General features: G+C 57.2%; 3 protein-coding genes and 1 pseudogene across 10 annotated transcripts; 1 reads left to right on the top strand and 3 right to left on the bottom strand.

Moving 5' to 3' along the window:
* Nucleotides 1-12,798: 12,798 nt before the first annotated feature.
* On the bottom strand, nucleotides 12,799-13,643 carry LOC101018368 (collagen alpha-2(XI) chain). The gene is given in 4 exon segments (XM_009203588.4): nucleotides 12,799-12,851; nucleotides 12,854-13,216; nucleotides 13,219-13,379; nucleotides 13,381-13,643. Coding segments are annotated over 4 exon segments (609 nt in total). The 5' UTR covers nucleotides 13,413-13,643.
* A 9,973-nt stretch (nucleotides 13,644-23,616) lies between these two features.
* CTBP1 (C-terminal binding protein 1) lies at nucleotides 23,617-61,835 on the bottom strand. Of its 7 annotated transcripts, none has more exons than XM_009203426.2 (10): nucleotides 60,413-61,835; nucleotides 52,186-52,380; nucleotides 49,074-49,228; nucleotides 39,983-40,127; nucleotides 37,460-37,666; nucleotides 27,998-28,212; nucleotides 26,426-26,556; nucleotides 25,566-25,693; nucleotides 25,047-25,164; nucleotides 23,617-24,609 (listed from the first exon to the last, which is right to left on the bottom strand). In XM_009203426.2, exons 2-10 carry the CDS (start codon nucleotides 52,190-52,192, stop codon nucleotides 24,423-24,425), a joined length of 1,293 nt encoding a protein of 430 aa, XP_009201690.1. In that variant the 5' UTR covers nucleotides 52,193-52,380; nucleotides 60,413-61,835; the 3' UTR covers nucleotides 23,617-24,422. The 7 variants fall into 7 exon arrangements, with proteins under 7 accessions (XP_009201690.1, XP_009201640.1, XP_003890962.1 ...); XM_009203376.4 differs by lacking the exon at nucleotides 60,413-61,835 and adding an exon at nucleotides 60,124-60,326; XM_003890913.4 differs by lacking the exon at nucleotides 60,413-61,835 and adding an exon at nucleotides 59,388-59,607 and having other exon boundaries at nucleotides 23,617-24,606.
* LOC116274229 lies at nucleotides 40,134-43,716 on the bottom strand. The gene is made up of 2 exons (XM_031664801.1): nucleotides 41,383-43,716; nucleotides 40,134-40,585 (listed from the first exon to the last, which is right to left on the bottom strand). Exon 1 carries the CDS (start codon nucleotides 42,826-42,828, stop codon nucleotides 41,776-41,778), a length of 1,053 nt encoding a protein of 350 aa, XP_031520661.1. The 5' UTR covers nucleotides 42,829-43,716; the 3' UTR covers nucleotides 40,134-40,585; nucleotides 41,383-41,775.
* Nucleotides 61,022-61,874, top strand: LOC103882913 (annotated as a pseudogene). Its single transcript, XR_644905.4, has one exon. The product of XR_644905.4 is annotated as an uncharacterized LOC103882913 (transcript).
* Nucleotides 61,875-69,635: the final 7,761 nt, after the last annotated feature.

Genomic DNA, 69,635 nt, shown 5'->3' with positions numbered 1-69,635 from the left:
CAATAGCCCATTTCCAATCATGGATAAAGCAACAGAACACAAAATCAAAAGTCACTAGAAGACGTCAACACGCTCTAACCCACCTAGACCTGGCAGACGTCTGTAGAACACTCTACCAACAACCGCAAACTGCCCATTATTCTCAAGTGCACATGGAATGTCTGAAAGAATAAACCCGATGTTGTCATAAAATAAATCTCAATAAATTTAAAATGATTGAAATCATGCAAAATATGTTCTCTTACCACAATTGAATGAAATTAGAAATAAATAACAGAAAGAAATTTGGGTAATTCAAAAATATGTTAAAATAAAACACTGAACTCCTTAGTATCCACTAGGGCAAAGAAGAACTCACAAGAAAATTTAGAAGATAGTTTGAGATAAATGGAAATGAAAACACCATACACTAAAACTTACAGATAAAGCTAAACAGTGCTTACAGGGAAATGTACAGCCGTGGATACTTACACTAAATAAAAAGAGATTTCAAATCAATAACCCAACCTTCCACCTAAAGAAACTAGAAAAAGACAGTACACTAAGTCAAAGCAAGCAGAAGGAAATAATAAATAGTAGAGCAGAGATAAATTACAGTAGAAAAATAATTTAAAAGATCAATTAAAACAGGCCGGGTATGGTGGCTCACACCTGTAATCCCAGGACTTTGGGAGGCTGAGGCAGGCAGATCGCTTGAGCTCAGGAGTTCAAGACTACCAGAGGCAAATGGTAAAACCCCATCACTACAAAAATAAAAAATAGCTGGGTGTGGTGGCACGCACCTGTGATCCCAGCTACCCGGGAGGCTTGAGCCCAGGAAGTCAAGGCTGCAGTGAGCCAAGATCATGCCACCACTGCACTCCAGCCCAGGCGACACAGTGAGACCCTGTCTCAAAAAAGAAAAAAAAAAAAAAGAAAAGAAAAGAAAAAAGAAAGAAAGAAAGAAAGAAAAAACAAAAGTTGGTTTTTGGAAGGTTGGGTGTGATGGCTCACGCCTATAATCTTAGCACTTTGGGAGGCCGAGGTGGGCGGATCACAAGGTCAGGAGACTGAGACCATCCTGGGTAACATGGTACAACCCCGTCTCTACTAAAAAATACAAAAAATTAGCCAGGCGTGGTGGCGGGCTCCTGTAGTCCCAGCTACTCAGGAGGTTGAGGCAGGAGAATGGTGTGAACCTAGGAGGTGGAGCTTGCAGTGAGCTGAGATTGTGCCACTGCGCTCCAGCCTGGGCAACAGAGCGAGACATCACCTCAAAAAAAAAAAAAAAAAAAAAAGTTGGTTTTTAAAAACACATCAAGAAAATTGAATAGCCAGACTAAGAAAAAAGAGAAGACTCAAATTTACTAAAATCAGGAATGAAATAGAAGACATTACTAATGACATTACAAAAATGAAAAGATTTATGAGGGACTCTTATGAACAATCTGCCAACCAATTAAATAATCTAAATGAAATGGACAAATTCCTGGAAAAACAGAAACTATTGAAACTGACTCATGAAGAAATAGAAAACCTGAATAGACCTAACACAAATGAAGAGATTGAAGTAGGGAGAAAAAAAAAAACTTCCCACAAAGAAAAGTCCAGGATGAGATGGCTTCCCTGGTGAATTTTACCAAATGTTTGAAGCATGATTAATAACAATCCTTCTTAAACTCTTCCAAAATGGAACACTTCCTCACTCATTCGGAGGCCGGTGTTACCCTGATACCAAGACTAGACAGAATCGTCACAAAAAAGTAAACTTTCCAGTATCTCTTATGAATGTAGCTGCAAAAATGTTCGACAAAATACCAGCGAACTTAATCCAGCAACATTTTCAAAAAGATTATGCACAATGAATGCAAAGTTGGTTCAATATGAATGATTAAGCAAGAAAATAAAATTAGAGGCAGCCAGGTTGACAAGGAAGAAGTAAAACTATTTCTATTTGCAGATGACATGATTTCATGCATACAAAATAATCAGAAATCCATGCAAAAAATATTGGAGCTGAGAAATGAGTTCTGCAAGGCTGCAAATGCAAGATCAATATTTTAAAAATCAGTTGCATTTCTAAAACAATGAACAATATGAAAATGAAATTAAGAAAATAATTCCATTTATAATCACATCAAAAAGAATAAACTTAGGAATAAATTCAACCAAAGAAGCACACAACTTGAACACTGAAAACTACAAAACATTGTTAGAAGAAATTAAACAATTAAATATGTGGAAAGACATCTTGTGTTCCTCAATTAGAAGAATTAATATTGTTAAGATAGCAATAGTCCCCATATTGGTCTACAGATTCAATCTAATCCCCATCAAAATTCTAACTGCTTTTTTTTTTTTTTTTTTTTTTTTTGCAGAAATGGAAAGTCCGATCCTAAAATTCATATGAAATTGCAAGAGGACTCAGATAGCCAAAACTACCCAATAAAAGAACTAAATTGGAAGATTTACACATCCCAATTTCAAAAATTACTACAAAACTATAGTAATCAAGACAGTATGGTACTGGCTTAAGGCTAGGTATAGAGAAAATGGAACAGAATTTAAAGTACAGAAATAAACTCCTACTTTTATGGTGAACTGGTTTCAACAAGGGTGCCAAAGTCACTCACTGGAGGACAGATCAGCTCTTCAGCAAATGGTGCTGAGACAACTGGACCTCCATTTGCAAAAGATGGTATTTGGACTCCTACCTCACACCATATACAAAAAAATTAACCATGGACAAAATTGATCAAAGACCTAAAAGTCATGAGTTTTGGCCCACAGGAGTAGATGGACAGGGTTGAGGGGCTGGTCTCCCAGCAAAGGTGCTGGAGGCTCCTTGGTGTTCTTCCCTGACAGCTGAGCCTAGAGTGCACTCCTTGGGATGATGGCGCCCCTCCTCTCACACCTTGGCTCAGAACTTAGCACTGAAATCCACCAGGAAGGCCAGGGGCAGGAGAGAGCTCTGCCTAGTGGGAGTGCAAGGACAGAGGCCTCCTCGGGCTGTGTAGACCCTGCCTGGAGGGGACACCAGAGCCATAGGGCATAGGCCTCCCCTATACACATGCGTGTGAGGCAGCAGTTGGATCAGTGTGGAGAGAGGGTGGAGGAGGTGCCCACAAGTTACCAAGGTTTGCAGTGAGTTCCTGTCATTCTGCATTCAGGTACAGGGCTCCTAAGACAGCCAGCCCCTCCCCATGGGCCTGTGCACCCAGGCTGGTGGCCACAGACCACTTGTGTCCCTGTTTTCAGGGTTCTGATGGGATAGAAGAGACTCAGCCCTGTGAGGGTGTGGGTGCCCCTCATCTCTCCTCCTCAGCAAGGAGGGGCCAGAGGAAGCCCCACGCTAGTGTCAGGGGACAAGGATTCCAGCTCAGGCCCGTCCACGGCTGTGTGACCCGGCATGGGCCATGCTCTCTCAAGGCCTCAGTTTCTCCCTCTGCAGAGTGTGGGATGGGGGCGACCTCACCAGATGGCTCCACATGCTTTAGCACAGAGATAATCCCTTTCCTCGTGACTGACAGACCAGCCAAGCGGCTCTACTGAGTGTGGGACTCTGTCCAAGCTCTGAGTCAACCCCAGGGCCGGCCTTGGCAGCCCTGTGCTGGCTGGCCAGGGTTGGCTGTGGATCCAGGGAAAGGGATTTGGAATTCAGGGATTTATGCTTTAAATTTCACATTTTCTTTTTCCCAATAGAGTTTCCCACTCTCAATCTCTGACATGATGGTAAAGCCCTTTGCTGTAGCTAAACTCAGTTGCCATTTTCGGATTGGCATTAGGTTGAGGAGGCTGAGTGCTCACAGGGAAGCCTCTTTCCAGCAGCATCCCTGGGCTGGAAAGGGCAGTGGGGGCAGCACAGGGCAGCAGAGGGTGGCTCAGGCTAAGCCAGAGGCGCCCGGGGCAAACCAAGAGGCACCTGCCTCCTTGTTTCTTAGCCTCTTAACACAGATGTTCACAGCCTGGATTCTAGGAAGGCTCGGGGGTACAGCCATCCTGCTGGAAGCCTTTGCTCCTTTAGCCCAGGGAGCACTTGCCCCGGCCCCGCACACACCCCAGGGAGATGCTACCGGCCAAGGGGAGGCTTGCCCAGGCCACGGCCCAGCTTCAAGCCCTCACATTAGGCTGCCAGGGGCCCTCAGAGGCAGGGCTGAGTGGAAGGAGGTGCCAGGGAGGGGACAGAGCTCAATGTCTACTACAGAGGCTGATGTCCCTTCTCTGCTCCCACTTCATCTGGCACAGGGTAGGGCATGGGAGGGAGACACCTGAGTACCCACCAGGCCCACACACATATGTGGACATGCATGCATACCACACACACATGTGCACACACGTGTATATGAACGCATGCCCCTGACACAGCTACACCATGCCAGACACATGCCCCACACATGGGTGCACACACAGAGCACACGTGCTCACATGCCATGCACACGCCTGCATCTGAGAATGACCCTGCCTTTGATCTGGAGGATGCTTATGGACCCTGCTGAGAGAGGGTGGATGTCACTGCAGGGACTCAGTGGGCACTGGAGGGTGCAACGTCCCCTGCCCTAGCCTCTACCCAGGCCCATCCTGTCCCCTGACCCACACACCCCTCATCACTGGGTGTCCCCGTCGCCAGGTATCCTCCTGGAGGAGTCCAGCAGGCCAGGCCTGGCCTCTCCCCAGAGCCCCCCAGTCTCAGTGGGCCCCACCCTGGGGCTGGGGAGGAGGAGTAGGAGTGTGGGGGAGCTGGGTGGCGACTGAGTCCTTTCTCCAGGAGGGGAGATTGTGCGTCCCCACAGCCCTGTGTCACCAGAACCCCTCCCCAGCAACAGGGGCCACTCCCACAGGACCTGTCGCCGACCATGAGACAAGAACGTGGGTGGCGTGGGAAGGACATGGAGGAGGGTGGGAAGGAGGTGCAGGGGGTGTGGGAAGGATGTGGGGGGGCCGCGTAGGAAGGACGTGGGGTGCCGAGGGAAGGCCATGGGGGTGGTGTGGGAAGGCCATGGGGAGGCTATGGGAAGAACATGGGGGCTGCGAGGGCCCTGCTCCCTGCCCCTCTTCTTTGGATGAGGTTGCCATTATGTGGAACCCAGGGGGGTGCCCTGTGTCCCAGCAGCTGTTCCCACCTTCCCTGCGGCCACAAGCTTTGAAGGTGGCCTTGCCCGAGGCCCCACCGGACGTCTCCAGGGAGTTGCAGCCAGACTTTGGGCACAGCAGGCAGTGCCTATGGGGAGACAGACACCCTCCAGCCGGCCTCCCTCCACCCCCAGCCCCACGACAGCAAATGGGCTCCTCCAGGGTCTTCAGCGAGGTGTCCGGGCCTCTCCTGCCCAGGCCGTGTCACTGGGAGGTGGCCCAGTCAGGCTGGCAGAAAAAAGGACCAACAGGGCCCAACGGGCAGGTCCGGATAGAGGGACCACTTCAGAGGTGGTTCAAGGAGCTGAGCCCTAGGGTGGGAGGCCTGGGACCAGCCCCCGGGGGAGAGCGATGGCCGCAGGCCTGGAGGGCCAGAGGGAGCAGCTGGTACGCCCTGCAAGGGGAGTGGGAAGAAATCAGGAAGCGGGGCCCTGGTAGTGCAGGCTGCAGGCAGGGCTGTGGGGGCAGGGCGGCTTGCCCCGCGCAGCTTCTTCCTGGCCCGGGTGGCCTCCGTGCTCTTCTCTGGGCCAGCTGCGCCGGAGGCCCCGGGAAGAGCCCCCCTCCCCGTTCTGGCCCTCAAGACCTACTCCCCAGCCTGGAAAGTCTGAGCTGGCCCTGCGCGGGCCGGGACACCCTCTCCAGCCTCGCTGGTGGCCTAGTTTCTGCCAGGCAGGGGAATGTGGAGTCCAGCGTTTGCAGAAAAGAGTCTGGCCCGGGGGCCAGGAGTTCCATTAGGGCACCACCTACTTGGCCACCTTGGCCAGTTTCCAACCCTTCCGCCTTCCCCCAGCCAACAGAGCCGCACCTCACAGCCAGCAGCTCCAATCCCACAGCCGGTGATTCCAACCCTACAGTCGGCGGCTCCAACCCCACAGCGGGCAGCCCCACCCCACAGCCAACAGAGCCTCACCTCACAGCCAGCAGAGGCCTCACCTCCACAGCCGACTCCAACCCCATAGCCGGCGGCTACACCCCACAGCCAGGCCTCACCTCACAGCCGGCGACTCCAACCCCACAGCCGGCGGCTACACCCCTGGCCAGCGGGGGGCCTCACCTCACGGCCCGGCAGCTCCAGCCACAGCCCGGCTACACCCCACAGCCAGCAGGCCTCAACCTCCTTCCATGACTCCAGCCCCCACCTTGTGTTCCACCCCAGCCAGGGCCCTCACCTCCACAGCCGGCAACTCCAGCCCACAGGTGGCCTGCAACCCCCTGTCCCTCAGCCCCTGGCCAGCAGGCCTCACTCCACATTACGGCTTGTCCAGCCCCACGGCCGGCCAGCTCCGACCCCACGGCCCGGCCTCCAGCCCCCACGGCCGAGGCCTCCAGCCCCGGCCAGCGGGGCCTCACCTCCCGGCCGGCCAGCTCCCAGCCCCGCTGGCCCGGCTCCAGCCACAGCCAGCAAGGCCTCATCCCTCCGCGGTGAGGCCTCCAGCCCCGGCCGGTTGCCTCCAGCCCCACGGCCGAGGCCTTGACCCCACGGCCGGGCCTCCAGCCCCACAGCCAGCCTCTTGCATCACGACCAGCGGTTGGCCGGCCTCCATTCCCCTTCCGGCCTCCACCTTCCGGCCATGGGGCCTCCACCTCCCATTCCTTCCAACTCCCTTCCAGCTCCGGCCAGCCTCCAGCCACAGCCAGCCTCAGCCACTTGGCCCGGCTTTTATCCGGCCCCCACTGTGGCAGGGCCTCACATCCTCTGGCCGAGGCCTCCAGCCCCACGGCCAGCCAGGGGCCTCATCCGCGTGCGGTATCAGCCCCCGGCCATGGAGGCCTCCTCCTGTTGATGGTTTCCAATCCTGGCCCGGCCTGTTCCAGTCCCCTGGCAGTGACCTCTGACCATCCGGTCAGCCGGCGCCTCCAACCCCACAGCCGGCAGCTCCACCTCACAGCCAGCGGCTCAGGGCCCAGGGCCACAGGGAGGGCGCCCCATGCAGCACCTCCTGCTGGGCTCTGCCCCTACCGCCGTCCTCTGGAGATGGCCCAAGGCTGGTGCCCGTGACTCAGTGGCCCACTCCCGCATCTCCTGCGGTCCCAGGGCAGGTCCCACTGGTGTGTGGCCGGCCTCGCAGGAACCACTTCACTCTCCACCATTCACTACTCCCACAGGCAACAGAAGCAGCCCCCCGGCCCCTCGGTGGGTTCACCAGCTTGGTGGCCCTGGCGGCCCCCTGCCCCTCAGAGGCCGGCCAGCCTCCAGCACCCTCCCTGAGTCCTCAGCCCCTTGGAGGCTGCCATGGCACCCGAACCCCCCCGGCTCCAGGCACAGCTCCAGAGGTTGGGTGGGTGGGGGCTGCATCCCGGGCTCCACATGTGGGTGGGCAGTGCCGCAGCCCCTCCTGAGTAGCCCTCAGCAAGCAGGGCTGCAGGGTGGGCTCCATGCAAAATCGCCGTCACAGCCCCAGGGCCATCAGCAGGCAGAGGTGCAAAACGTGGTCATGGCCCGCAGCCCTGGGATGCCCCGCCCCAGGACCCCCCACCCTTGGAGAACCCCAGCCCCAGGATGCCCACACCTCAGCCTCCCAAGTAGTTGGGACTACAAGGATGCACTACCACACCCAGCCAATTTTTTTATTTTTATTTTTGTAGAGTGGTCTCATCGTGTTGCCCAGGCCAGTTTCGAACTCCTGGCCTCAAGCCATCCTTCTGCTCGACCTCCCATGGTGCTGGGATTGCAGGAGTGAGCCCCACGCCTGGCCATGTGCTTTGTTGAGTTGCTGACTTTGCCTTTGCTATGGGGATCTGGGTTGGGGTCCTGTGGCTCACGTGAGAATAGAGGATCATGGGGTAGTTCCTGGCACCCTCCCCCAAAGGAGGCTCACACAGGCCAGGACCGCCCCGTCTGACTGCCCCATCCCCGCCCCCGACATGCCCTTTGCCTTCTCCTCTGTGAACCACAAAGCACATTGACGGGGTGCCTGGTGCCCCCCTCAGTCAGGGCTCATGGGGGAGGCCCTTCTTTAACGTCTCTTACTGGGCACACCTGGAGGCCACATGTTCCAGGGTCAGAGAGACCAGGAGAAATCCCAGCTTCTTCACTCATGGCTGTGCATCTTCAAGAAGGTGACTGTGCCTCTCTGAACCTCAGCCTCCTCTATCTGACAGCACAAGGGTCTGCAAGTCTCTAGGGGCCATGTGAGCTCCATGGGGACCTCTCATCTCTGCTGTGAAAGCAGCTAGGGGAAGTGCACGTGAGCTGTGTGGCCTCATACCGACCAAGACCCTGGGGGTCACACCAGGCAGCACTGAGAAGCAGAGCAGAGGCTGCCACGGTGACCAGGGTTGCTGCTGAGACGCAGGGCAGAGGCCGCCATGGTGACCAGGGTTGCTGCTGAGACGCAGGGCAGAGGCTGCCATGGTGACCAGGGTTGCTGCTGAGATGCAGGGCAGAGGCCGCTGCAGTGACCAGGGTTGCTGCTGAGACACAAGGCAGAGGCCGCCACGGTGACCAGGGTTGCTGGCGAGACGCAGGGCAGAGGCCGCCACGGTGACCAGGGTTGCTGCCTGCCTGCCACACACCCCACTTGGGCCTCTGGCTGTCTCCTCTCCTGCAGAAACCCCATGGGCAGGTGTGCAGCCAGCGCGGAGGGAAGACGTGTGTGCCAGCAGAGAGAGCACGAGGCCTGGAGTTCTCATCTGTGCCACCAGAAGCAGGGGACAGTGAAACGTCATCTACAATCACCAGGGAGACGGCTGCATCCCAGGCATCCCACACCAGCCCAGAAATGTCACCAGTAAGCGCAACAGCAGACACTAGAAGATATGTCATCCCTATGCATTATCCAGAGAAAGTACTGGAAGGAAGCCAGCCACTGCCCATGAGTCGGAGCAGAGGACACCCCCCTGACATCAAGGTGAGGCCAAGGGGAGAGGAAGGGGGGCTGAGTGGGGCCTGTGACGTCAGCACGTGCAGGTGGGCACACCGGGGAGGGGGGGACGATGACCGAGATAGAGGACATAAACCTCCATGAGCCAAACAACATGGGAGCTAAACTCAGAAAGCCAACTGGAAGGGGACGCGATGAAGGGACTTGAGGGTCACAGGAGCTCCCTCCATGTCTCTCTCTCCATAATTAGGTCTAGTGGCGACAGAAAAATGCAGACAGATCGATATGGATGGTCATGCTCACGTTCCTCACAGGAAACGGTGCTTCTGAACGTTCCTCACAGGAAACAGAGCTTCTAAACATTCCAGCTTCCGATAAGTCCATGTCTGTTGTGTATTGGCTGCAAAGAAAACCTCAAGGAACTAAAAAGTAGAATAATTTAAATGATCCTATTATCCAAATATTGTAAAATAAATAACGGAAAGTGCCACCTCTTCCCCCCAAAACTTAGAAACCAACACACTCCCAGGTAGCCCTTGGGTAAAACAGGATATTAAATCTGAATGTGCGCTCTCTGAAAAGCCAAGAAACCATAAATATTGATCCAGCGCTGAGGACTCAGCTAATGCAGCGTCCAGAGCCCCCAGAACAGCTCTTGTTTTTTAGAGGAAAAAATAAATGGGAGAGACTTTGTGCCATCCTAAGAAACTAAAATGAGAACAAGAAAGTGTATTTTAAAAAGTAGGGAGAATTATGAAGATAAAGCCAGAAATTAATGAAGTAGAAAACAAATAAGTAAAGAGGAGAAATGATTGTTTTTTTGAAATAAATAAAATAAAATCCCCTTGCCCAGCCCAAAAGCTGCATCAAGAAATGACTGCCTAGGCTGGGCACGGTGACTCACGCCTATAATGCCCACACTTTGGGAAGCAGAGGTGGGCGGATCGCTTGAGGCCTGGAGTTTGAGACCATCCTGGCCAACACGGTGAAACCCTGTATTTGCAAAAATGCACAAACTAGCCGGGCGTGGTGGTGTGCGCCTATAGTCCCAGCTACTCGGGAGGCTAAGGCAGAACAATTGCTTGAATCTGGGAGGCAGAGGCTGCAGTGAACTGACATCGTGACCCTGCACTCCAGCCTGGGTGATAAAGTGAGACTGTTTCCAAAAGAAAAAAAAAAAAAAAAACCACAAAAACGAAAACTAAATAAATAAGTGACTATATTTAGAATTTACATACATTGAAATAGAAAAACCCACACACGATTAGGAAGAAGGAGACCCCAGTATGGAAGAGGCTGGAGAAATGATGAGACAGCCCACTCGGCCGGGGCAGCTGCTTGGAAACCTGCAGCAGCAGACCATGTTGTCCTGGGTGTGAAGTCCAGAATGACTCTGGACAAGCGGCACCACATGGAGATGAGCACAAGGAGCTGGAGAGGGCGACAGCTGAGCCAGGAAAGGAGGCTCCAGGAGCAGATGTCCGCAGCTGACGATGACCTCACCTTCCATGGAAAGAAAGTCATCCCAGGGTTACTTTAACCTTCCCAAGACATGAAAGGATGGAAAACTCTGTAATTCATCTCATGAAACCAGGATAATTTAATTCAAAAACCTGATGTGGAACAAAAAGAGAAAACCGTACACAAATATCACTTTCAGAAGATGCAAAAAAATCTAACAGAATAGCAAATAGGACTCAACGCCGCGTCAGCGGATTCTACACAGGAGAACAGCAAATAGGACCCAACGCAGCTTCCATGGCATCATGTATGGCCAAGCAGATGAAGGCCAGGCTTACGAGGGCAGCCCAGCAATCAGAGACATCATTTCATTAGCCAATTAGCACAGAAAATTCAGAGAACCCCATCGACAGGTACTGAAAAGAAAATTGACCAAATTCAGCAATCGTTGAATATGAATAAAATATGAATAAAAGCTCTATTTCTAGCAAAATAGAAAAAAGTGCAAAAGTCTGTGTCCACAATGGCCAAGATCATTGTATGTGGAAACACAAATGTCACAAACCCAGGGTCGACTCGTGGGGCCTGCTGCTGTAACAATTGACCAGCATTTTCTAGGAGGTTCCGGCAAACTTAATAAGAAAACCAAATAAATGGCACAAACATCAGAAAAAATAAGACAATTTATTTTGTTGATGACATGATTGTAAACCTAGTTATGCCTCTGCCCCCTCATTTAAAAATTAAAAATCAGGCCAGGTGTGGTGACTCACGCCTGTAATCCCAACACTTTGGGAGGCCAAGGTCGGCGGATCACCTGAGGTCAGGAGTTCGAGACCAGCCTGACCAACATAGTGAAACCCTGTCTCTACTAAAAACACAAAATTAGCTGGGCATGGTGGTGCATGCCTGTAATCCCAGCTACTTGGGGGGCTGAGGCACGAGAATCGCTTGAACCCATGGGTGGAGGTTGCAGTGAGCCGAAATCGCACCACTGCACTGCAGCCTAGGCCAGAAGAGTGAAACTCCATCTCAAAAAAAATTAAAATTAAAAATCAGTAAAAAACATTTAATACAAGATGAATATACAAAAATCAGTAACTTCTCACTCCTCTAGCAATAATCACTTGGGAATTAAAGAAAAAAAAACAGCCAAAATACTCCATTTGCCATGGCAACTGAGTAGTTGGGGTGAAGGTTAGGATGCTGTAAGGAGCAGCTCCTGGCATGGGGAACTCGATGGAGGCATCATTTCTCTCTCACATGGTGGCTGAGAACGGCTGGGTGGGCTGCTCTGTCACCACACATGGGGTTCCCCAATCATGCCTCTCCTCTAGCCTTCCAGGCATCTTTCCTGGCTGCAAGGTTCCAATGGGTGCAGAAATGCCCACGTCCAGCTGGCAGGAGGGGCCTGGGCAGGGGCAGGAGGGTAGAGGCCATGTTTTCCAAGACCACATGTGAGACATGGCCCATGTTGCCACGTGCGTTCCGTGGTTAGCCCTTGGTCAGGGCCTGGCCTGGCTGGAAGATGGGCTTGCTGCGGCAGGGACAGGCAACGCCATCGCAGGAGAAGGGGCCGGAGCTGGCAGGAACAGTGTCTCCAGGTGACAAAAGCCTCCGACAATTTTGCAAGAAAGGTGGGGGTGGGTGTGAGAGGACGCAGGGCCCCCACCGCTCAAGCAAGGAGAGCAGGGAGCAGAGCCACGGCGAAGGCCCAGCCGGGAGCCTCTCCTGCCAACCTGAAGCCCAGCCTCCAGGTTCCATGAAATCACCTCCAGTTATCCCAGGAGAAAGGTGCACGGCCTAGGAAAGAAAAAACAGGCAGCTCGGACCCAGGCTCCAATCCCGGCCACCAGTTACCAGACAGGGGCAGCCACATCGCGTCTGTGTGCCTCAGTTTCTACATCTGCGGCTGCAGTGATGGTTGTGCCCGCCCAGTGGGGCTGCTGTGAGTTAAGGGGTGAGAGACAGAGACGCTTCCCTGTCCACTGTCTCCAACACGTTCTTCCTGGTCACCCCTCACTGAACACCCCAGAGACCAGGCAGGCGCCATGGACAGTTGAGAAGGCATCCAGCCTGCAGAACAGAGTCCAGGACCCAGAGAAGCTTCAGGGGTGAGCAGGGTGGGTCGGGGCCGGGGCGTAAATGACAGGGGGAGCACACGGAGGGAGGAGGGAGCTTCAGGACAGGAGGTGCAGGCTGAGTGAGGATGGCTGAGTGGCCCTTGTGTCAGAGCAGGGGAGGCTCAGCGGAGGCAGGGGCAGGCTTGGCCTCTGCGCTTCTGCCTCCAGGATGTTATGGATTTGGCAGGGAACGCGTAAACCATGAGCTCACCCCGCGGGAACGTGGTTTCCTCTGGCTGCCCCCACAACAGCTGTTCCCCATCAGCACTGGCCCCATCTCCCTAGCAGGAAGCCGGGCAGCCACTGCAGGCCAGGTGTGGACGCCCCTCACACCCTCCCATCTGCGCAGACGTCACTGGACAGGGTGGTAAGGGGGAGGGGAGCAGCGAGGAGAGGGTGGGGTGCGGCCCCCCGTCTCTGGCCCCCTCTGGTCCTTTGCTGTGACCATGTGGAGGAAGCCAGCTCCCGGAGGTGGGGCCAAGCCTTCAGGGTCCTCAGTGCCACCAACCAGGCCTGACCCCGACTGCTGACTGAGCCCCACGTGGTTCCTCTGCCCTGGACATGCACACCCCGGTGCCCTCCTGGCTCTGCTGCAGCAGACCTGTGTGCCAGGGCCTTCTAGACGGTTCTGGCCCCTCCTGTGTGGACTATTCCCACCATACCTGGTCTGGGCTGAGGCTTCCTGGCCCTTCCCCTCTCACCCTGACGAGCTTGGCCTAGGGGGCCCGTGAATGTGCCCTGCCCACGTGGCCCTCTGCGGTCACCCACAGCCAGCAGGACCCAGATTCCTTGCAGGCCAAATGCAGGTGCCCCAACTCCTCCAGCCCCTCCCCCCACAGTATGTGGCCAGTGACAAAGGGGATGAATTTGGCCCTGTGCCATGCTGGGGCCACATGCCTGCCCTGCCCGCCCTGAGTGTCCCGGTTGTGAGTCCCCAGCCCACTGGCTTCAGGCACTGCCAAGCCCCTTGCTCTCTTCCCTGAAGAGGGTGTGGGTTTCTCCAGGCCAGGCCTGTGGTCAGCAATGCAGGCAGGTGTTTGTGACCAGGGCATCTGTGCTATCAGACACGGGAATAGCCCCCAAACCACGCAGGGAGGGAGGAGGCCCTGAGAGAGAAGGTGCAGTTACACACATGTGACCACAGAGAAGGCTGCCTTCACCCCGTCTGCACCCTGGGAGCGCCTGCCGCACTGAGGACCCAGCGCAGTTTCTGGTTTTCTGGTGCTGCCTTCTTCTTCTTCTTTTTTTTGAGACGGAGTCTTGCTCTGTCGCCCAGGCTGGAGTGCAGTGGCATGATCTCGGCTCACTGCAAGCTCTACCTCCTGGGTTCAGGCCATTCTCCTGCCTCAGCCTCCCAAGTAGCTGGGACTACAGGCGCCCGCCACCACGCCTGGCTAATTTTTTGTATTTTTAGTAGAGACGGGGTTTCACTGTGTTAGCCAGGATGGTCTCGATCTCCTGACCTTGTGATCCACCAGCCTCAGCCTCCCAAAGTGCTGAGATTACAGGTGTGAGCCACCACGCCCAGCCGGTGCTGCCTTCTTGGGGCGTGGCCTCCACAGTGCTTCACCTGGCTCCCGCAAAACAGCTTTGTTGAGATGAAATTCACATGCACACAAGTCACCCTTTACAGTGTACAATTCAGTGGTTTTTAGTATATTCACGAAGTTGTGCAACCATTCCCACTCATCTCATTCCGGAACACGTTTATCATCTGCAGAAGACGTCCTGTGCCTGTTAGCAGCCACTCCCCGCCACGGTTTGAGTGCAGCCACAACAGAACGCCAGACAGCAGTTTATCAACAGAGACTTCCTGCCTCCCAGTCTGGAGGCCAAGGTCCCAGCAGGGCCATGTCGGGTTGTTCTCCTCTTCCATGACGATCCCTCGCATGCGGCGTCCTCACCGGCTGGAGGGTGGGCCTGCCCCACAAGCCCTTTTCATAGTGGCTTTAGTCACAAGGGCTCTGCCTCGTGAGTGGATCAGACACCTCCCATCAGGCCCCACCTCCTGGCACTGCCCAGGGTCTAAGTTTCCGCCTGAGCTTTAGAGGATGCAAGCATTCCAACCACAGCACTGCATGGGAGGCCCAGTACTCCCCCCTGTCACATACAAAATCGTATGAGTCAGCGTTCTCTAGAGGGACAGGACTCATAGGAGACATGAACAGGGGATGATCTTGGACTCCCTGCCCACCTTCCAGACACATGGGGGCAGGGCTGGGCCCCCACGGCTTTGCTGGGCTCAGCCCACTCAGGGCGCGGAGGTTGGAGTCTCCTGCCTGCCGCTCTCCCAGGCTGTGCTTGGTCACTGGTGGCCCTGCGGTCCTGGGGTCTCGGAGGCAGCCCCCACCCCCTTGCCTCGGCTCCACTGGGCATTGCCCCGCTGGGGATTCCGAGGCAGCTCCGCCCCAATGATGAGCCTCTGCCTGGGCCTCAAGACTGTCAGCAACATCCTTTGAAATCTGGGTGGAGGCCACCGTCGCCTGCAGGGTCAGACCGTGTGGATGCCACCAAGCCCACCGCATGCGCCTTCAGGAGCAACAGGTGGAGCTGCGCCTGCGCCTGCCTGAGCCATGGCGGGGGCGGCCAAGGAGGGCTGGGCCAGGATCTGGGGAGACCCAGGCAGGCAGTGAGCTCTGTGGTCCCAAAGGTGCCCCAGAGGCCCATCCCTTGCCATGATTCTGCCCTCAGGGCCCTTATAAAAGGGCTGGAAGGAACTAGCTTGGCTGTTTTTCCTCCGAGTTCTGCCATGTGAGGCTGGATATGCCATCGGAGCTGCCCTCAGCAGACCCCAGCCTGCCGGTGCCTGGATTCTTGGACTCCCCAGCTGGAGAACTATAGGAAATAAATTTCTGTTGCTTATAAATTACCCAGTCTGAGGTGTTTTGCTACAGCAGTGGGGATGGACTAAGACCCTTCCTGTTTTCCCCCAGCTACGCCCTCGCCCCCAGCCCCGGGCAGCCGGGAGTCTACTCTGTGTCACTGTGGACCTGCCCATTCCAGACATTTGACATAAATGGTCTCATGTGATATGTGGCCGTCCACGTCTGACCTTCACTTAGCAAATGTTTGCGAGGTTCATCCACTTTGGAGCATGGGCCAGAGCTTCGTTCTTTTTTACGGGTGAAGAACAGTGTGGGGCCAGGCCACAATGTGCCCATCTGTCCCTCAGCCAATGGACATGTAGGCTGTGCCCACCTTGGGGCTATTGTGAATAATGCTACTAGGAACATCTGTGGATAAGCTTTCGTGTGGACACGTGTCTGATTCTCGGGGACGTGTTCCCAGGAGTGGGACTGCTGGGTCACATGGAATTCGGCTTCACACTTTGAAGAACAGAACAGCCGCGTGTGAGGTTCCCGTGTCTCTGCCGTGATACCTGTGATGCTTTCGGTTCCAGCCATCCCAGTGGGTGTGAGGTGCGGTCTCATGTGGTTTTTATTTGCATTTTCCTGGTGGCTAATGGTGTTAAGCAGCTTGTCATGAGCTCGTTGGCTGGTGGCATACATTATTTGAAAAAAAACATCTATTCAAATTCTTTTGCCCTTTTTTTTTTTTTTTTGAGTTAGAGTCTCGCTGTGTCGCCCAGGCTGGAGTGCAGTGGCACGATCTCGGCTCACTGCAACCTCTGCCCCCCAGGTTCAAGCAATTCTCTTGCCTCTGCTTCCTGAGTAGCTGGGATTACAGGCGTGCACCACCGCACCCAGCTAATTTTTGTATTTGTAGTAGAGATGTGGTTTCACCGTGTTGGCCAGGCTGGTCTCAAACTCCTGACCTCAAATGAGCCACCCAGCTTGGCCTCCCAAAGTGCTGGGATTACAGGCGTGAGCCACCGTGCCCGGCCTCCTTTGCCCATTTTTAAACTCAGTTGTTTATCTTTGCATTGCTGAACTGTAAGAGTTCTTTAGCACATTGGTTTTTCACTACCTCACCCTGGAGCCGATGCACATCCCTTCTGCTCAGTCATTAGCCAGAAATGCAGAGAAATGCTACTGTATGACCCCATGACCTCAGCCTGATGTGCAGGAGTCCCCAGAACATTAGACGGGCCCCGACTGTCTGCAGGATACGGACCCGGGAGGGGGCTTTGCACTGTTGATCTGACCACAGCCCCTCACTGATTCAAAAACGTCCCCTTTAGCGTGTCTGTAATGCCAGTGTGTTCCCCATTCATCTTGTTACTGGGACCACCCCATGTACCAGCTGCACACAGGGCTGACCAGGTGCAGCCTCCGGTGTGTGTTAAAGCCTGGTGGCAACAGTTCCCTTGTGGATCTTTTGTTCCCGAATTTCCTTAGTTTTCTTACTTATTTTTCCACGTTAACTTCACAATCGATGTACCTGGTTCCAGGGTTCTCTGGTGTTTTAATTGGCCCCCCCGTGGCAGCCGACCAGCATAGGGGATGGCGCCTCGTGATGCCCAGGACAGACTGGGCTTGTTGCTGGTCTGGTCCTCGATCAGGCCTCAGACCCTCTATAACAGGTATAGAGCTGCCCGCTGTTTGCTCCTAGAAATTTACAATTTTTGTTGCTGTTGAGAATGGTGCCTTCTCTTTCTTCGTCTCTCCTAACCGGAAGTGCTTGAATTTGAAAGATGCTGATTCTTGACTCTGAATTTTGTGCACAGCCACCCTCCTAAACTCACCTCTGCCTTCGAATCAATTTTCCAAATCTATGAGGAGTTGCAGCAGGCTGTGCTCAGGTGCAGAGCCTCCCTCCAGCCATGTGCGTGCAGCTCCTCCTGGGGCTCTTGGCTGTGAGGCCTGGCCTGTCCCTGTGGCCGAGGCTGTCCCCTCCCTGTGCCCTCGCCACGCCCTCCCCGTAATGCTGCCCGGACTCTGCACAGGGCAGGGCCCTGGGGGCACATGGAGAGGAACTGGCTGTGGGTGGAGACAGCACCCAGCTGAGGGCCTGGGAAAGAGGCCATGCCCGGGGTTCCTGGACACAGGAGGTGGGGCTGGCTGAGGCTCGATGCCTGCGCTGGGCATGGAGGAGGCACCTTTGAGCTGGGGCCTCCTCGGAGCAGCTGCATCGGGGGGCAAACCCTGTCCCTCGGTTTCCGTGTTCACATCTTTACTAGAACTGCAGCTGGCACCCGTGGAGCTGTGGGCTTTGTCCAGGGAGAGCCGTGCCCAGCACCTGGGGGGCCCTGCAGGGGTGCTGGACTCAGGGTTAAAAACGAGGATCCTGGCCTCCTGCAACCCTGTCCCCAGAGGCCCCACTGGAGCCACCTGGCCCTCCCTGCCGCCAGCCCAAGCATCCAAGGCTTTTGCCAGCAGTGCCTATGGCAGCCTCGAGGAGGGTGGAGGCCCAGGGAGGGGCATCATTTGGTGTTGATCAGGGGAGATGCCGGCGTCTCCACAGCCCCAGGGCCTCCAGGCTCGCCCGGGCTCCCTCACTCAGACGCCCCACCCACAAACACCTGCCCAGGTCCCACCAGGGGCCCCTCTCACCCCTGAAGCTGTGCAGGCCCTCGGCCAACAAACCAGGACCCTCAGCTTGGATGGGCAGGAAGGTCCAGGAGGGGCCCTTGAGATCTCCTTGCTTGGGCCTGGGGATTGGGGCTGCAGGAAGCCATGCTCCACCCCGATGCCCACCCCTAGCTCCCCTGGCTGCCTCCTGGCCTCTGTCTCCCTCCAGGCCCCCACCCTGACTAGGGAGTTGGGGGGGTAGGGGTGGAGCTTTGGGAGGAGACCACGCCCAGTCTGGTGGGGAGCAGAGTTTTGGGGAGGAGGCCACGCCCAGCATGGTGGGGGCGGAGCTTTTGGGAGGAGGCCACGCCCAGCATTGGGTTTGCATTTGCAGGATGGGCTTCTCCTTCCTGGACTCCTCCCCTGGCACTGGGCTGGGGGCTGTCAGGATGACCCTGCCCTACCCACGGCTGACCTGGGGCCATGAGCAGGAGGATGCCCCCCTCACTGCTCCTCATGAGTCCCTGTGTGCCCCCAGGGAGCCAGCGGGCAGCAACCGGACCCCAGCTGCCTCTCAGGGCACCCAGGACTGGAGAGGGCCCTGCCCAGGGTCTGCGGGTGCCACTCACTCACCCGGCTGCAGCCCCCAGCTGCCCTGGGCTGACCGTGGGCCTAGGCTGAGCTGACTGGACTGGGGGTTGTCAGCCCTTGGTTTGGCCCCACCACTGCTCTGCCAGGGCGGGGGAGGCTGGCAGCCCAGGTTGTGGGGCCAGAGGGCCATGCTGTGACAGACGAGAAGAGGGAGTGACCTGGAGGGCCCAGGGCAGGGACCAACAGCAAATGCCTCCCTAGGTGGTCTCTCCAGGACAGATGTGTCCCCTGTGGGAGGGCTGAGGCGCCCAGCAAGAGCAGCAGCTCCTTGGGGCACGGGGACCCAGTGGGCTGAATGGGACTCTTGGAATAGAAGGAGCCTCTCCAGACTCAGCTCTGCAGGTGGAACGAGGAGGCAGGACCTGAGGCTCCTCGTGGGGAGGCAGCCTTGCCCTGCGAGGTCTCTCTCAGGGGGCAGAAGAGCCAGGGTGCCCCGCCAGCAGCAGAGAACAAACCCCAGTTCAAGGCGAACCCCAGGTGTGGGGTGGGTGTAAAAGCAGGTGGCTTTGACCATGAGTGGACAGGTGAGGGGCAGACAGGTGTGAGCAGATGAGGGGACAGGTGGGAGACACATGGAGGGTGGGGGAAGATGGGGACAGGAGAAGAGTCAGTGAGGGCAGATGTGGGGCAGTTGGAGGTAGGTGGGGGTGGATAGCGTCGGTTGGGGGTGGATGGGGTTAGGTCTGAGCAGGTGCGGGGTGGGTGGGGGGCACGTGGAGGGGGCTGGAGTTGGTGTGGGCAGGTGTGGGCAGGTGCAGGGCAGTGCCGGGGAGGCACTGTCAGGTGAGTGTGGGGCTGGGCAGAGGCTGACCTGGGATACCAGGGCTGCTGCTCAGAACCTGCTCTCTGGGTAGGCAGCCGGGCTCCATCAGGTGTGACCGCCCACTGCACAGAGGGGTGGAGGCTGGAGGCCCAGACACCTGCAGGGGCCGGGAGGGATGTGGGTGAGTCTGGCTCCTCCCACACCCTTCGTCCCACCAGCGTCCATAGCCCTGGCCCTGGCTGTCCCTGACGTCCCCTCTAGTGGGCACCCCCGGCTGGAGGCAGCTTGCATCAGGGACCTGGAGAGTGAGTGGCGAGCCCACCACAGGGGGATCCTACAGACGCTGCTACCACTGACCAATGGCGCCGGTAGCCGGTTTAAAAAAGAAAGGGCAGCACAGAGGCCGCCCGGAAGAGCCGGTGTTTCCATGAGCCGCGCTTACAGACGGTGCCAGAGGGTCCGGCTGCCTGACCGTGCGCTGTGTTTACAGATGCGCCTAACCTTATATTGTTCAAGTCGCACGTCCTGCCTATCAGGGATGCTTTCGGACTCTACCTGGGAAGCCCTTGGCTGCTGTGTGAAGGTCGGGTCGGGGGTGGCTGAGGCTGTCCAGGGGAGTGGTCAAGGGCTTGGGGAAGCAGAGGTAGACTCACCAGGTGCTGGTGCTCAGCGGGGCTGGGGAACACCAACTCGACCCACGCTCTGGCTGGGTCACCCCGTTCCTGCTGGGGCTTGATGCCAGGCAGAGCGGGTCAGGCCAGGAGAGGCCTGGGGCCAGCCTGGGGAGCAGAGCTGCTCAGCGGGGCAGAGGTCCTCCTCCGGGCACCGGGCTCAGGGCCCAGTGGCCAGATGGTTTTTCTTTGCTGCAGGGAGTGCCGGCTGTGGGGGGAGGCCTGGGAGGGCTTGTGCAGCTGGGCCTCTCTTGGGCTTCTCTGCTGTTGTTTTTTGCTGGAAAATCAATCCTGCAAGTCCAGCTGGGCTCTGGCTGAGCGCAGCTAGGGGTGGGGTGGTGGGTGCTTTCTGGCCTCTGCGGGGCAAGTTCTGGGCCCACAGTGGGGAGAGAAGGCAGGATGGGGTGCGGCCCCGAAGAGCCTGGCTCCCCCTACTCTGTGCCCTGCTTGGGTCACCCCAGAAGGACTGTCCCCATCCTCCCAACTTCCTGCCCAGGCCCCCAGAGCTACCTGCAGCCTCCCCTTGCTCCCGTGCCCAGGCAGAGGTCTACAGGAGACCAGAGCCAGGGTATTCATCAGCAGCCACAGGAGAGTTCCCCACCAAGGCGCAGTAGCCTGAGGTGCTGGGGCTGCCCGACCCTCCCCAGCTCCACCCCTCTTGCCTCTGAGCCCTACCCAAGGCCTGGAGAATCACTGCTTCCTCCTGCTCCAGGGGTTCCAGCAGAGCCGTTGGAGGGTGTGCCTGCCGCGTTCTTAGCCCTCTCTGCTGACCTTTCTTGAACGGACTCTGGCCACGGTGCCAACGCGTCAATGGCCTGTGCCTCTGCTGTCCGAGCTCAGGGGCCGTCCATGCCTCCGAGGCTGGCATACGGCAGCTCTTGTTTTACCCATGAGGGGGAAGCCCAGGACCTGTGCCCTTGATCACACGTCCAGTTCACACAGACGCACACGCACATGCCTGCCCACCAGGCAGACACCCACGCACCTGCACGCAAGCGCACGCCAAGCCAGCGGGCCCAGTCCCTGCCCCGGAGTCCCTGGTGTCAGAACTAGGCTGCTGTGGCTGTTCCCTCTTCAATATGCCTGAGTTTTATGAGCCCAAATTAATAGACCTTTGTTGCTACATATAAATTTGAGGATAAAATTGTTGAATCTGTTCAACGTAAGCAGTTGAAATTTTGCCTGGGGTGGTGATGAACGTCTCTAGCACTTGGTAAAATGTATTTAAAGGGCATGTATTTGACGACATTAACAGCCCGCCGCCCGCAAGCACAGCCCGTCTCGTCATCTGGCGGCCTCATCGTTCACCACAGTTGGCGGCCCCAGTCACTCCCACGGTCTTTACCAGCCGGGTGCCAGTGGCTGGGACCAGGTTCTGACCACTGTGCCCACTCACTGTGGAATCGGGTGAGCAGGCCAGACCCTGCGTCGTAAGGACAGAGCAGGACACGTCCTGTCACACGGCACCCGCTGTCTGCAACTTTTGTTTGTTTCTGTCCCAGGTTGGGCGGGACAGTTGGCGGGCACCACAGGCGCTCCTGTGAGGCCACCTGGCCAGTCCCAGGATTAGCTGCAGGCTTTGGCTGATTTTCTTGAGTCTTGTACACAGATGCTTGTCAGCAAATACCAGTGGCTTATCTCTTTCCTTCCAACATGCAAACCTTATTTCATGTTAGGTTTTGGCACAACCTCCAGTCTAATACCAACCTCGAGGCAAATAAACAGTGCTGCCCATTTCACAGGCCAGGAAACTGAGGCTGAGGGCCCCCCAACCCCGCCGACATCCTGCTACCCCGCACCCTTGCTAGGCATTGTTTTTTGCTGGAAAATCAATGCTGCAAGTCTTGCTGGGCAGGGTGATTCCCCCGAGCTGGCACCAAGGGGAGGTTCGTTTCGAGGCTCAGAACACTTTTCTGACAGTTTTCTGTCCCTTACATCCCAGACTCAGTCACACTTCAGCGTCCCGGCTCCCTGGCCGCCAGCCTCACACCACGGACAGCCCTTGGAGGTGTTCTATTCCTGCCCTGACCCTTCTACTTGGAAACATGGAAACAATGAGGCCAGCTGAGTGGGAGCCTCCAGGCCTGTGTCCAGAGCTAGTTCCCGGTGCCTGGCTGCCTCTCGGGGCGGGGCCTGTCTCCAGTTGGAGCTGGGAGGGCGGCCTACCCTGCCAGAGGCCAGCCCCACCCTCGGCTGCCGTGGGGGCTGACCAGGGCCCAGTGACCCAGCCCAGGGCTTGCCTGTGCAAAGGCTGGAGCCAGCGGTCAGCATGGAACTCCTGGTCTTCCCACTGACACCTCTGCAGCCCACACCGGCGATATCAGAAAACATCAGCTCCAGCCCACAGCCCAGACACTTGAAGTCACCTTGGCTGCCCCTCCTCACACCCATGCCCACGTCGGCGAAACCAGGGCTGGCTCCTTAACTGTGTCCAGAACCCACCCTTCCCACCCGCCCAGGCCACCTCCCTTAGCGACCCAGGGGCTCCAGGATGAGCCCCAGACAGGTCAGAGATGGGCTGGGCGGCAGGGAGCAGAGGCCTGTCATGAGGCGGGGCTGCCCTCGGCGTGGGTCTCAAGACCGGGAGCCACTGCCCATACCCAAGAGACCTCTGTGGGCACTGGGGTGCAGAGCCAGGTAGGAGGGGGCACCCCTGCCAAAGGCAGCGGCCTCCCCTCTGCCTCTGCTTTAGATGGGGCCGGGAGCAAGGGGAGGCTGACACTTGGGGGCTGACGCTGCAGGGTCTGGACACTTGGGGTGGCAGGAGAACCCATCTGCACGCAGGGAAAGGCTCGGGATGGGGACGTCCCGAGGGGACCCGGGTTCCCCCAGCACCCGCTGCAGCCCCTCCTCGCACCACCTGGACCCGCCTGCAGGAGTTTGCCTGGAAACGCTCCTCTAGGGTTTCTGTGGTACTTTTTTCACTTGGAGATTCGGTATCAAAGTTAACGTACGCTAATAAACGAGCTGGGACTCTGCTGATGTGCACAGACCACACTCCCCAAAGAAGCTCTGAGAAACCAGGAGGCTGGGATTTCGAGAAGGACGCCAGTAAACTGTTTTCAGTATGAGCTGCGGGCTGATACTACCCCTGCGGGGGTGTCTCCTCCTGCGGCTGAACATCCAGCCCAGCTGTGGGCCAAGGTGAGGTGCGACCCTTTTTGGCTTTTTTGCACATTTCTGTAGGCTGGGTGACCCATGGTCTGGGGAACTTCCTCAGTCCTGACATCTGCTTTCCTTCCTCCTCCTGTGGCCCACAGTCTTCCCAGGTCACAGGCCGGCCTGCGGGAGGTATGCCAAGAAGGGAGGGGGTGGGCAGTGGGGAAGGCCCGGCCTGGCACACTGCTTCCCTCCCACAGGGGCACTTCGGGCAGGCCACCTCCAAGCCAGGACCCTACAGCATCCCACAGACCCAGTGGGCAGAGTCACAGGCCCGGTACACACAGAGACCACTGCCCAACCTGCCACTGCACTGTCTCTGAGTCTCTCTTAGGCTGCCTACTTCAGAGAGGCTAAGCTAGGCCCTGGAGGTCACCAGAGCCAGGACTGAGGCTCACCCGTGTCCTCATGAGAGAAAGCCACTAGAACAAATGCTAGGCAAACTGGCTCTTTCCGGGATTTTTATTTCTTTAAAATAATTCATACAAATGGTTACAGTCACAAACATGATTTTAACCAAAATATTGCTAGCCTACCACATCAGCAGGACGGCACTGGTGCAGGCGGGGACGCTGCCACCCTCCACATCCCCAGGACAGATGTCGATGGGCAGCGGGCACGCTGGGCACCGCCCAAGCTTTTCCTTTTGGAGCTGCTTCGTGATGCCGTCTTCATTTGGAACAAGGGGGGGTTCATGCCAAAATTAGGAAAAACAGCCTTTGTTTTGTTTTTCTAAATTATTCTAAAAATAAGACAAGCAGGTAGAAAAAACAATGCACTGTGTGGCATAAAAAGAAAAACGGGAAGGATTCATTGTCCTGAGAAGTTTGCCAACTGCCTCATTCTGGGGCACGTTCCAACATACAAAAAAAAGAAAAAAAACAAAAACAAAAACAAAAAAAAACCCTCAAATTGACTTCCGAATGCTCCTTCAGGTTTTCTTTTTGTTGACAGCTAAGCAAACAGATCCTTTGTAATGTTCTAAAAACTGTACACAGACAAGAACGTTCATGGGAGAATAACTACTGACTTCTTCTGCTTAACGAGGAACGCGAAGGACACGGGGCAGAGCGCCCACAGGACGGACGACAAGCGACACGAGGCCCAGTGCTGCCCCCTCCCGCCTCCTGACAGCCCGGACCAGTCTCTGCAGTGCCAGGGCCGCCACACAGGCACCTCCTCCATACACTCTGGTCCGAGGGTTTCCGGGCCCTCTGCCCAGGCGCTGAGGCTGGAGAGCTCCTCCCGGGCTACAACTGGTCACTGGCGTGGTCTCTATCTGCCTCGGGCTTGACGGTTTGGCCAGGAGAAGGGGCATGGGGTGGGTGGGCCACAGGGGGCAGGCCATGGGACAGGGACATGGCGCTGGGGACGATACCTTCCACAGCAGCTGGGATGCCAGTGGGGGCCACGCCCACCACGCCTGGAGGGTACCTGCTGGGAGAGGGTCCGTCTGTGAGGCCCCCCTACAGGCAGCCTGACCGGGCCCCACCTGCCCTCACAGCGTCTGCAGCACTGAGGGGGTGGCTCCAGGGGGACCAGCAGTCAGGGTGAGGATCCCGCCTCCGCACGGATGCTCCCGCCTACGGGGGCTACTTCTCAGGGCAGGGGAGGGAAGCCCTGGTGTCTCCAGGCGACTTGAACATGAGGTCTTCGCCTCACCCAAAGCCCCCTCCTCCCACAGGCCACCCCAGCTCCTTCCAAGAAGCCCTGGTTCTCATAGGCCTTTCGGGTGAGGTGGGCCTTACCAGTTCCACCCAGATCCTCCAGGTCAGTCAGTGGAGACGCCGCCCCTCCCGCCAGGGGCTGTGCTGGGATCCAGGGGAAGCCTTGGGCCCTCCTGGTGGCTGTTCCGGGCCAGCGGGCCTGCTCACCTATAGGCGGCCCCGTTGAGCTCAGGGTGCACGACAGCGGGGTCCATGCTGGCCCAGTGGGTGGCTGCCGTCAGATGGTCCTTGTTGACACAGTTCTTCAGGCTGTCTGGGATCCGGCCTGGGAGACGCAGGAGGGAGGAATAGCTGTGGCTCTGAGGGGGCCCCAGGAGCGCGGCCCACTGGGTTGAAGACACGGGCTGTAGGGCTCTCGGCAGTGTGCTCCTCCCTCTCAGCCCCGGGGCTCCCAAGGCATGGCAGGTTCCTGTCTCTCAGGGCACCAGAACCCTCACAGTGTGGGGACCCCCAGCCCAGAGCATGTGCCCAGTTTGCTGAGGGACCTGTCTACTCAGCCCAGCAACTTCCCAGCAGCTCTTGTGTGTAAGACGACGCCAGGGCTCAACCTGACTTTGGCCTTAGAGGTCCCGGGCCCTGAGCTGGCAGAACATGGGCCTGGCTGCCGGGCGGATGCGAGCCCATGAGCCAGGCCTGGGGCTGGCAGGAAGGGTCCCCCAGGCCCACCTGTGATGGCTCTGCGGATCTCCCGTGCCGCCTCCTCTCGCATCTCGATGGACGCCTGCTCGCTGTACCACGCAGCGTGGGGGGTGCAGATAAGATTGGGTGCATCCTTCAGGGGGCCCTGGCTAAAGCTGGGAACAGCACAGCATGGTCAGTGCAGCCCGAGTGCTGTGGCTGGGTGCGGGGGGGAAGTGGCTGGGCACTGGAACCCCTGTGGGGGGCCCTGCCTGGGACCCACAGACCCCACGGCCCCACTCCGCTCAGCAGGCGGGCTGAGCACAAGAGCTCAGCCCCAGGACCATCAGACACACCAGGGGCTCCTGACAGCAACGGGTGTGGGAGCCCAAAGGATTTAATCTCCAAGCCCCTTGGGGGAGGAGCCCTGATGGGGGGACATGCTGGCCTGGCCCCTCCCGGCCGAAGGTCCTGTAGCCCCAGGAGCTGCAGGCTGGTACTGCCCCTGCGGGGTGTCTCCTCCTGTGGCTGACCATCCAACCCAGGGCTGCCTGGGGTCCCAGGGCGCTGCAGGGATTGCAGATCTGGACGTGATGCCATGACTCCACGGCCAGGGCCCGTGGGGACCACTCACGGACACTGGGGCCTCACTCTCTCCTGGCTGGTGGGGAGCCCTGCCCGAAGAGGGGCTGAGGAGGACGATCAGCCCTCACAGGACCGAGGCGAGGCAGGCCTGGAGCCCGTGGCTCCATCCTCACCCCACAGTGAGCAGCAAACTCCCCCGTGCGGGCCAGCGAGAGGCCTGAGTACAAGCAAGTGCCCAGCCTGGCGGAGGCGCCATCTGCAGGTCAAGGCCGGCAGGATGGTGGGCAGGGAAGAGCAGGGGGTGACACTGGCTGTGAGGGCACCTGAAGGGTTCCGACTCGTGCACGTCCAGGGCCGCGCCGCGGATCCGGCCCTCCTTCAGGGCCTGGGCCAGTGCCTTCTCGTCCACCAGGCCGCCCCGGGCCGTGTTCACCAGGAAGGCCCCTTGTCTCATCTGGAAGACATGAGGACAGGCCAGGCCCAGTCAGGGTTCCGCGCAGGGCGAGCGGCCAGGGAAGCAAGGTGGTCACGCACGCTGCTGAGGAGGCCCAGCTCCCTGGCCCCTTCCCAGCCCAGGCCCACCCTGGGCTCACCAGGGTGCTAGGACTTAAGACCTCAGGCGTGCTGCACCGCGGCCCTGGCAAGCTGGCTGAGGTTCGGCCCTGTGCAGACCTGCACGGCCCCACACCTCCTAGAGAGCTCTACGTTCCTGCCCAAGCCCTGAGCTGAGGACTGGGTGGGGGCTCCTGGCTTGGTCCCCCTGTGGTACCCCTTTTCTGGGTCCCCTCCAGCCCAGCCTCCCCCAACAGGGCCTCGGCCCACGAGGTGGGACTCCCTGGGATGACAAAGCCCAGGGCCGTCTACTCTGAGGTGCGGTGTTTGACTCCAACACCTGGGGCCTGCAACAGAGCCTCTGGACAGGCTCACTTTTCATGCACTTTTGCAAAAGGCCCTTGCAGTGGCTCCCTGTCAGCTTCGTGGCCAGGGCTTTCCTGCAACCCCCCCATTTCATTCCGAGGAAGCCCATCCAGCCATCGCGCTTGGGTGGCAGCCGGGTGGGTCACGGTGGCTTTTCTTTGGTGAGTTGCTGCCCATTGCAGCCTCACACCCAAGGTCCTCAGGGATGGCAGGGCCCTGACCAGCATCCACGTGCCACACCCTGTCCACTAGAAGGCTCCAAACCCACTGGCTCTGTGAACAAAGGAAGGGGAGGCGGGCACCTGGTTTCATCCTCCCTGTGGCTACAGGCTGCTGGGGCAGCTTGAGTGGGGTGGGTGGCCTCTGACACGTGTGTACACACACGCACATACAAGCTCAAACGGGCAGACACAGGCACCCACACACACTTGCCCACATACACACAAATCACCGTGCACACACGACGCCTCCCTGAAAGGCCAACAGCCAGCGGGAGGCAGCCGTCCCCAGCTCCGCCCACCCGAGCTCCGCCCACCCGAAGGAAACACGGGCTGAGGCTGCGCTCCGCGCTCCGCTGAGGCAGAGGCCGACCTGAGCACAGCCCTCTCCAGCTGCAGATGTGAAACCTGAACCTGGCAGCACAGGACGGAAGTCAGAAGGACAGGCCCAATGCCCCCAGGTAGCTGCCTCATCTTCACTGTGACAGTGGCAAGAGCTTCAGGGGAATTTAGGATTCAAAGGTATGTGGTTTTGTCTTGTCCAGAGAGTATTTCAGGCATCCTGGGTAGAACTCAGAACATGGAAAACGCCGTCTGGGCAGACAGGGCTTCCCCCAGCAGGGCCGGCACCGCTGCCATGTGGCTCACTGAAGGCAGGGTCTCGCCCAGGTGCAGGTGGCTGCTGGGAGGGACCTTCCTGACTCCCCCACCTGTGCCTGCCCCGCAGAAGGAGAGCCCTGTGCCCCCGGCTCCACGCACCTGCTTGACAGTGAAGTCGTTGATGAGGTGGTGGTTGTGCTCGTTGAGGCCGCAGTGCAGGCTCACGCAGTCGCTGTGGAAAAGCAGGTCCTGCAGGGTGCTGACCCGCTGCAGCCCCAGCGCCCGCTCCACGCCGTCCGACAGGTAAGGGTCGTAGAAGAGCACGTTGAAGCCGAAGGCCTTGGCCCGCAGCGCCACCGCCTGCCCCACGCGACCTGGTGGTGTCAGGACACAGTGTGAGACCCTCGCTCACCCGTGGCTGGGAGGCTGGCCCTGACAGCCAGGATCGGAGTGGCCCCTGTGCCTCAGTTTGACCATCTGCCAAGGAGGACACCAGCTGTGGTCAAGCCAAGGTGCCGGCGCGAGGTGTCTCCACACGAGGTGTCTGCTCCCAACGCGCCCACTGCCAAGGCGGAGGCTGTGCACAGGGGTGGAAAGGGTGCACGAGCCCCTCGGCCCACACCAGCTGCCAGCCACGCCCCCCCTGCAGCCTGTCCACAGGACGTGACACGAACCACTCAGTGTCAAACGGACCATCAGCGGGTCTCCACTCACCCCACACACGCCCTATGTGCCCAGGTCCCTCCACTGGCCTGCTTTCCAGTCCACCCATCGATGTCTCTGGCATCTCAGTTCCAGCCACGACTAGGTGGAGACGGCAAAGGGGGCGGGAGGGAACCTTCCAGACCAGGGAGGCCCCGCTGGGCTCATGTCCTGTCCCCTTCGAGTAGAGTGGCAGAGAAAGCCATCCCGGGCAGACGTGCCTGCCCCGACCCCAGCAGTCCAAGGCTGGCGTGGGCCCCAGCACAGGAGCCACGGAGCCAGAGCCACCATTTCTGGCTCCTCCCCGGGGAAGGGTTGGCAGGGTGCATGCACCCACCGTGAGCCAACAGCACGGCTGCAAGGGACACAGGACCCCAGAAGCCCAGACGCGGCTGCGAAGGACACAGGACCCCAGAAGCCCAGACGCGCTGCGAAGGACACAGGACCCCAGAAGCCCAGACGCCACAAGGGCGACACAGGACCCCAGAAGCCCAGACGCTGCCATGGCGACACAGGGACCCTCAGAAGCCCAGACGCGCGGCGCTGACAGGACCCCAGAAGCCTGTGACGCTGCTGCAGCGACAGAGAGGAACCTGGGCCTGCCAATGTGGGAAAGCTCCTGCATCGCCTCAGAGGGAACCGCTGCACAGGAAGGAAGCAGGCTGGGCGCTGGGGCAGGTTGGAAACGGGTGCAGTTTCAAAGGTGGCAGCCAGGGCAGGCCTCCCTGAGAAGACCAAGCTTGCTGGAGACATGAGGGGATGGGAAGGCAGCCGAAGAGCTGGAACAACACGTGTGAGGGGCCCACGGTGGCGGCGGCCTGAGGGCCAAGGAGGCCAGACCGCTAGGCAGACAGGGCAGCCAGACGTGGCCCAAACGCCCAGGGGACTCCCAGTCACTTGGGAACAGCCTGGGGGAGGCTGGGAGGCCAGTCAGAAGAGCTGAGGACCGTCTAAATACACTACATCCTAGAAAGGCAGGCACTTGTTCTACCAGAAGGAACATGGCAGCTCCTTTCATCCCCAGGGACGAGGCTGCTGCAGGAGGCAACCGGTCCGGGGAGGAGGGCTCGGCAGGCCGAGGTGGGAGCAGCAGTTCCGAGGTCAGTCACGGCTGGAGTACCCGGGCGGCTCCCCAGATGCAGGAACAGCCCCCGTCTGTCAGCACCCCCTGCCAGGGATCCCACCGAACGGGCAGGAGAGGGAGGAAGGAAGGCAGATAGGCAGACACAGAGAAAGGCACCTCCCACAGCGCAGAAAGCAGAAAAGACGCTGTTTCCCACTCTGCTCAACAGAAAGCCCCAGGGAGTCCGGCTGCCGGTGGCGAAAACCAGCTAGAGGCGCAGGCCAGCGCCGGCCACACCTGACACAGGACAGCAGTGGCTGCTGGGGTGAGATGATTCTTCACTTTCGTCTCTGCCATTCTTTTCCATACGATGTCTGGCTTATGATAAGAAATTATGATGATGCAGGTGAAGAGGTAGGAAGATGTGGCTTCTAATTAGAATAAAACACTAGAAGAGGACAGACCTGCAGATGACCAAGGCTGGAATCAGCCAGCAAAAGCTCCTAAATAACTACTATAAACATGCTCAGAGATGACAGCAAGTGTTGATATAAACAGCAGAAAAATGGAGGATTCTGGAAGACGAATGGCAACTCTATAAAGAACCACATAGAAATTCCAGAACGAAAACATCCCTCTGAAATGGAACTCCCTGGACGAAGCTAACAGCAAGAAAAGGATCGGGAGCTTGAAGGCTGGGGCTCAAAGTCAGCAGATGGCATCCAAACAGAAGCAGAGAGAAAATAATTAACTTTTTTTAAAGAACAGGCCGTGGCGGCTCACGCCTGTAATCCCAGCACTCTGGGAGGCCGAGGTGGGTGGATTACGAGGTCAGGAGTTCGAGACCAGCCTGGCCACCATGGTGAAACCCTATCTCTACTAAAAATACAAAAAGTCAGCCAGGCGAGGTGGCGGGCGCCTGTAATCCCAGCTACTCGGGAGGCTGAGGCAGGAGAATGGCATGAACCCAGGAGGTGGAGATTGCAGTGATCCGAGATCGCGCCACCATACTCCAGCCTGAGCGACAGAGCGAGACTCTATCTTCTACCAAAAAAAAAAAAAAAAAAAAGGCAAAACACATTTTCAGACAAAAGCGGAGGGAATCGTTCACTGGTGAGCCATGTTTCTAACAGAGTCTGTAGGCTACAGGAACGTGATGCCCGACGACAGCCAGAATTGGGGGTGGGATAAACAAGGAGGCAGAAAGGGTGGATGTGTTGGTCAATATTCAAAAACAAAAATTACTGAAAAATTCCTTGAAACACTCATGACTGATAGCTTCTTGTATGGTTTACTGCATAACAGACGTGGAAAATCGGCCTGATGTTGAAAGACTCATGACCAATAGCTTCTTGTATGGTTTTCCGCACAACAGACGTAGAAAATGGGCCCGAGGGCAGCAGCCCAAGGGTGAGAGGAGCCACCGCAGGCCTCTTACCGCCCTCGACGAGGCTTCACAGTTATGCCGGATGGCAGTGAGTTACGAAGGCATACCCTAATCTCTAAAGTAAAACTAAACACGATCACTAAGCAGTCGGTATAGATTAAAAAGCAACAACAGATGCAAGGAATCATTTAACACTTGATTAACATACAAGAAGGCCAGAAAGGAAAAACAAGGATGAACAGAAAACATGTAGCCAGACGACACTGAAATCCAAATGAGCAGCAATTACACTAAAAATAAATGAATGGAACACTCAAGAGGCAAAGACTGTCAGACTGAAAAAAGAAAGAGGAACCAACTATAAACTATTAATAACAGACACACTTTAAACACACACACAGAAGCCAGGCGCCATGGCTCACACCGGTAATCCCAGCACTTTGGGAGGCCAAGGCAGGGTGACCACTTGAGCCTAGGAGTTTAAGACCATCCTGGGCAACACAGCAAGACCTTGTCTCTACCAAAATAATAATAATAACAATAATAATAATAATAAATTTTTAAAAATTGCAGTGGCACACACCTATAGTCCTAACTACTTCGGAGGCTAAGGCAAGAGGATCTCTTGAGCCCCAGTGCTCAAGGCTGCAGTGAGTCATGACTGTACCACCACACTCTAGCCTGAGTGACAGAGCAAGACCATTCATCTGAATGATAAATATAAGAACAGAGATAAGCTGAAATTAAAAGGATGAAAAAAGACATACCACATAAACACTGATCAAAAGAGCTGGGATGGTTACCTCAACATCAGACCAATTAATTAGACCACAAAAAGATGAAAGCAAACGTCCTACTTAATGGTGAAATATCAAAAACTTTTTCTCCCACATCAAGACAGTAATACCTGCAAGTCACTGCTACTGACGATTGTAGCTAATGCAAAAAAGGCAAAAATAAAGAAATTAAAGAAATAAAAGGCACAGAGATCAGAAAGGAAAATGTAAATCTGTGTTTATCTGCAGGTGACACAGCAGTGTGTGCAAGAGAAAACTCAAGAGAATCTGTTTTTGGCAGAGGCAGGTCTCATTATGCCATCCAGGCTGGTCTCTAACTCCTGGTGATCCTCCGGCCTTGGCCTCATAACTCACTACAATAGCAGGCACAAGCCACTGCACCCAGCCTAATATGGAGAATTTAGAAGGCTGTGGGATATGAGGTTGGTTTACAAAACTCAAGTGTATTTCTACCCACTAATAACCAAACATCAAGAAACAATGAGGCTGGGCACAGTGGCTCATGCCTGTAATCCCAATACTTTGGGAGGCCAAGGCGAGTGGATCACTTGAAGTCAGGAGTTTGAGCCTGGCCAACACGGCGAAACCCCGTCTCTACTAAAAATACAAAAATTAACCAGGTGTAGTGGCATGTGTCTGTAATCCCAGCTACTCAGGAGGCTGAGGTAGGAGAATCGTTTGAACCCAGGAAGTGGAGGTTGCAGTGAGCTGAAATCACACTACTGTACTCCAGCCTAGGCAACAGAGCAAGACTCCGTTTCAAAAAGAAAAAAAAAGGCAGAGATTGCAGTGTGCTGAAATCATGCCACTGTACTCCAGCCTGGGTGACAGAATGAGACCGTCTCAAAAAAACAAAGAAACAACAACAAAATTTGTAACAGCATTACAAATGCCAAATGCCTAACGATAAACTTAATGAACTACGTGGAAACCTTCTACTGATAACGACGAAACACTGTTAAGAAAAGTGAAAATGAATGGAGACATCGTATTTGTGTCCTGAAGATTCAATATTATTAGGAAGTCAGCGTTCCCAAAACTGATTTTAAGGACTCAACAAAATGAAAATTGACGAACTGATTCCAGAATGGAAACGGAAATGCACAGCAGGACCTAAAACAGCCAAGACCCTTGTGAAGAACACGGTGGAAGATCTCAAGGCTCACAGCCGTGCAGACAGCGTAACACGGGAGAAAGGGAAGAAAAACAGGTCCACAGAACAGAGGAGTCCAGACAGACCCACTCACGTGTGGCCAACTGCCTTTCTGCAGAGGAGCCACGCCAACGGGAAGGAGGGTGCCTCGGCGCATCGTGCCGCAGGGACCTGCCATCCCGGGAAAGGGCGGGCCGCGACCCCAGCCTCATACCACGCCTCAGTGGCAACCCAGAAGACCCTGGACCAAGAGGTAGAAGCTTCCAGAAGAAAACACAGAGAACCTGGATGACCCTGGGGTAAACAGAGATTCCTCAGGACACAAAAAGTATTCACCGAAAAAACGGGTGATACGCTGGGCTTCATAAAAACTGAAAACGTGTTCTCGTCAGAGAGATGTCAAGAAAGTGAAAAGTCAAGCCACGGCCTGAGATATTGGTAAATATGTAAAAACAAGCATTCTGAAATTATAAAAATATCCACAGTGCATGTCGATCTGACAAGAACCAGATGCAGACTACATGAGGGCTTCGTAACCAACATGGAAAAGAAGATGCTCCCAGTGGCCAGGGTATAAAGAGGTGCTCGACTCCCTCAGTTATCAGGAAGCTGTAGGTTAAAATAAAAATATCACAAAATTCCTGCTGGAAGGGCTAGAATTACACAGACTCCAACACGGAGTGCTGGCAAGGATATGCGGCTGCCGGAGCGTGACGTTGTGCACTTGCCTGAAGAACAGCAACTCCTTCCACGTGAAACGACGTCCTGCTCTGGGACTCAGAAACTCCACTCCTAGGTACAAACCCAAGAGGCATGAGCCGTCTATGTGCACAAAAAAGACGGGCAGAAATGTGTTCACAGAAGTTTTGTTTGTGATATTGGCCAAAAGCTTAGAAAATGCATCACCAAGAGTCTGGAGAAGCGAATCGTGCTGTGTTCACGTTATCAGAAACTGTGGGCCATGCGAAAACACAGATGAGACCCGGAGGCATCACCCCGACGGATGCGAGGCCGACACAGAAGGCTGCGTACCCGCGATCCCACCTCGGCAGAGCCGGGGAAGGCCCTCTGCTCTAGGAAGCGGGACCCAGGTCATTGCGGGGCCGCGGCGAGAGAAGGGGGCCCGAGGCAGCTGTGTGCAGAAGCCTGCTCTGTTGACGTGCTGGTGGGTTCTTTGTACAATGTTTTCCTGTGTGCACCTAAGATAGTGCATTTTTCAGAAGGAAGGAAGGAAGGAGGGAGGAAAGAAAAAAACAAGAAGCAGATGTAAGTCACAGCACCAGAGCCTCGCAGAGCAGAGGCGGCCACCGCCTCGTCACACCGAGTGGCAGCAACACCGTGAACCACAGACTGCCCAGGGCTTCCACCTTCCTGTAGTCACCACACGCGTGGATTCCACGCTAAGAACAACCCAGACACAGGGTGTGCCCAGCAGAGAGCAGATCGGGACAGGCACACCCTGGGAGAGCCTGAGTGGCTGGTGCCCAGCACGGGCCCCACCCAGAGCACGAGGCTCTTCCAGAGGGTGGGGATGGGGTTCAGGGACAAGAGCGAGGGGCAGGGGGGCGCAGGTGCCAGGTGGGTGGCCAGGCTGGGGTAGGGGGTCCCTGTCCACGAGGTAGAGGCTGCAGCGTCAGGGGACTTGTGCCCCTAAGGACAGAACTGCTCTCCTCAGCTCCCGAGGCTGAGGGAGCTCTGACCTGGCCTGGGTCACCAAGAGTTCACCACAGGTAGGGAGGCCCGCGCCCAGAGCAAGGGAAGCAGCCCAGCCGCTCCAGGGACGCCTGCCTGAGAGCCCACAGGACGACCTGGGCCACTGCAGGGGAGAACGCCCATGGCAGACCCCCACAACCTGCCAGGTCCACCCTGCACTCCCCAGGACGCCAGGACCCACCCGCACTCCTCAGGCCAGGCCTGGGTGGGGGCTTTGGCAGGTGGGGTCCTCAAGGAAGGGGGTGGCCACAGCCCTGCTCTCTGAGGGCATCCTGACCTGGGTGCTCCAATCCCCACTCAGCACGGGGCCCTGGGAGGGGCCGGCTGGGCCCAGTTCCACACTCAGCCTGGGCAGGCGCCACCCTCAGGCCTCAGAGTGGCCACGGGGAGGGTGGGGCCTTCAGGGCTGGAACCACAGCCCCCAACCCCAGGAGAGACAGGTTACAGGACTCTGGAGACCACACACCCACCTGCTCTTACCAGGGGAACTACAGACATCCCTGGCCACACACAGACACAGCCCACAACCCCCCACATCCCAGTCCCTCATACACCCCAGGTGAGGTGTCAGACCTGTGGCTGCGGGACAGGCGGCGTCCTGCAGGCAAGGCACACGAGGCCCCTCCCGCCCTGTGGGCTTGCTCTGGAGACAGCTGAGGCACTGCTCCTACACAAGGCCGGTGGACAGCCCATGGAGCTGAAGGTCCACAGAGCCCTGAGTCCCCGGCCCCTTCTGACCTCTGCCCCGACCTACCCACTCTCCCTCCTTCCCTCCTTCAACAAACCACACACAGGCCATGGCCCTGAGGCGGGAGGGGCCGCCCAGGCCTCAGAAGGGCAGAGGTATGAGGAATGGGCACCTCAGGGCTCCGGGATCCTCACAGGTTCCAGCCAGCCCTGGGGTCCTGGTGGGGGCACCAGCAAGGCCGTGAGAGATGTGTCCAGGAAGAAACAAGCACGTGTTCCATGCACATCCATGAGCCAGCCTCTCCCACTAACCCAGGTGTGTCTGCCTCACCGAGACCACCCGAAACATCTGATTCCCCACACGCTGCCGGGACAAGGACAGCAGTCAGCAGGAGTGGGCTGCCTGGATGTTTGGGAAGCGGGGGGCCGGCCGGTCAAGGGGAATCCCCGGCACGGCAAGGTCCTCGCATCCCCACGGGGCCTCCTGGGGAATGGCGCAGGCAGCTCCTAGGAACCCACGATCTGGGGAGACAGGCACCTGGGCTAAGGTGTCCAGGGGGTCTTCAGAAAACGGACACCACCCCCCACCCACCCTCTCTAAGAACCCTCTACGGGAGCACCTTCCTACCTCCCACCTCACACCTGGGCCCCTCCCAGATGCTCCCTCGTGACCTCACTTGGCCTCTCCCAGCTCCTCTCTCTCAAGACATGGCTCCACTCTAGGATCATACACACACATGCGCACACACACACGCTTGCTGCTCTGAGCTCAACCTGGGCCTGGCTGTGTGGGGCCTACTCACTGCTGCATGCTGGACCCAGGACGATGCTGGGCCCAGGACAGGCGGCTGCAGAGCGAGTGGGCAAATGAAGAGCAAGGGGTTGCTGAGGGGCAAACCACTCCCCGGGCGCAGGGCCGGCTGCTGGTGACAGCGGAGGAAGCCCGCGGCTGCCCGAACCCCAGCCCCAGCAGGACCCACGCGGCCAGCCCCAGAGGCCTCAAGGGGTGAGCGCGTGCTAGACTGTGGTTGATGTGTGCGCCCACATGTATGCTCGTGTCTCTCTGCTTATGTGCCCATGACTGACATCGGTGTGTGTCCACGTGGTATCATGTGTATGCTGTGATATCCGTGTGATGCCCATGTGTGCCGTGTGATATCCGTGTGTGCCATGACATCTGCATGTCCCCGTGTGGCCCGTGTGTGCTGTGACATCCACATGTGATGTCTGTGCAGGCCTGAGACCCATGTGTGTGCTGTGTGAGGCTGTGGGTGCTATGGCGTCTGTGTTGTCTGTGTGTACCTGTGTAAGGCCCATGTGTGTGTTGTGACGTCCATGTGTGATGTCTGAGGCCCACACGTGTGCTGTGGCATGTGGGACATCAGTGCAGGCCTGTGTGAGGCCCACATGTGTGCTGTGACATCCGTGTATGATGTCTGTGTGTGCAGTGATGTCTGCGTGAGGCCCATGTGTGCTGTGGTGTTCTATGTGGTATCTGTACAGGCAGTGTGTGCTATGACATCCATGCAGGCCGGTGTGAGACCCACGTGTGTATTGTGATATCTGTGTGAGGCTATGTGCTGTGACATCCATGTATTATGTGTGTGCCCTTGAGGTCCATGTGTGTGCTGTGATGTCCATGTGTCATGTCTGTGTGTGCCCACGCGGTCATGTGTACTGTGCCATCTGTGAGGCCACGTGTGCTGTGGCACATGTGCCATCCGTGCAGGCCTGTATGTGTGCTGTGACGTCCGTGTGTGATGTCAGTGTGTGCCGTGCTGTCTGTGTGGGGCTCACACGTGTGCTGTGGTGTTGTGATATCTGTGAAGGCCAGTCTGAGACCCATGTGTGTGCTGTGATGTCTGTGTGAGGCTGTGTGTGCTGTGACATCCGTGTGTGCCCGTGTAAGGCCCACATGTGTGCTGTGACGTCCGCGTACGTAGGGCACACAGCCTGGGATTCCTGGGCCCTGGCGCCTGGGCTGCACTCAGTCCTGTCCTGGGTTGGGACCGATACCCGCAGCCCCACCCCGCCCTGGGCCTCTCCTTCTGGGCACGGCTGAAGAGCAGCAGCGCCAGACACAGGGAGGGGCACAGGCGCGGAGCTGTGGCTGACGCACCGAGTCCGATGATGCCCAAGGTCTCCCCACGGATCCTGGCGGCGCCGGACGCCACCTCGCGGATCTGCTCGACGCTCTGGACTCGGGTGCCCTCCCGCAATGCCTGGTGCAGCCAGGTGGCCCGCCGGTACAGGTTCAGGATGTGGCACAGCGTCGAGTCGGCCGTCTCCTCCACAGACGCCGCAGGCACGTTGCAGACGGCGATGCCTGTGGGGACAAGGACACGGCGGTCACCTCCAGGCCAGGCCCAGCCTCTGGGAGGACACCAGGGCTACTGTGGCTGGAGCAGGTTTGAAGCTTCCCGAGGAAAAAGCCAAAGGCCACGTCCCCAAGGCCACCCTGGGAGGCCACGAAATGAACGCACATCTCCCAGGCTCGGGGGCAACAGAGCACCTGGCCTGGCGCCTGTGCCCTGTGGCTGGAGCCCCACCTCCACTTTAGGTTCACGTGGCAGCACACGCTCGGCAACTGCTCGGTGTGTGGTGGGGCCGGGGCGAGACGCTGCCCTGACCCCTCCCAACTCAGCATTGGGAGCCCAGGCAGAGACAAGCACATGTCTCCCCGCGTCACCTCGCTGCCCTGATTCCTCCAGGGGGACCCTGCGGGGAGGCTGCGGCCAGGTCAGAATCTGGGTGCTGGCCCCACCTGCACACCCCTACATGGACATCCGCACATGTCCTCAGGCCTCCCCCAGGCCAAGCCAGGCCCCCGCAGCCCCTTCCACCCTCCATGCCCTACACCCCGCAGTCAATAACACTGAAGCTGGAGCCATTCCTGGAAAGCAAATCCATCCCATTTCTCTCGAGTGTAACCCCTACTGCCCGCTCCCAGCCTTGTCCCAGAGGCAGGCCCTTCCCCGGCCAGGGCCCCTCCCTAAGCCTATTTATCCTCATCCCTGGCCTGTCCCTGGCCAGCGCCTCCCCTGCACGGCACTTCCCGCCCCATTCAGATGATTGCACTCCTGCGTCTGACTGGCCGTCCAACTGGCCGTCCGTCTCTCTGGGGAGGAGGAAGGGGCAGGAGGCCAGGACAGGGCTGCATTCATATGCCCGGAGGCTGGACAGGACCGGGTGGTTCTGCAAGGGGTTCCGAGGGTCGGCAGGGGGCCTGACGTGGGGCAGCGCGGGCAGGCGCTGCACAAGGCCAAGGGTGGGATCCCACATCGCCCCAGACACAACTCACTTGGACGTAAAAACGTTAAACAAGGGAGACTGAGGGAGAGCCAAGCCAAGCACCACACGAGATTGGAAGAAAGGCCTCCTGACTGTGGGGCGTCAGAGCGTGGGCCAGATCCCAGCGGCGCCCCAGACTGTCCCTGGCTGAAGAACAGAGCCCGGGCCTGGGAAACTCCACAGGCAACGGAGATGTTAAACAGCAGGGGTCGCTCAGAAAGCACTAGGCCTGCGCCCGACACCGCACAGCCAGGACTGCACCCAACACCGCACAGCCGGGCCTGCGCCTGACACCACAGCCGGCCTTTCCCAGGATGCCATCACAGAGACAAAAGCAGGAGGGGGCTGGCACATGGCTTTGGCCCATGGGCACCGGCGGAAGCAGCAGTGAGCTGAGATCGCGCCACTGCACTCCAGCCTGGGCAACAGAGCAAGACTCCGTCTCAAAAAAAAAAAACCAACAAAAACAACCCACAACAGACAGAGCCTGGCAGAAAACAAAGTGCGCTCCACGCAGGACGGCCAAGCACCGCCCTGAGTTTGTTCTAATGAGTGCGCGTGGGTGCAGACACGTGGGCACGTTCCGTGTGCGTGTTCTGTGAGTGTTCCATGTGCTGAGTACATGAGCATAGGTGCAGACACGTCTGCGTGTTCTGTGTGCTGTGTGCGTGTTCCGTGTGCTAAGTGCACATGCACGGGTGCGGATGTGCGTGTCCTCTGAGTGTTCCATGTGCTGAGGGTACATGAACGGATGCAGATGCATGTGCATGTTCTGTGTGCTGAGTGTGCACATTCCGAGTACTTAGTGCACGTGCACGGGTGCAGATGTGTGTGCATGCTCTGTGTGTTGAGTGTACATGTTCTGTGTGCTGAGTGCACGTGCATTGTGCTGAGTGCACGTGCACGGGTGCAGATGTGCGTGTTCTGTGTGTGTGTTCCACGTGCTGAGTGCATGTGTACTGGGTTGCGACACACCCCGCTGTTCCCGCTGTGTCTTGGGACAGAGACCTATGAGCCCTATTACAGCCACACTCTGACGCCCCTGCCCCTCACCCCCAGGGCCCTGGTACCCAAGCAAGGGGCACCAGCTAGACATGCATGCAGACCTGTGTGAAGTCGCAGCTGGATTTCCTACTGCCCAAAAGAGAGGAAGTGCCCCGAGGTGAGGCTCTGTGAGGAACAGAACCGCTGCAGCCTCACGCTGGCCCTAGATGGGACTGCACGCCACAGCCAGCCACACCAGGCGATGTGCAACGGGGTCCTTGGTGTGGCAGTGAAGCCTCCATGGATGAAGCAAGACGGGACGGAGCTCGCATGCATGGGCACAGGAGATAATTCGGAGCCGGCCTACCTAAATCCCCGGCCGACTTGATGTCAATGTTGTCAAAACCACTGCCGATCCGGACGATGATGCGGAGGGCTTTGAACTTCTCCAGGTCCTCCCTGGTGAGTGTGATGGTGTGGTACATCAGGGCCCCCACGGCCTCGTTCAGGACCTACAGCGAGGAGAAAACACACGGGCTGAGCCCGGCGCCTGCAGAGCCTCAAGCTTGGCCTTCGGGGGTGGGGCTGAGCCTGGCTGGGAAACTAGTCTGTGGCTCTCAGGCTCTGTTCCCCAAGCACCAGCCTGGACACTGGAGGAGGCCACATGAACACCTCCCCACCATGCGCTACCCCTCAACCCCTGCCCAGGCATCCCGAGTCCCAGCAATTCCCACCGCAGCGTCCTCAGCCATGTGTAGGCTGCAGGCTGGCACTGGTCAGAGTCACCTGCTTCCCAGTGTGGCAGCTGAGATGTTTCCTTTTGAGTGTGCGCCCCACCCTGAGACTCTGCCCAGCCTTGTGGAAGAAATGGGGTTGCACCAGGCAAGGACACAGGACAGGGGGTGCAGTCACACCCAGGAAGGATGCTGAGCAGGTGCGGCTGGGTGGGGGCGGCCTGGGCACCTGAGACCTGCAGGCCCAGGGGTGCGGGTAGAAAGTGGTAAGTCCCTGGGGCACACAAGCACGTGGGCAGAGACAGACAGGGGCCACCCAGCCACAAGGACACCACCACAGGAGCACACACTGCCCCCGTGTCGCCTGAGAACCCGCCCAGAAATGCTGCCCACAGTGGGCACAGCATGGCTAGCAAGGCTTGGGTTTGAGCTATGTTCATAACAGTCATGCTTGTAATTTCAGTTTCCATGACAAATTCTAGACCGGAACGAATTCCGACAAATGCAGACCCAGCACACAGCACAGCAGCCCAACCCTGGCGCCTCCACTCAGCCAGCACCAGGTGTTGCTGTGGTCACCGCCAACCCCGCCCTACCAAGGGCTCCCAGTTACCCCCAGTCCAGGGAGGGCGGGGCAGCGTGGGGTGCAGAGGCACATAGGTGGAGGAAGTGCCCTAGGCAGAAGAACCACGCGCGGCACTGGGCACAGGGTGGGGGTGTGTGTGTGCACCACCTGTGCATCTACCCACACCTGAAAACACCCACCCACACACGTGCATCCACACTCGTGCATCCCACACTCACGCATCCCACACTCGTGCGTGACAACGCCCACCGTGGGTGCAGAGGGGCTCTATGCAAACAGCTACGGCTCAGGACACCAGGACGCGCAGGCCTCGTCCACATGGGCACGTCTGAGTCCCGGGAGACACCACTGAGCCTCCCGTGAAGACGTGACTCCCACCCGCCCCCTGCCAGCGGGGCCTCAGGTACTCCTGACCGACCAACACCACGGGCTCAGCACAGAGCTCACCGGGGCCTAGGCAGCGTCTTTCCCTCCCTTCCCGCCGTACGTGGAGCCTGCCGATCCTGGGCGGCAGTGCCTGGGTTGCTGGACCGCAGGGTGTCCTGTGGGAGCTGACTCTGCCCGGGCCCTGGGTAGAGCATCTGGTGTTGGGCAGGCACACGTTGGGGGGGAGGGGTGAGGGCAGCCCCCAGGAAGACGCTCACCACCCAGCTGCAACCCCTTCTCCTCCAGTGCCCGGACCTCCAGCTCGGCCAGAACAGATGGTTCCCTTTGAGGCTGGCACAGCCTCCCTTCCCTCCTGCCCACTGCAGGGGACCTAGAAAATGGGACCATGGGGGACCACACAGACCAGGGCCATGGCAGAGGCTGGGCAGCAGGGCAGGGGAGCCCCGGGTGGGCCTAGGCGTTCTCCAGGACAAAGGGAAAGTTGGAGCGGCTCGGCTGCAGGAGGCAGGGAGGCATCTGCCCAGATCGCAGAGGAATGGGTGTAGCACTCATCAGTTCACAGACAGGGCTGATGGCTGCCCCGGGCCCCCTGGGAAGGCTTTGAGGCTGCATACGTGCAGACCCCTGGTGCACCAGACACAGTGTGGACGGGGCGACCCCTGGTGCACCAGACCTGACCAGATGTAGTGTGGACTGGGAGAGGCCACGAGGAGGACAGCACGGGCAGAGGCCAGCAGTGGGCGACTGGTGCACGGCCGTGGGTAGCGGCGAGCGGTGCAGCAGAAAGACCCCTGCGCTGTGTGGACTGGAGATGGGCGCCCACACCCCCAGGAGGTGCCTTGGGCAGCTTGGCAGAACCGCTGCAGCTAAGAGGGAGTCACCTGCAGGTGAAGCTTCGTCGGCACCACTGTGGGCAGAGGCGCTGTGCACGCGAGTGGCGGGCAGGAGGCGCTGTGCACGCGAGTGGCGGGCAGGAGGCGCAGTGCGTGCGAGTGGCGGGCAGAGGCGCTGTGCGTGCGAGTGGCGGGCAGAGGCGCTGTGCGTGCGAGTGGCGGGCAGGAGGCGCAGTGCGTGCGAGTGGCGGGCAGGAGGCGCAGTGCGTGCGAGTGGCGGGCAGGAGGCGCTGTGCGTGCGAGTGGCGGGCAGGAGGCGCAGTGAGTGCGAGTGGTGGGCAGGAGGCGCAGTGCGTGCGAGTGGTGGGCAGAGGCGCAGTGGGAGATGGGCCATGGGGTAAGGGACAGGCCTGGCGCCAGACATGAGCCCGGGGGCCCAGCCTGGACAGCTGGACATGCAGGGGCTGCTCCCACGGTGTGTACACAGAGGCTCGGCATGGACAGGCTGGAGAGACCCGCACCACACGGGATTGTGTGTACGCAGGCAACAGCTTGCTTTCACTCTGAGCATCGGCCATGGGCTTTGAAAAGTCGATTCTGAACTGTGGCACGTCACCTCCCGCACATTCGGATCAGACGGCGATCGATTCATGTGAATATGAAGAATATTCATGTGTGTGGCCTTAAGGTTGCTTCCCGCGTTGGCTCTTCTGCGATGAACATTTTTTTATCTCATCGAGATAAGTTCTGAGAAGACGAAACGTGCACCGGCCGAGGGCCTCCTTCGGGCTCTGGGCTCAACCAGCTGCAGAGGCTGAAGACCCAGCTGAGCTGGGAAGTGCAAGCTGCCCCCTGACGAGGCTTTACTCACTTGCCCGGGCACGTTTCTTAATGCACTTTTTTCAGGACCTTGCCCTTTTCCTTACTGAATATATTTTTAACAACGTATTAGGTGAATGCGTTCTCACTACAGGAATCTCAACATGGCTCGGAGACCCCATGCCCCGACCGCAGCCACGTACCAGGTTGGCCTGTGCTCAGCTGCAGTGCCAGAGCCGCTAGCGTGTAAGCTTTACCACGTGGCGGCCACGTCATCCACAGGTCCACAGGCCAGAGTGCCACAGCGGCTCGTCAGCCTCGGGGTCTACCTTCCTGTCCCCCTCGTGGCTGCCACGTGGCTGCTCCACCCTGCCTACTGCCTCGGTCTCCCACGGAGGAAGTCTGTAGGAGGTGGGTACAGCCAGCTGTGCTCCTTTAGATCAGGACCCAGCAGCCTCCCAGAAGCCACCCCCAGCCAGTACCCACTGGTGTGTCCCCTCCACCGCCAGGGGCTCAGCCCCCCTCTGCTCAGTGCCCTCAACTCCAGTGCTCAGAGCAGGCCTGGGGAAAGCCGGGTGCCCAGGAAGCTCGGCTGCCACCGGGCTAGAAACAGACCCCAGGACACCAGGAGGCTGCTGGTGGCAGCCAGCTCTTGGGGGTCAGGAAGGGGCCTGCCAGGCCCAACTCCGGCCATGCAGTTCTGCCACCTGCTTCTCCTGTGCTCAGGACTCAGTGACATCGCACTTACCTTTCCAGACCTCGTGCACAGGTGTGGCTTACTCTGAAACTGCTGCTCACATCAGGTCACCATCAGGGCAGATGCTTCTCTACGACACGCAGCCACATGCAGGCCCAGGGTGGGGCTGGGCCGAAGACCGCAGGTTTCAGATTTCCAGAGAAACTGCCAAAGCACCATCGAGACTGGTATGGCAGTTTCTGTTCCATATGAAGGGACAGGCTCAGGCTCCCTCAACATGGCTGGTGCAGGGCTCGGTGCAGGCCAGGCCAGTGGTTACCGGCGGTGACTGCTGCACCCATGAGAACCCGGGAGGGGCACCCCGGTTCTCATACATCGCTCTGTCTATACCCAAACGCCACTGCCCTCATCCATTTTCCGCTGGAATTTTTCTGTTTCCTACTGATTGGGAGGAGTCTCTGAATACACAGACTTCTACATTTATTTATATTACAGACAGGATCTCGCTGGACTGCAGTGGTGTAATCATGACTCACTGCAGACTTGACCTCCTAGGCTGAGGCGATCCTCCGGCCTTGGCCTCTGGATACACTGGGATTACAGGCACGGCCCCTGCACCAGCTCCGATTATATCAGACATTCACCCTTAGGCTGGCACACAAATTGAAAATACCCAACCCCTATCTCTCGCCTGTTTTTATTTTTAAAATTTGTTTTACTATGTCTTTTTTTCCTTTTTTTTTTTTTTTAGACGGAGTCTCGCTCTGTTGCCCAGGCTGGAGTGCGGTGGCATAATCTTGGCTCGGTGCAACCTCTGCCTCTTGGATTGCAGAGATTCTCCTGCCTCAGCCTCCTGAGTATCTGGGACTATAGGCATGCACCACCACGCATGGCTAATTCTTGTATTTTCAGTAGAGACAGGGTTTCACCATGTTGCCCAGGCTGGTCTCGAACTCCTGACCTCAAGTGATCCGCCCGCCTCAGCCTCCTAAAGTGCTGGGATTATAGGCGTGAGCTGCTGCACCCGGCCTTGCAATGTTGTTATTTCTAATTGCCATTTAATCAAAGTGACCTTTTCCTCTCTAGCATCACATTTTCTACAGAAAGAGTTGTTATTTTCTGTGTTGTCATAACCTCAGTGAGTAAACACATTCTCTTGCAAATGTTCCTCTAACTGCTCTTCATTCAAACACGTGGCCGCTTCTGTGGGCAGTGAGCATCTGCGGTTGGGGGAGCTGCTGCCGTTCCCGAATGGCTACCCCAGGGGCCCCAGAATTCACCGACTCCCCAGTTCTCAGCCCACACACCTGAAAAGCCACTGCCCAAGTCCTTGCGTCCTGCTGGGTGGGGCTGTCTCTGCTCCTCTGTCCTGTCCACTCTTGGTGGTACCAACACTGCCCAACTGGATCTTCTAGACCTGAGAGTGGGTCCTGGGGTCTGGACATGCACTGCGGGGGCCGCAATGCACCCACGGCTCAGCTGGGCACTGGACAGTGTGCCTGGAAACAGGCCCCAGTATACGGCATGGGGTATCCGTCCTCTTGCTCCTAGAAGCGACTGTGACCCGGTATTAAGGTCAGAGCCCACGGCAGCCTGTCTCTGTGCCGGCTGCCAGCAAGAGACCAAGGGGCTTGTCCCGCACTCCATCACCATGACAACGCCAGCCTGTGTGTTTTTCCCGGTCACCATGACAACGCCAGCCTGTTTTTCCTGGTCACCATGACAACGCCAGCTTGTGTGTTTTTCCCGGATTTCTATCACTTCGTTTCCTGCACAGCCCCAGCACCTCTGTCCGGCGGGGCTTTCTGGCGGCCTCCCTACCCCCAAGGCCGGGAGATGCTTGTCTTGCAGGAGTGTGACTGTCCAGCTGGCTGCAGGTCGTTGGGGACCACTGCATCCTGTGCCCTCCCGGAGCTGCCCTCCGCTCCAGGCCCCGCAGCCCACACCGGACGCAGCCTCCGGGCCCCAGGCCTTCCTTTTTCTTGCTCAGCAGTTTGATCAGATGTGCAGTGCTGGGCTGAAAACCCTTCTCCTACGGCAATTCCAAAGCAGGCGGGGGGTGCTGTGCTGAGTCTTGTGTGCTCGTCGGTGACATCCCCCCACCCACGGTATCAATAAAATCCTAATCCTGAACCTTAACAGTGGTGTGCCTCCCAGGCCCCGACATTCTTTCTGTTCTTCCTATGACCGCACTGACGGTATCACATTCTCTCCCTCCACGGCACTCAGACAGCAGCGACATCCAAACAGCTATGCGGGAGGTTTCTGCCCCGGGAGGCACAAATTCCTGACTAACAGTGACGCATGACGCCAGCGCTCAGTTTCCTCCCACGCCAAAGCCTGCAGACAGGTGGCCCGCAGCCCCCTCCACAGCCACGAGGGTCCCTGCCTCCTGTCTTGTTGCTCCACGGTTCCCAACACGGCTCCACTCATGGTCCAAGGTGGCTACCCAGGCTCCGCCCATCACAGCTGGCTTCCGGCCAGCAGGGACAGGGAAGGGATGGCAGGGAGAGGCCCTGCTCCCCTCTGTGCTGGAGTTCAGTCCTTTGGCCACCCCTAGTGGCAAGAAAGCATGGGCAGCCAGCTCCTCCTGCAGGACCACACACTGTGAAACAGGGACTCGGCATCCAGGCGGCCCCCTCAGATTCCACACGGAGCCCCGGGAGGCTGTGGCTTCTCTTCCCATCTCCAGCTTCTGCCATTTCCCTGTGTCTTCAAACTTCCTGTTTTTATTAGATTTTCACTCATGTTTTAAATTTCAAGCTCTCCTAGTTTCTGGGGGCTCCTTTCTGCGGCGCCTGCTCTCCTTCTGCTTAGGGGCTGCTTCAGACCCCTCCGGGATGCCAGGACCGTTCCCAACACTCGTCTCTTCCAAGAATCCAGCTGCGTCCCCTGGGGTGGTTTTCTGTTTACCTTGTCCTCTCTCTGCCCTGGGCTGTGCAGTCTGGGTGGGGAGCAGGAAGTCTGTCTCACGCCAGGGCCCACGCCGGCCGCACCCCGACCACTGATTTGCATTTTAGATGAACCTGGCAAGGCAGTTTGGGATTACTGCAATTCTAGAAAAACATCTGTTTTGCCTTAGTTTTCCAGTTCGTTGGCAAAACTTGTTTCAGTGTTGCTTACAATATTGAAAGTTTTTGACGAGCCTCTTTTTCATTCCTACGTGTATACCTTTAATACAAACAGTTTCCCAACAAGAAAACTGTACCTAACCAAGGGCATTGTCAAAACCGAGCTGGTGCCACATGACTCCCTCAGGTGTGCACCACGGGCAGTTCACCCACAGCCCGTTGCACGCGTGTGGACACACCCATGTGATGTACCCACACGCTGATTCTGGACACTGGCCCGCCGGCAGATCCCCCACCTGCACCCCGGGCAACTGTTTCCGTCACGCTTACCCCGTCACCTGGGGATGAACAGATGATACAGCGTGCACCCCTTGAAACCAGCTTCTTCACTCACCACCGCGTTGCCGAGATCACCCAGGGTGTGGCAGGGACCCAGAGTTCACGCCTGTTGCTGAGGAGGACACTAAGGGAGGTGGCCAGTGTTCACCCGGCCACTCACTCACTGAAGGGCAGCCTGGGGGATGGTCTTCTAGTTTGGGCTATGGTGAGTTAAGCTGCCAGGAAGCATGACGTGCAGGTCTGTGTGTGGACGCGCATTCCGAGTCTCTGGGATAAAGGTGTGTGGCCGCTGGGCGTGTGGATGCGGCACCTTCCGAGTCTCCGGGATAAAGGGGTGTGGCCGCTGGGCGTGTGGATGTACGTTCCGAGGCTCCGGGATAAAGGGGTGTGGCCGCTGGGCGTGTGGATGCGATACGTTCCGAGTCTCCGGGATAAAGGAGCGTGGCCGCTGGGCTGCATTACAAGCACACATCTAACCCCATGAGAAACCGTGAAGAATCTCCCAGAGCGAATGCCCCGGCAGAGCTCCCGGCAGACTACGCACATTTTTAACATCAGGTTGCCTTCTGTCCGTTTTGGAAATGCTTTTGCGGTCGTCATCATTTCCAGCCCCTTCCCTGTCTTGTTCTGAAGTTTCTGTGAGGGAGACTCTTCCTCATCTCGCCCTCTCCCGCGTTCCCGCGTTCCCTCCTGTCCACTGCTGCCCGGCCCGCTGGTAAACCCGCCCCTCAGTTCCCCTGTTCAGCTTCAGCATTTCTCAGATTCACATCTCATGTTCTCCCCTGACACTGCTACGCCCCGTTTCAGGGTCATCAGCTCTTCGTCGGGTGTCTGGCCCGGCCTCCCGGGGGCTGTGCTGGGGTGATTGGCCCGTGGGCAGCACAGGGAGCTCCTATGGGCCGGCGCTGCTTCCCTGGCTGGTGGGTTTTGTGCATCTCCTTGACTGCCTGGTTACCTCTGCTTGTGTCTGACGGACCCCGCGCCAGACGAGGATTTCTAGAAATGACCTGAGGCCTGGGCTGACGCTGTCTTCCTCTAAAGGGGCCGTCCCATTTCCTTCTGCACCTGGGGTCAGCAGTGTGGGGTCCCTGAAAATCCAGATTCAAGGTTTCTCAGACATCAGTAGGCTGAGTGCCAACCGTGTGGCGAGTCAGAACCCAGGTCACCCTCACTCCAGGTGTCACCTTTTGGGCCATGGATATCCCGGCAGGGTCCCGCACCCAGCAAAGCCAAATTCAGCCTCTCAGCCACTTCTTCCAGAACAGCCAACGCCCCAGGCCAGAGTTGGCGAGGCTCGCCCGTTTCTGCAGGCTCCGGGCCTCTCCGGGTTGCGACCTGGGCCTGGCCCTATCCCGTGAGCTCCTGCGGGCCCAGATTATTCATCTGTCTTCAGGAAAAAGCTGCTCTGAATCACGGAACCCTGGCTACGAGGAGCCGGACCAACCTAGCCCTCATCACGGAGGAGCCTGTGGAGCTCCTGAGCAAACATGAATCAGGAAAGCTGCCCAAAGGCTGCCCACTGCTGGACCACAGCCAGGTCGTGGGCAATGCCGAGACCGCTGCGCATCTGAGGCGGGGGAAAGCACCTCACTCCACCCCCGCCACAAAAGGACCTGCTCCCTGGGAAAAACTGAAAATGAATCAAGAAGCCACAGGGAAACCCCGTGTCCACCTCCCGATGGGGCTCAGGGCAAACCCCATGTCCACCTCCCAGTGGAGAGCAGGAGAAACCCCGTGTCCACCTCCCGACGGGGCACAGGGGAAACCCCGTGTCCACCTCCCGACGGGGCGCAGGGGAAACCCCATGTCCACCTCCCGACAGGGTGCAGGGGAAACCCCGTGTCCACCTCCCAATGGCGCAGGGCGACTGGGACAGAGGCCGCTCCTGCCCCAGTGGCACACAGACCCGCTTTGGCCTGGGCTTGCTGTGCTCCCGTCCCTCCCCACTCCCCTCCAGCGTGTGGTTCTTCCAGCCCCACGCCATGGTGGTACCTTCTCGTGGATCTCCTGCGTGGACTGCGCGTCACAGAAGGCCACAGTGGCCACGTCCTTCAGGATGGGCATCTCCACTGTGCAGTCCCGGCCGTCCAGCAGCGCCACCAGGGGCCGCGGGTGCAGGGGCCCGTTCATGATTGGAGGTCGGACGCCTGCAAGACAGAGGCAAGTGCTCAGCTTCGCACCACTGCGGCCCTGCCGCCACAGCCCACTCCACGCCACCCACCGTGCACGGGTCAACGAGGGCTGACGCCCGGGGGTTTTCTATCCTATACGTTTTGTTATTTGTAAAAAGTAAATTAAAAATCCACGGGAAAGACAGACTCATGTGTGCTTCAGTTCACCGACTCGAGTGGACACAGACTGCAGACACCCACCACCATCCTCCTTGGGCGCCGGGCCTCCGAGACCCTCCCAGACCCTCCAAGGTCCCTCCGAGACCCCGAGACCCTCCCAGACCCTCTGCGACCTTCCCAGGCCCTCTGAGACCCTCCGAGGCACTTCGAGACCCTCCGAGACCCCCCAAGGAACCTCCAGACCCTCCTAGGGACTCCAAGACCCTCCCAGACCCTCTGAGACCCCCCCCAAGATCCTCCCAGGCCCTCCGAGACCCATCAAGATACCTCCAGACCCTCCCAGACCCTCCGAGACCCCAGGGCAGCTCCGTGAGGCAGGGGGACAGGAGGGACCCGGACACTGGAGAACACAGATGGCAGCACGGGCCTTTGGGAACACGGTTGTCCCTTTCCTGCCTGGGCTACCGCGTGGCTGCCCGGAATCCCTGATGGGGTCACCAATGTTTCATGTGGGACGCCCCCCAAGCTCTGCCTGGCATCACTTCCATTTACAGATTTGAAGGGAAAAGAAACAGAACAAGGAAAGAAAAGGGCTAAAACCTATTAAAGTCCACTCTGTACCCAACCTTCCCAGAACGAGATGATTAAAGATCATTAACACCCACTCCTTCTGCGTATGACACAACTAAGCTTCACTGAGGCCAAGTGGAGAAATAAGGGCTCTGAGGCGTCACAGAAGCATGGCAGCTTCCAGGTACCGCCCAACGGCCCCGTGCCGGGCAGGGAGCACCAGGCAGGGCTACCGTCAGGCCCATGGCAGCTGGGCAGAGGCAGAGCTGGGGCCAGGGCCCAGCTGGTCCACCCCTAAAGACCGGCCCCAGGAGACCAAGCAGCCTCCAGAACCGTTCGGCCAGCAGGAGGGGAGGTGCAGGACAGAACCAAGACACAGTGACCCAGCAGGCCCCCAGTGGCCGCGGCCATAAGCACGCTCAGCCCAGTCTCCCACCCCATCCACCCGCTGGTGAGTAGAGGCCGCCGAGCTGCCAGTATCCAGGAAGCAGGGAAATGCCTCTTGGAACCCACGGCAGAGAAAAGAAACGCTGGTGGACAGCCCAGGGATGCAGTGGGCCTGCAGGGGACGGGGCATGGGTCTCCACTGACCACCCCAAAGCCAAGGGCTCCCAGTACGGCTGGGCCCATGACCCTCCCACAAGGTCCTCGCGCCCCAGCGTCCTCGGAGGAGCCACTGGCCATTCCGCCCACTTGCCTTCAAGACAGGAAAGGCACCAGGACCGGCCCAGATCCCGAGCACGGGGTCTACACGGTCAAAACCGTGTCCTGGTTCACCTTTCCTTCATTCCCTCCGGACTGCAGCTGCCCACGAGCACCACAGGCAGCCGCCCAGCGACACTGCACACGGCCTCCCTCTGCACACGGCCTTCCTCCCCACTGTGCGTGGTGATTACTTCTCATGAGAAGAAAGGTTTATGTTGCTGTTTCTGAGTGAGTGGACAGACATCTGCTCTCAGCGTCCTTGGATTTCACTTCTGACAAGGAAGGCGTGGACACGCAGGACCACTGCAGACCACTCGGCTGCATCGGAACTGCCTGGGGGGACTCCCGTGTGCTGGAGGAGTGGGAGCCGGGTCCCTCATCGGAACGGCCTGGGGGGACTCCCGGGTGCTGGGTGAGTGGGAACCGGGTCCCTCGTTGGAACTGCCTGTGGCGACTCCCGTGTGCTGGGTGAGTGGGAACAGTGTCCCCCAGTGGAACCGCCCGTGGGGACTCCCAGGTGCTGGGTAAGCGGGAACCGGGTCCCTCGTTGGAACTGCCTGTGGGGACTCCCGGGTGCTGGGTGAGTAGGAACCGTGTCCCCTGGTGGAACTGCATGGGGGGACCCCTGTGTGCTGGAGGAGTGGGAACCGGGTCCCTCATCAGAACGGCCTGGGGGCACTCCCGGGTGCTGGGTAAGTGGGAACCGGGTCCCTCGTCGGAACTGCCTGTGGGGACTCCTGGGTGCTGGGTGAGTGGGAACCGTGTCCCCTGGTGGAACCGCCTGTGGGGACTCCTGTGTGTGGATGAGTGGGAACTGGGTCCCTCATCGGAACGGCCTGGAGGGACTCCCGGGTGCTGGGTGAGTGGGAGCTGGGTTCCTCAGCAGAATGGTGGGGAGGGAGGAGCAGGTGGAGACACGAGGCCCCATCAGGTTCAGGCACCCAAGGTGCCTCCTCACATCACCCACGAGCTGCCCCCGACCACCGTGCCAGGATTTCCCTGGACAGCCCACCCATGCGGGCTTGGGGACACTCATGAGGCTTCACATTCACACGGCCTGTGCTGAAGCAGGCTTTACAGCAACCCCCCAGCCCAAGGCTGTTTCCAGCTGCACGCACTTCCGGGCCAGAGAACACAGATCAACCACGAGGAACAGCTCCACCGGGGCCACGGCCCCGCTCTTGGGCAGCCGGGTGGACACCTGAGATTTCCAGGGTTCCATGTGGGGCTCTGCCCTCCTGCTGGCGGCCTCCACGTGGAGGCCCTCCATGCTTCTCGGACACTATCCGACAGAAACAGACAGCAGACACCACGGACAGGCCTGACCAGCTGTGCTCTGCCGCCAGGTGTGCAGGAAGCCCTCCCTTGAGGGACGCCCGTCCTCGCCCAGAGCACACTTGCGGCCAGGTGGCAGCAGTCAGGCCCGACGCCTGCACAGCCCAGGGCCCTCGACTTGATCCGAGGCAGTGCCTCCTCCACACGGTCGCAAAGAGACCGGCTGGCTTTGCCTGCCGCCGACGCCAGGAACTCCTACCAACCTGACATCTCTTAATATGGCCTCAGCTTCCACGACCATGAATTCGACTTTTCAAAGCTTTTTATCTTCAGGATCCCCAGGCAGAACCGCGTCCTGTCTCGGAGCCTCATCCCACGTCCTTAATTGTCTTGAGCCAAAGCGCTCAGGCTTCTGATCCACGGCAATCACTGAAGCCTGCGTCGGGGTCAAAGTCTTACTAAAAATCAAACACAAGAGACACATTAAAATGCCATCGAAGGTCCGACCAGAACTCACAGACTCCAGGGACCGCCTCAGAAGTGGACCTCACTGCATCTGCCACGCCCGGGGCTGCTGTCCGGGACCTACCTGGACTCGGGAGCCTGCCGCCAGGCAGGGGCCCCGGCTCCTGCCGCACACACGAGGGGCGCTCACCCCGAGGTCGCAGTGCCAGGCCCGAGGCCAGGCCCCAGTGGCCCCTAGGCTGACTCTTGGGAACAGCCCCCCAGGGCTGCGGCCACCCCCACAGGCTCTAGCCGCACCCAGATGTCCCCAGTGTTCAAAAACCAGGGGGTGGAGGGCACAGGGTGTGTGCTGTGGGCAGGGAAACTGCGGAAGGGCTCTGCCTCCTGTTCTGGAAGCTTCTATCTCATGTCACCGATTCCCGGGCCTCTGTGACCAGGCAAGGACGTGGAACTTCCCAGGAGCCACCGGGAGAAGAGCTGCTGGCTTTCCAGCATCCGGCCTGGTACTGCCTGCCCTGGGCCACGCCAGCTCCACCTCCGACCCTTGGTGCATCCCAGCGACATTCCCTCGATTCTCCCAAAAGCACGGCTCAGCTCTTCCTGACGGCTACGACCAGGGCCTGGCGGGAAGCTGAGGGCATGAACCCTGATGGCTGAATGCACAGGGGCAGGGGGCACCTGAGGGGGCCAAGCCTTCCAGGAACGCAGCCCTGCAAGGTAGAGGGTGCTGGGAGTGCACACGATCGCCCAGCCCTCGGGAGGGTGTCACTGAGCCACCCACACCTGACCCCTGCTCTGGCATGAAGACACAGCACAGGCGCTGACCCCAACGTGCAGCTGACATCAGGCTAACCAGGACAGGAGCCAGCCACCACCAGCCCAGCAGCATGGCAGGCATGGGCAGAGACGACTGCCTGCCAGGCCAGGAGGGGCCACTCAGCCAAGCCTAAGACCCTGGTGGTGCGCCGTAAGGCCAACCCCTGCCAGAAGCCTCGCAGACAAATCTCCGCCCCTCAATTCCCTCTGCAGGATTCAAGCATACAGGCTGACCGCCTCCAGCTTCCAGAGACACCATCACAGGGGCTGAGGTGTAGCCCCACACACACAGCTCCCATCCAGGGTCCCCAACACCACTCCTCATGGCAGTGCTGTATGGGGCTCCCGATGGAGGGCCCAAGAGCAACACTGTGGAGTGGGATCCCACTGCCTGCGTCTGGGCCCCCTATGACCTGCGCTGCAGCCTCCTGCCCTGAAGGCCAGATCCCCCCGTGGCACCCGGATCCTGCATAAAAACAGAAAGTAAAAGGACAGGAGAAAACCACCTGAATGTCACACTTCACCCACGAACCAGCCTGGCCAGGGGGCAAAGCACCACGCCACCCACGCCCAGTCAAACCCATCAACACCAGCCAGTACTCATCAATACTGCCCACAGCACCACGGCGCCGGCCGCTGCTCCTGGAGGCTCATCAACACCCCTCAATACCACTCAATGCTTATCAATACTGGCCAGTATGTACCCACACCTGTGTCTCTGAGGAGGAAGCAGGTGTGGGAAGGCCACCCCTGGCCCTCCTGAAAAGACTCTGCAGTGAGGAGGCCGTGAGCTCCCGAGCCGAGGAACCTGCGGCAGGACTCCTGTGGCCCTGCACTCCCCGGGGTGGCCCTGCCAGGGCCCCGTGCCACAGGGACCTCCTGCGGCTCCTTGTTCCAAGGCTGCCCCAGTTCAGGACAGACACCTGAGGCCCAGCACCTGGTTCTCCTCCAGGGGCCTCTGTTTCAGAAACAGCCCTGGGGCAGGTCTGCCCACCATCTGCACCATCCTGGGGCCACAGTGCACCCACAAAGCAGCCCCCTGCTGGGCCACACCTGCCCCACTGACAGCCAGCGTCCGAGTCCTGGAGCCCCCACCCAGGGTGACGCCGGAGGCCCTGGGCACCTCACGCCAGGGAGCTGACCTCCTACAGCCCTCCTGGCTGGCCGGTCAGGGTCAAGGGCTCCAGCTCTGTACCTCCCCCACACGCTCCGAGGTGAAGGCACTCGGCTCCCAGAGGGGCCTGCGCTGTCCAAACCCAGGACCCACACTGCTTTTCCTCATCAAAAACTCACAGCCACACACGGCTCTCAGCACAGCAACACAAGGACAGTCTCCAGGTTCTCACCCTGCAGACGCTTAACCTTACGTTATAAGAAAGCACTCAACAGACCCACGAGGGAAGTGAGTGCAGCGCACGTGGGAAGCTTGCGCTAGCTTCCTATTTTCCTATAAAGCTAAGACTGTTCTAAAATAAAAATTCATTTTAAAGAAATTGGGGTGAGGTGAGGGCAGCAGCCCCCAGGTTCTCTGGAGCCATCAAGTCCTGGGGTGGGGGCTGCACGGTGGCGGCCCGATGACCCCAGAACCTCTTGGCCACATGTCAACACCCTGTCTCTGGACACACATCACCAGCTGCTTGCTGGATCCTCCCTCCTGTTGGCCATGCCTGCCCACTCGGCCCTGAACCACGTGTGTGCTGGGCATCGGTCCACTCTGGAGAGGGACCAGGGTTGCCCTGGCACACTGGGGGTCACCACGGGCTGGGACCTGCCCCCCCGCCAGACAGCCACAGTGGGTCTCTGGGCACTGGGGTTCCCAGGAAGTCCCAGGGGACCCCAAGATGTGCCAGGACCAAGCGGCTGCCCCCGTTCCTTCCCCAGCCTCGGCACCTGGTCCCCATCCCCGCTTGCTCAGACCCAGGCTCGGTGGCCACCAACCCTCCACGTGCCTCCACTGGGCAGCCCTGCTGGGCCAACTGGTCTGTTCCCCTCCCCCACAGCCTCTACCAGGACAGTGTGTCCCAAAAGACCCTCCTCACCAACCTCATCTCTCCCTCTCCACAGCAGCCCCTAAAGCCGCTGCCCAGGAAGGAGCTCCCCAACCACCAGAAGGGCACCCTCAGGCTGGGCAGTCTCACCAGCCCTCACCCTGCCCTGTCCCCGTAAGCCCTGATTACTCCAGGCTCGAGTGGCCATCTCATGACAAAGCTGTCCTGCCATAAGTCCCCAGCACAGCCATCTGGGCATTGGTGAGATGCCCCCCTTGGCTGTCCAGGCCTGGAGGCCCCTGTGCTGCCCAGCCAGGAGCTGACATGAACGAAGGCTGTGCACAGCCTGACCTGGAGCCTTCCGGTCCTGAGATACAGCCGCCTGCCACCCAGAGGGAACTGAGCCCCTGCCCTTCAACGGCAGAGAAGGCAGGCCCCCAAGAGGGGCTACACAGCAGCGTGGAGCCACTGGGCTGAGAGCATGGGGCCACCAGAACCTCCCTCAGACAGACACTGCCTGTCACCCATGGACTGATACAGGTCCTCCGACGACAGCGCCCCAGACAGACACCGCCCAAGTCACCCACGAGCCGTTACGGCACCTCCGACGGCAGCATCCCTGTGAGCCAGGGAGCCACGGTACTCCACAGGGCCTGCGGGGCCGCATCACAGCTCAGAGGACACAGTGTAGGGGCTGCGATCAAAGGCACGGATTTGCCAGCAAGATTCCTCTCCAGGACACCCGTGGAGCCGTACGTTTCCCTGTTTATTCAGGGAGCACATGCACATGCCCTGTGAGCTCCAGGACCCCCAGAACACCACCTTCCCGGCTCCTACCACGCGTGGGGTATCAGGGCTACACCCTTCCTCTCCTTCTCAACAGGACACTCTACACATGACACCACTCGACAGGCAACCTCGGACGCCTCTGAGGCTCACGCCAGCCATGCAGACAGGGCAGCCCAGCAGCCCTCACACCACAAATGGGTGGCAGGTCAGGGTGACACGGGTGGGCAGGGTGACACGGGTGGCGGGGCAGGGTGGCATGGGCGGGCAGGGTAGCATGGGTGGGCAGGGTGGTATGGGCCACACCAGGCCTGGGGAGTTGATGGTGGTGCCAGGGGAGGGTGCAGAAGGGGCCTGGTCCCAATACCACCCACACCTCTCTCAGGGCCGTAGCCCCAACTCCTCCCCATCCAAACCAACTGGGCTTCCCTCAGGGCCATCCTCACTCTCCTTCAACGCACATAAGAACTGGCACCGCCTGGGGCCACCCAGAGAGACAACTCAAGGTTAATGTTTGGCTTGACAAAAGGCCACCCAAGAGATTTCTGACTTTACAGGAAAAAAACTGAACGTTTCCTCATGGGAGATACCACATGGAGTGTGTGGCTGGACGGGCTTCTGGAAGGGACGGTCAGTGACGCAGGTGGCATCTTGTGGGTTACCCCGACCCAGTGTGGGGGAGAGTAGTGGGCCCTGGCCACTGCAGCCGACAATGGAGGACCTGGGGGGCCAGACACTCCCAGCACAGAGCTCCTACCCACAACTACCAAAATCCAGCGACCACCAGAGGACCCCGGTACTCCGACCAGCGTTCCCTCAGGCGATGCAGTTCAACCACAGAACCCGGAGGACACCACCTGCTGCCTCCACCACCTCCTGGCCACCCCTGGGCCCTGAGCCAGGCCTGCACCGTCAGCACCACCCGGACGGAGCCCTCTCCAGCCCTGAGTGGAGGGGAAAACAAGAAGTCCTTCTAGAAGGAGAGTCACTCGGGTAAACACCTCACAGGGCACACGCCTTTGACTTGGGCACTGCGTGGGGAGCGCCAGGGCACAGCCGGGCACAGAGCGCTGCCTGAAGGGTTCTCAGCAACACTAGTGGTACCAGCCATACGCCTCTTGGCTCAGGGACGCCACCATCAGCTCAGACCAGGTCACACTCTGGGGGCAGTGGCCACAGGAAGTTGAAAGGGCTAGTTACAGTCAGAGGAGAAAAACTGCCAGGCGAGCCAGGTGTGGCTGAACAGCCACCTCTGAGCTCCAAAGGAAGAGACTGGGCCTCTTGAGCCTGGGGCCCGTTTCCTGGAGAGCGTGACTACTTCTGTCCAGGATTCCTCCAGAAAAAACGTATTAACAGAGTGACTGTTAACAGTGGCTGTCTGCTGGATAATGGAACCTTACACTACAAACGTCCAAAGAGTGGGGAGCTCCCAGCCCTTGGAGGAGGCAGACAGGACCAGCCAGCACCTCCAATCTCCCCAGGACGTGGCTGGGGCCGGTTCTGCGCCAAGCCCACAGGACTGGGCCAAGGCTCATCCCACTCAGCAGACGGACAGGACCAGCCCACAGTCCCGTGCACCCGGGGCCAAACCTCCCCTCCCCCACTGCCATGTTCTCAGGTTAATGACAAGTGTGCAGAAGGAAAGATCCTACTCACTGATATTCCCAACCACATGTCCACCTCTCAGAACTAACAGCTGCCCTGGTCAAGGCTGACAGGACGAAGTGCATGCTGCGGACATGGCAGACACCTCAAAAACGGCCAGGCAGGTGGACAAGGCACCCCGGACAGTGAGCAGATGCAGCCCCCACTGCATGTCCCTCCCAGAGTTCTGCAGAGGACGCCACCATGGAAGCAGGTGCTCAAAGATGGGCGACAGAATCACAGAGGGCAAAACGAGTCTGCAGAGCTGACAGTGCCAACCAGGAGCCAAACCCAAACCCCAGAGGGAGGTGGCCATGTCTGGGCGGGCAGGGGAGACCTGGTGCTGAGGCCCAGGGCAGAGCCACGCCCTACAAAGTTCCAGGACACAGAACGAGGGACCCCCAAACCGCAGCTGTCATCCTCAGCTGCAACGGCAAATAGTTACCCCACGGTGCTGCCCCAACCCTGCCCCAAGCCGCAGACGGGTACACAGACGCGCACAGGCCACGCGCTAGGAGCTCAGCGAGGACGCCCGCGGCGCGGGCCCAGCCACCAGCGCCGTTTTCTTCCCGAGGGACGTGTGCTCCCTGCCGAGCTCCTACAGAAACGGTGGAGAGGACTTGGGGGGGGGGGGTGCTCGGGCTCCACGGAGCACCGTGCGCACCCGCCGCCTCGGCCCTGGCTCCAGGCCCTCTAGCCCCAACTCTCAGGGCTTCACCTCCCCACTCAGGGAACCGGGAAGGGCGCGACCGCCTTCCCTTTTCCCCACTGGAAGGGAATTCTGTCCCGGCAATCGCGGAGACTACAGCAAAAGGGCTCTGGCCCCGGCCGGGCTTCTGGACACCGGTGCCCTTGGAGGCCGCCAGAGAACGCTCCAGCTTTGGCCCGGGGATCAAGCGCGCGGGCTCTGCCTTTGCAGCCGGGTCGAGGGAGAGAGAGGCTCCGCGGAGCGGCCCGGGCCGGCCCAGGACGCGGGCGCTGCAAGATGGCGATGGCCGTGCGCCCGGCGTCCGCCCGTGCTCCCTGCTTCCGCGGCTGCAGCCGGCGAGGAAGGCGCCCCGGGACCCGGGCCGGCACAGGCAGAGGCAGGTGGAGGCGCCGGGCCGGGCCGGGACCTCGCGGAGTTCGCGGGAGCGGAGACCCCCGGGGCCCTCCCGCGTCACCGCCGGGGGCTGCGCTTTGGGCCCGGTCTGAGGGCGGCGGCCTCCTCCACGGTCAAACCCTGCGCCCGGGCCCCGTCCCCTTCCCCCACAGCGCGCGGCCGCGGTCGCCAGCAGCCTCAGGGCGGGAGGGGGCGCGCCCCCGCGAGTGGCCCGGGAGCGCGCGCCCCAGGACACCCGTAGCTGCGCACGGCGCAGCTCCCACCCCGGTCCCGCAGGCCCAGCCGCGGTGTCGTGACCGGGGACGGGGTAGCGGCCGGGGATCGGGACTCGGGACTCGGGGTGCCGTCCCGCGTCCCATGGGGCTGGGGTCGGTGGAGCAGCCTGGAGGCCCACGGGCCCCTTTGTGTCACCTGCGCGGGCCGCGGGCGGGGAGGGCACACGGCGGCGCTCGCTCACACGCAGCGGCCCGCGCATGCGCATGACCCTTGCCGCGGTCCCGCCCCCGACCGCGGCCACGCGCGGACGACAGCGCGCACGCGCACTGCACAAAAGCCGGCGGCCCGCGGGCAGCAGCTCGGCTCCGTCTCGCGCCCCCGCCCGCGCGGCCCTTCGCCCTGCCCTTCTGCCCCGCCCGGGTGGCCGGAACGCGCGCGCGGCCTTTACTGAGCGGCAGGCCCTTGTTGAGCAAGTGCGGAGCTGCCCATCGAGAGGCGCGCGAGCGGTCAAAATCGACCACTCAGCGCGTTGCGCCGCCGCGAGTCCGGCGCGCGGGCGGCCTGGAAAGCTGTCCGCTGCTCCGCCTGCCTCCGCCTGCGCCGGCTTCGCTGCCGCGCCGAGCCTCCGCTTCGCGCCAGCGAGCCGCGCTCCGACGACCGCGGGCGGGGATTACGGCGGCGCGCGGCGGGGCCTCAGTGTTGGTCTCCCGGTTCCCGCGGGCGCATCGGACTCACGCGGGCGGTTTCCAGCCGCCCCGCCGGCGCGCCGGGCGGGGCGACGGCGGGAAGCGCATCGGGCTGGCCCGCGGAGGCCCGAGGCCGGGTAAGTGTTCCAGACACCCTAACCGCCTGTCCCCGAGAAGGCGGGCAGGCTCGCCGGGCCTCAGCGCACCGCTGGGCGGGAGTGCCGCCGCTCCGGAGGCTCCTGCGGGACGGCGCCGGGCCCGGAAGCCGAGGCAGGGTCGCTCACGTCAGCGCCCGGAACGGACCCGAACGTAAATGGCGCTCCTCCGCGCAGCGGCCGCCCTGCCCTTCTCCTCCCCGCCTCCCTCTGCTTCGCTTTTTCTGGCCCCAGTGCCTGCCCGCCTGAAGAGCTTGAAACCTTGCGGTGCCTGCTGTCCCCGGGCTAGGGGGCACCGAGGCCGCGGGTTCCCCCCATCGCCCCCACCCGGGCCCTGATTTACCGTCCAAGAGCCGGCCGCACATGGGGCCCCGGGAGGAGAAGCGCGCCCGTCCCAGTTCGTCCCCAGCCGGGGAGGACCCCGACTCCGGGAGGGGCCGCGTCCTGCCCGGCCCAGCGCGCTGTTCCCGGCCCGGGAAGTTCAGGGCTGGAGAACCCCCTTCTCGACCCCGTTTCTCCTTTAACAAGAGTAGGGATTGTAGCCAGCTCTGCTTCTGCCCGCTGCGGGAGACGCCCCGACCCGGGAGGGCCCGAAAGTCCCTTCAGGGAGAGGCCGCACCGGGCCTGCTCACCCAGGGGCTGCCCCTGCAGACTCTCCCGAGGGGCCCAGGGATATTCCTCGCGCCGCGAGTGGACGCTTCCATCCACCCCGTGGGGAGTTGTGGGGAGGGCCTCTGCGCGTGGCTACTCTGAGCACACTGGAATGATCAGATGGTTGCATAATTTGAGAAACCACAGCCTGGAGACGGAATGATGCAGACTCCTATCCGAGAGACACCTGCTCTAGTTTCGCTGTGGTTCGTGAGGACGCGTCCTAGGCTGCCCTGAGAAGCCCATGTCTGCCCTTCCAGGCCTGGGAAGACCTCTGACCCCACTGACAGTGCTGGGCCCTCAGTCGGGCCTGCCATGCGTACCACTTTCTGTTCTAAGACCGGGCTGCCCAGCTGTGGCCTGGAGGAAACCTGGCAGGTGTCACCAGAGCTTTGGGGAGGGTGGGGCCCTGTCAGGGAAGCCCAGTGGGAGTCATGAAGGAGGGAACACGTGTGGAGCCCTTGTAGGGGGAGGGGCAGCCCTGCCGAGATCTAAGAAAATTCCAGAAAAATGAGCAGCAACCTCCAAGGCCAGACATCGGTGCAGGGGACAAGGGGTCTCAGATGGAGGGGCCTAGGTGAGGCTGCCGGGAAGGGATGATGTGGTTGGTGGAGTGCACAGGCAGGGACCTCACTGGACTTTCCTATCTGCTCGGCATGGACAGGCAGCCCAGGAGAAGGCAGCAGGGACATGCCACCCCCTCTTTCCCCAGGGAAGCTGGGGACAGACGGGTCCCAGGCACTCCATCCTCTGCAGCAAGTCAGGTTGTGATTTACTGGGCATTGGTGAATAAAATGGAGAGGCTTCTGGGGAGAAATTCCTGGCTCCCACGTGGACTGGCAGAGCTCAACAGGCAGCCACGTGGCTGAGTGTCCAGCAAACATCACATAAGGCTTTGGGTTCTGTAGGTGAGGCTGCCCTGAGCAGCAAGCTCAGTCCAGAAGAGCAGTTCCTCTCCAGGATCCATTTCCTGCACACTTTTATGTCCAGTGTAGCTGGAGCAGAGCTCGCTGGAATTCCACAGGCAACTAAGAACGGAGAGGGATGCATGCCAGCCAGGGATCCGTCGTCTTCCCCATCAGCACGCCCCATGGCCTCCGTCTGCACAGTGTCCCTCTGCACAACTTGTCAGTGCGTTATCACGACTCTTACTTGGCCCTGGCCCGTCCCACTGTCCTGGCTTGTTCCAAGTGCTTCCTTCTCCAGCTGTGGTTCTGGCTGCAGAGCTGTCTGCTCCCCACGTTGGGCAACTCCAGCCAAGATTCCTACACCCAAATGTGACCGTGTTGCTCACAAAGAAGCCTCAGTTTTGTGTGCACCCAGCCGTGTGCACAGCTCATCCCAACCCCAGTAGGTGCCGCCTGCCTCTCCCACCTCCAGTCCTTGCCATGATGAGCAGATGACCCCCGCCCTCCAGGGTCAGTGTTTGGCTGCTCTTGTGCCTGCCCACCTGCCTCCCTGTGCCCGCGCCTGTCATGCGCCTGCACACAGGAGGGTCTTGTGGCGTTTGCCCTACACGGATGGGCTGTCCTAGGAGCTGCTGGAGAGTCACCTTGGTGGGGATGCCAGAGGCCTGGGCACCAGGTTCCCCCTGGCCAGCCTTCATTCCCACACGGGGTATTTTTGTCCATCACGTGGGACAACCTAGGATTGGGGGAAAACTCAGTCCACTCTGAAGAAGCATCGGCATTTTGGATGGACGAATGCTGCTTCATGCGACTCCAGGTCAATGGACTATATTCAACTCGCGTATTTATGAGTGCTCCTGTGTACCAGCCACGTGTGAAAGAAAAACTCCAAGTTACTTGACACCAGGACAAACCAGGTAGATCACTGCGTCTGGTTCCTCCTCTTTCTGCTAACTCTCCTGGACCACCGTTCTGATTTCTGGCACAGAGTCGGGGGCAAGCTCATCAGTACCCAGAGCGTCTGGTGTGCAGCCAAAGGCCCCCATTTTATCAGTCGGTGTGTTCAGTATCACACTCAAGACAAGGGCCACCCTATTACTTCACATACCTCAAATACAAAAAGTGCCTGGGAACGTTGATGAGGTGTTAAAGGAAACCACTGGTGTTGTCAGTCATGTACACACAGAAAAAAAGTCATTTTTATTTATTTATTTATTTTGAGACAGAGTTTCGCTCTTGTTGCCCAGGCTGGAGTGCAATAGTGCAATCTCAGCTCACTACAACCTCAGCCTCCCGGGTTCAAGTGATTCTCCTGTCTCAGCCTCCCGAGTAGCTGGAATTGTAGAACACCCATCACCACGCTCAGCTAATTTTATGTATTTTTAGTAGAGATGGGGTTTCACTGTGTTGGTCAGGCTGGTCTCAAACTCCTGACCCTCAGGTGATCCACCCGCCTCAGCCTCCCAAAGTGCTGAGATTACAGGCGTGAGCCACTGCGCCCGGCCAAAAACAACCAAGAAATTTTTAACAATAAAATGACCAACAAGTAAACTTAAAACAAAAATGGACAAATATCTAAAATATTTTAAAATGTATATATTTTAATTGGCAAATAATCATATATATTTATTGTTTACAACTTGTTTTAAAATATGTATACATTGTGGAATGGCTAAATCAAGTTAATTAACATGCACTAACTCACATACTTGTTTTTTGGTGTGGTGAGAACACTTAAAATCTACTCTCAGCAATTTTCCAGCACACGATATATTGTTACTAACTATAGTCATCATGTCCTACTATAGATCCCTAGAACTTATTCCTCCAATGTAACTGAAATGTATCCCTTGACCAACATCACTGCCCAGCCCCAGCGCCAGATAAACACCATTCTACCCTCTGCTTCTGCGAGTTCAGCTTTTCTAGATTTCACCTGTAAGTGAGATCATGCAGCACTTGTCTTTCTGTGCCTGGGTTTTTCACATAACGCCCTGGTTCATCCATATTGTCATATATGGCAGCATTGTCTTCCTTTTTAAGGCTGACTGGTGTACCATTACATATACACACCACATTGTCTACCTAAAATATTTTTAATACAATTGCTGAACACTGCCACATAACTTGTATAACTGCTATAAAGGCTTGGTTTTCAGCCATAAGATGGGAAGAGAAATAACATCTACCTGCAGGGTGACTGCAAGCTGTAAAGTGCCACAAAGCCCAGGGGAGCCCAGAACCGCCGCTGCAGGACAGGTCCTCTGGAAGCGGACAGACCTGCCTTGTTACTTTAGCCCTCCAGAGTCCAGTTTAGCCAGTGATGAAATGAACACAAAAGAACACCTTTCTTGTAGGATTGCAAAATGATACAGAGGATGTCTTCATCCATTCTGTGCTGCTATAACAGACTGCTACAGAGTGGGTAACTTATAGTTTACAGACGCTTGTTGGCTTATGGTTCTGGAGGCTGGGCAGTTCAACCTCAAGGGGCTGCATCTGGTGAGGGCCTTCTTGTTGCATCTTCACATCACAGAATAGCAGAAGGGCAAAGAGAGAGAAAGGAAAGGGTGCTGAACGCACCCTTTTATAAGAAGCCCACTCCCATTATAACAGCACCAGCCCATTCAGGAGGGCAAAGCTCTCGTGGCTGAATTGCCTCTCAGAGGTTCCTCTCAGATGATCTTAAGATCATCACAATGACAATCAAACTTCAATATGAATTTTGGAGGGGACAATTATTCAAACCAGAGCAGAGAGGGATGGCAAATGTTCTGAAAACAAGCCTAGAAATTGATCTTAGAAATAGTGCAAAAGTAGATTTCCACTTCTGTCTTTACCTGTGATGGTCTAACCCCAAAAGCCTCCCAGAACAGAACTTGTGAACACAAGATAGAAACAACAAACTTTTGATGCACAGCTGAGCTCACAAGGACGTCAGGGATGTGACAGGAACCAGAGACAAACAGAAGACTGAAAACCAGGTCTTGAAGTGTGATAGCCAAAGGGCAGCAGCCCGGGAGAATGTTGGTCTGGAGTCTCGGGATTTAAGTCTCCACACTCACATGGGAAAGGAGACGAGGCCTCCCTGGACCCACGTGAATCGGGAACTGGAACAAGGGCACTCAAAGGGCTACACCCTCAGGAGAGATGTGAACAAATGTGCCCACAGAAATAGGATGAAAATAGGAAGAAAATAGGATGGTTCTGTGTTTGCCTGCCTGTTGTGGTTCTGTGAGACACAAACAGTTTTGTTGGAAATTGATAATCAGGACTCAGAGTCTCGTTAGACTTCAGGTATTGAATTTCTCTTTTTTGAGACAGGGTCTAGCTGTGTTGCCCACGCTGGTTTTGAACTCCTGGGCCCAAGTGATCCTCCTACTTTGGCCTCCCAAAGTGCTGGGATTACAGGAATGAGCTACCGTGCCCAGCCTAGGTATCAAATTTTCACAGGTTTCACAGTTCAGGCCTTACCACCCCTGCAGCAAATAACTTGATATAAAACCTGGGCCCAGGCCAGTAAGACCCTTGATGCCCATGACACAAGCAGGCACAGTGATAGAAGCAAAATCACATAGACATTCTCAATCTAGCCCCCTCCGATTCCTACCCATAAAACCCATTGAAGATGAATTTACAATCATAAAGTACAAGACATGCAAAGAAAGAACCACATGAGGGAAGTCAACAGATGTGTGAAAGCAGGAACGGACTCCCCCACCAAAGGTCTTCAGAAGGTGAATCGAGCAAAAAAGAGAACATTAATTAAACATGTTTAACATGGTTAAGAATTACAGTAATAAAAGAAGTAAATGAGGCTGGGCGCGGTGGCTCACGCCTGTAATCCCAGCACTTTGGGAGGCCAAGGTGGGTGGATCACCTGAGGTTGGGAGTTCGAGACCAGCCTGACGAACAAGGAGAAACCCATCTCCACTAAAAATACAAAATTAGCTGGGCGTGGTGGCGTATGCCTGTAATCCCAGCTACTCGGGAGGCCGAGACAGGAGAATTGCTTGAACCCGGGAGGTGGAGGTTGCAGTGAGCCGAGATTGTGCCATTGCACAACAGCAAAGACAACAAAACCGAAAATAAAAAAAAAAAAAAAAAGTACATGAACAAGAATACGATTGCAAGGGAATGGGGGAAGAATAGGCAGTTTTGAAGAACTAAATGGAATATCTAGAACGGAAAACCATACTTGCTAAAATTAACTCAATGAGTGAGTTAAAAAGCAATTTAGACCCAGCTGAAAGCTGAATTTGTGATATATGCAGAAATTACTTCTGGTGTGAGGCAGAGCATGATGACAGAATGAGGGGATCCCAGACATCTTTGAGAGTTCCATTCTGAATGATTAGAAGAATGAGGAAGCAACAATATTTAAAAAGATAATGACAAGAAAGTTCTATACTTCATGAAAAATGTGAATCCTAAGATTCAAGAACACTGTGAGACTTGAACTGGGGGAAAAAAAATGAAACTACACTTCTACGTTTTGGAGTAAAACTACAGAATACAAAAGACAAAAAAAAAAAAAAAATTAAAGTGAAAAAGAAAACCACTCAGATTACACCAAAAGCAGTTATCATGAAAGCAGCCTTATCAATTACAATGATAAAAGCCAAGCAATATTCAAATATCTATTTTTTTAAAGTCTCCAGATAAAATAAGTAGTAACACAGGATTCTATACATAGCATTATTTGTTATCTATTGGGGCATAATAAAAGTCCCTAAAACTTTGCAGCTTAAAAAACATTCAGTATCTCACCATTTCCATGGGTCAGGAATCCAGGCATGGCTTGAGTCCTCTGCATGTCGGCTTCTCCCTAGACTGCAATTAGGACCATGGCACACAGCATCTGTGGCGCCATCTGAAGGCTTGCCTGGGGAAGTCTGCATCTGAGCTTACTCTTCATGGGCTGTTGGGCAGAGGGACCCTAAGCTCCCAGCCATGTAGGCTCTCCCATGGAGCAGCTTCTCTCAACAAAGCACGCCTGACAAGAGGACAACACACACTCTTCTAGGAAGAAGAAAGCCACAATCTTTTTTTAAAAAAGCAAAGCAATATTTGTGTAATTGCCACTTGGTTTGGAAAGTGGAACACTGTGTCAAAAACCCCTCCAAAGCCCCACCAGTAACTGCCCTCCTCCTTCTCCCCAGTGCAACGACTGCCCTCACTTCTTTTTTTCAACTTTTAAAGTTTGTGGTAAAATGCATATAACTTAAAATTACAACCTTAATCATTTTAAGTGTACAGTTTGGTGGTGTTAAATACACTTGTGATGTGCAACCATCACCACCATGCATCTGTGTAGAACTCTTCCCATCTTGCAAAACTGGAACTCTGTCTCCATTAAACAATAATTCCTCATTTCCCTTCCCCTGGCCCTGGTACCCACCATTCTACTTTCTGTTTCTATAATTTTGACTAGTCTAACCACCTCATATAAGTGGAATTCTGTAGTAGTTGTATTTTTGGCAACTGGCTTATTTCACTTAGCACAGTGTCCTCAAGATTCATCCATGTTGCAGCCTGTGTCAGAATCTCATCTCTTTTTTTGTTTGTTTGTTTTGTTTTGTTTTGTTTTTTGAGACAGAGTCTCACTCCGTTGCCCATGCTGGAGCGCGGTGGTGCGATCTCGGCTCACTGCAACCTCTGCCTCCCAGGTTCAACCAGTTCTCTGCCTCAGCCTCGTGAGTAGCTGGGATTACAGGCGGGTGCCACCATGACCGGCTAATTTTTTGTATTTCTTTTTAGTAGAGATGGGGTGAATCTTATCCCTTTTTAAGGCTACATAGTATCCCATTGTTTATACCACATTCTGCTTATTCATTTATCCATCAATGGGCACTTGGGTTGTGATATGGTTTGGCTGTGTCCCCACCCAAATCTCATCTTGAATTTTGGTTCCCACAATTGCCATGTGTTATAGGAGGGACCCAGTGGGAAGTAATTGAATCATGAGGGCAGGTCTTTCCCATGCTGTTCTCATGATGGTGGATAAGTCTTATGAGATCTGATGGTTTTACAAAGGGGAGTTTTCCTGCACAAGTTTTCTTCTCTTGTCTGCCGCCATGTGAGATGTGCATTTCACCTTCTGCCATGATTGTGAGGTCTCCCCAGCCTCGTGGAACTGAGTCTCATTAAAACTCTTTTTCCTTATAAATTACCCAGTCTTGCATATGTCTTTATCAGCAGCATGAAAATGGACTAATACAGGTTGCTTCCATGTTTTAGCTATTGTGAATAATGCTGCTGTGAACATGTGCATACAAATATCTCTTTGAGACCCTGCTTTCAATTCTTTGGGGTATATGTGCAGAAATTCAGTTGCTGGGTAATTCTACTTTTAATTTTTTCAGGAACCACCATACTGTTTTCCATCATGGATGTACCATTTCACATTCCCAGCAATGGTGCAGAAGGGTTCCAGTTTCTCCACATCCTCACCAACACTTGCTATTTTCTGGAATTTTTGTGTGTTTTTTTGTTTGCTTGTTTGTTTTATTAATATAGTAACCAACCTAATGGTGTCAGGTGGTATATCATTGCAGTTTTGTTTTGTTTTTTGTTTTTAAGACAGGGTCTCACTCTGTTGCCCATGCTGGAGTATAAGTGGTACAATCATAGCTTACTGCAGACTTGACCTCCTGGGCTCCAGTGATCCTCCTACCTCAATCTCCTGAGTAGCTGGAAATACAGGCATACACCACCATGCCTGGCTAATTTTAAATTTTTTTTTTTTTAGAGACATGACGGGGGTCTCACTATGTCATGCAGGCTGATCTTGAACTGGGCTCAAGCAATCCCTCAGCCTCTCCAAGTGCTGGGATTACAGGTTTGAGCCACTATACCCTAGCCTCATTGTAGTTTAGATATGCATTTGCCTAATGAATGGCGATGTCAAACATTTTTTATATGCATATTGCCCATTTGAGTACTTATTTAGAGAAATGTCTATTCAAGTCATGTGTCTATTTTTGAATCAGCTTGTTGTTTCGTTGTAGAGTTTTAGGAGTTTTCTACGTATTAAGGATACTAATTCCTCATCACATATGCAACTTGCAACTATTTTCTCCCATCTAGAAAGTTGCCTGTTTACTCTGTTCACATTGTCTTTTGCCCGTGCTTTTGTTGTCATATCCAAGAAATCATTGCCAAATTCAAACTTGTATAGCTTTGTCTTATTGTTTTTTAGAGTTTTACAGTTTTAGGTGGTACATTTAGGTCTTTGTAGTTTGTATATGGTGTGAGGCAAAAGGTCCAACTTTATTCTTTTGTAAATTAATGTCATGTTTTCCCAACACCGCTTGTCAAAAAGACTATTCTTTTCCCCACTGAACGGTCTCAGCACCTTGTCAAAGATTATTTGACCATATATGTGAAGGTTTATTTCTGAACTCTGTGTTCTATTTCACTGACCTATGTGTCTGTCTCTGTGCCAATGTGGTACTGGCATAAAGACAGACATGTAGGTCCAGGGTGCTACACTGGCATGAAGACAGACTGTAGATTACTGTATTCTTGATTATAGCTTTGTAGCAAGTTTACCAGATTACTAAATTATTGATTACTGTAGCTTTGTAGTAAGTTTTGAAATCAGGAAGTGTGAGTCCTCTAACTTTCTTCTTTTCTTTCAACATTGCTTTCGCTATTTGGGATCCCTTGAGGTTCTATATGAGTTTTAGGATGGGTTTTTCCATTTCTGAGGAAGAAAGGCTTTGTGGTTTTGATGGGATTGAATTAAATCTGTAGATCGCTTTGAGTACTATTGATATCTTCCAATCCATGAACATGGGATGTGTTTTCATTTATTTATGACTTCTTTAATTTCTTACCGCAACTTTTTTGTAGTTGTCAGTACAGAAGTCTTTCACCTCCTTGGTTAAGCTAATTCCTAAATATTTTATTTTTTTGCTGCTACTGTAAGTAGAATTGTTTTCATAATTTCCTTTTCAAACTGTTCACTGTTAGTTAGCATGAACAATGTATTGACTTTGTATCCTGCTACTTAGCCGAATTCACTTATTAGTTCATTTATTTTTCATGCCTAATTGCTCTGGCTAGCACTTTTAGTACTATGCTGAATAGCAGTGAGGAAACAGGCACCCTTCCTTGTGGGTTTTTTGTATATGACTTTTATTATGTGATGTCGAGGCAGTTTCCTTTTATTCCTAGTTTGTTAAGTGTTTTTCCTTAAATCATAAAATGTGTGGAATTTTGTCAAATGCTGCCTCTGCATCAATTCAGATGGTTATGTGGGGGATTATTTTCCCCTTCTGGAAATGTCATG

Source organism: Papio anubis, chromosome 3, assembly GCF_008728515.1.
Source record: "Papio anubis isolate 15944 chromosome 3, Panubis1.0, whole genome shotgun sequence".
Taxonomy (NCBI): Eukaryota; Metazoa; Chordata; class Mammalia; order Primates; family Cercopithecidae; genus Papio; species Papio anubis.
Note: the sequence above shows the minus strand (reverse complement) of the source record. Positions and strands in the feature narration are given on the sequence as shown.

Bases quoted from the DNA above. Each gene is read 5' to 3' on its own strand.
- LOC116274229 (XM_031664801.1), bottom strand. From the start codon at position 42,828: ATGAATATTCTTCATATTCACATGAATCGATCGCCGTCTGATCCGAAT.
- CTBP1 (XM_009203426.2), bottom strand. The intron at 26,557-27,997 runs GTGCGTGGAGCC...CATGTCTTCCAG, and splicing joins ACGACTTCACTGTCAAGCAG to ATGAGACAAGGGGCCTTCCT. The intron at 25,694-26,425 runs GTGCCCTCACAG...TGCTGTTCCCAG, and splicing joins CACGAGTCGGAACCCTTCAG to CTTTAGCCAGGGCCCCCTGA.